The 67,356-nt window shown below is 41.4% G+C and overlaps 6 protein-coding genes across 11 annotated transcripts in view; all 6 read right to left on the bottom strand.

Annotated features, from left to right (window-relative positions):
• exoc3l2a (exocyst complex component 3-like 2a) overlaps positions 1–3,722 on the bottom strand; it is a 13,592-nt gene extending 9,870 nt beyond the window's left edge. Inside the window, exons 1-2 of one of the 2 annotated variants that reach the window (XM_015033749.1) lie at positions 3,643–3,722; positions 1–211 (exon numbers count right to left, since the gene is read on the bottom strand). The exon at positions 1–211 is cut by the window's left edge and continues 359 nt beyond it. In XM_015033749.1, the coding sequence (XP_014889235.1) occupies positions 1–186 (186 nt within the window). In that variant the 5' untranslated portion in view covers positions 187–211; positions 3,643–3,722. Of the gene's footprint in view, positions 212–2,189; positions 2,389–3,642 lie in introns of those variants that run through there. The other variant, XM_015033748.1, reaches the window with a different exon arrangement.
• A 3,844-nt stretch (positions 3,723–7,566) lies between these two features.
• ppp1r14aa (protein phosphatase 1, regulatory (inhibitor) subunit 14Aa) lies at positions 7,567–14,165 on the bottom strand. The gene is made up of 4 exons (XM_015033747.1): positions 13,848–14,165; positions 12,321–12,401; positions 12,081–12,113; positions 7,567–8,257 (listed from the first exon to the last, which is right to left on the bottom strand). The coding sequence occupies exons 1-4, from the start codon at positions 14,037–14,039 to the stop codon at positions 8,081–8,083; spliced, it is 483 nt and encodes a 160-aa protein (XP_014889233.1). The 5' UTR covers positions 14,040–14,165; the 3' UTR covers positions 7,567–8,080.
• Positions 14,166–15,020: 855 nt separating this feature from the next.
• Positions 15,021–20,222, bottom strand: dlb (deltaB). The gene is made up of 7 exons (XM_015033746.1): positions 19,941–20,222; positions 19,611–19,850; positions 18,930–18,987; positions 18,565–18,822; positions 17,116–17,477; positions 16,600–16,816; positions 15,021–16,460 (listed from the first exon to the last, which is right to left on the bottom strand). Exons 1-7 carry the CDS (start codon positions 19,989–19,991, stop codon positions 15,739–15,741), a joined length of 1,908 nt encoding a protein of 635 aa, XP_014889232.1. The 5' UTR covers positions 19,992–20,222; the 3' UTR covers positions 15,021–15,738.
• An 8,264-nt stretch (positions 20,223–28,486) lies between these two features.
• LOC106948195 (nuclear apoptosis-inducing factor 1) lies at positions 28,487–33,688 on the bottom strand. 3 transcript variants are annotated; one of them, XM_015033744.1, is made up of 5 exons: positions 33,528–33,688; positions 31,535–31,733; positions 31,007–31,423; positions 29,645–29,698; positions 28,487–29,520 (listed from the first exon to the last, which is right to left on the bottom strand). In XM_015033744.1, the coding sequence occupies exons 2-5, from the start codon at positions 31,659–31,661 to the stop codon at positions 29,075–29,077; spliced, it is 1,044 nt and encodes a 347-aa protein (XP_014889230.1). In that variant the 5' UTR covers positions 31,662–31,733; positions 33,528–33,688; the 3' UTR covers positions 28,487–29,074. The 3 variants fall into 3 exon arrangements, with proteins under 3 accessions (XP_014889230.1, XP_014889229.1, XP_014889231.1); XM_015033743.1 differs by having other exon boundaries at positions 31,535–31,730; positions 33,528–33,687; XM_015033745.1 differs by lacking the exon at positions 29,645–29,698 and having other exon boundaries at positions 31,535–31,730; positions 33,528–33,684.
• A 2,264-nt stretch (positions 33,689–35,952) lies between these two features.
• capns1a (calpain, small subunit 1 a) lies at positions 35,953–40,222 on the bottom strand. 2 transcript variants are annotated; one of them, XM_015033741.1, is made up of 11 exons: positions 40,087–40,222; positions 39,340–39,389; positions 39,214–39,250; positions 38,763–38,855; positions 38,626–38,683; positions 38,393–38,457; positions 38,175–38,243; positions 37,868–37,946; positions 36,545–36,661; positions 36,396–36,454; positions 35,953–36,316 (listed from the first exon to the last, which is right to left on the bottom strand). In XM_015033741.1, exons 2-11 carry the CDS (start codon positions 39,384–39,386, stop codon positions 36,290–36,292), a joined length of 651 nt encoding a protein of 216 aa, XP_014889227.1. In that variant the 5' UTR covers positions 39,387–39,389; positions 40,087–40,222; the 3' UTR covers positions 35,953–36,289. The 2 variants fall into 2 exon arrangements, with proteins under 2 accessions (XP_014889227.1, XP_014889228.1); XM_015033742.1 differs by having other exon boundaries at positions 39,340–39,386.
• A 14,434-nt stretch (positions 40,223–54,656) lies between these two features.
• Positions 54,657–67,356, bottom strand: part of nova1 (NOVA alternative splicing regulator 1) — a 33,664-nt gene continuing 20,964 nt past the window's right edge. For both annotated transcript variants that reach the window (XM_015033739.1, XM_015033740.1), the window contains exons 3-4: positions 61,901–62,067; positions 54,657–61,392 (exon numbers count right to left, since the gene is read on the bottom strand). In XM_015033739.1, coding sequence (XP_014889225.1) covers positions 60,373–61,392; positions 61,901–62,067 — 1,187 coding nt within the window. In that variant the 3' untranslated portion in view covers positions 54,657–60,372. The remainder of the gene's footprint in view (positions 61,393–61,900; positions 62,068–67,356) is intronic.

The raw sequence follows: 67,356 nt of genomic DNA, 5'->3' as shown, positions 1-67,356 counted from the left end.
GTCCACATCCTCAAAGGGGTTGAGGTTCTTGTTCAGGTCTTTCAGGTCCTTCAGCTCCTTCAGCTCGTTGAGATCGTTCAGGTCCCTCAGGTCCAAGTCCAGCCGAGGCAGGATCAGTTCACCGTTTGCTCTAGGGAACTCGTGACAGCTCTTGGATCTTCCTGGGGGCTTTTTCAGAATAGGCATGATTGCAGGTGATCCTTAAAAACAACTGCAAAACAAGAACATTTTAGATAAAGCCACGTTGTTCAGGCGCAGGACAACTACATCCAGGGTGAAGGTAAAAAAAAAGTTCAATCAATTCATTTGTTTGTTTTAACTATTATTATCTAGACTATGATGTAAAATCCAAACAAATTTTTGATGCTTTTGGACATTCTTTCGCAAGATAATAGTTTATATAACTGAAATCAAAAACTTCCTACACTTATGTAATGCCCCTCACAGAGGAAATAGGAAACATAGCTAAATTATTGCCATCTTATCTGACAAACTATTTGAAGATATTTGTGTTGGCCCACCTGCAGCTTTTTGAAGAACAACCAACAAGAAGGTTCTAGAAGGCGACTTACCCAAAGTGACGGGCCTGTTACTGCATTTGCTTTTGGACGATTAATAAAATGTGAATGTTTTTTATGAAAAAGTAAAATAATCATTCTCTGCAGAAACTCAATAATGTGTTATCCCTTGGTCCTCAAAGAGAGCTTGATTTTTAAGGCAAGAACAAATGGAAAGACTTTTTCATTCCATCGGTAAAGTACATTTCCTGTGCCTACTTTATGCTTACTAGCTGCTTGTCCAGTGTCAGACTGGGTGAGAATTGTCCAGCTCCACCATGGACACAAACAACAATGCACACTCTTCCTCATACCCTCTGCCATTTTAGGATCACCTATAAAAACATGCATGTCTTTGGAATGCATGAGGAAGCCGGAGCAGCGGCGGGAAATCCACAAAGACTCAGGGAAAACATGCAAACTTAAAGGGGAAAAGCTTCAGCAACCCATCGGAATATTGCTAATCATAAACTACTAGACTCAGTGGTTAACCACCAATGCAATTAGAGTCACAGGTTGAAGACTAATAATTCTATATTTTCTGTAATTTTGTGACTTTGGACTCCAACACGTGCACACACCATCCCAAATCTTTAGAAATACAAAATGTAAAATGCAAATTATTACTACCAAATATTATCCCTTCAACTGTTCTTTATAAATGAGGTTCAGTTTTAATGCATCTAATGTTTTCTAACAATTAATGCTACTTTTCATAAGGAGTCATCTGATTGTTTGCAAGCCTTCACTTACACAAACATGCTGTTATGCGCATCTACTGTATCCTATTGTTTGCTGCTTTGTTTCTTGTTTTTGTCTTTACTAGCAATACAAAGCATTCATACCTCTAATACTAACAGCTTGACACAGACACAGTACTAAATGTAAATTCACAAAGCTGTGTTATGAATGAACTCAGAGCTGTTACGTTTACACTTTTTGTTAACTCAGTCTGGAACTCCCATGAGATTTATTCAGACTAAATAGCTTTAGTTTTGTCAATTTTTTGTAAAATAAATTGTGGCTAAAGGATCACACATGCAAAAATATAAACTTTTTAACAAAAAACAAATGTAAATCCACTGATATATTTTTGATCATCAGCTTGGTTTTAAATTTAAATTTTATTCTGCCCATCAAGCTACCTTCCATATGCAGTGTGCATACTTTTTACACATCTGAAGATTGGTTTCCAGGTCCAGACGATCACTTTCGAGTAAGGTTGGAAAAACATTTTAAGGTAGTACAATAAAGATCAAATAGGTGAATAATTTAGGATTCAATTTAGAAACCTGAATCAGGACCATTATTGAGTGAAAAATAATTTGTTGGATTTACTCTTTATGGAGAGAAATCGTCCATGAAGAGTAAAAAGAGTAAAAAAACAACATTAACAGGGACACAAAACACAAACCAGGGAAGTGAGTTTATGTTTTTTACCTATTTTCATTATTCTTGTCTTTGTCAAAAACATGACGAATGTCAATTTAGAGATGTGTTAAAATATAATAACGAGGTAACTGAAAGACTTCTAACAGCATTATAAACGATTGGGATCATCATCAGAGTAACACCTTAATTGAAAAGTCAGTTATGTTGGTGGAGTCAGGAGAAAAGCATCTTAGGACTTACCTGAACGCTGTGCCTGTGCTGCGTTTCAGTTCAGTGTCATCTTTGAGAGTACTGGTCTTGTGAGCTGCCAGGCTGTGGGGTGTGTGGTCATGCGTGAGTGTGTGTGAGAGAGACTGATGAGTGCAAGAGCGTGTCTGAAAGTGCTGGGTGACTCAAGAGAGCAATGGGGCTGCCTGTGGCTTCCTGATGCTCTCTATTGTGGTGGAAGGTGATATGTTTTCCTGAGGAAAGACCCCCACCTCCGCCGCACCCCCTCACCTACACCACTGAGCCCATCCTGCGCCCCCACGCACACACAGACCCGAGGGACACTTCTAATTACACTAATTGCACGAGCTGTCCACTGGAGGGGGACAGGACATACCCCTTGCTCGTCTCTCTAAAATGGGGTTTTGTGATTTTTGTGACAGTGGTCTCCTAGAGGGCAGAAAACAAAGAAAGCAAACAACAGCCTTGAGAAGAAATTCCATTTCTACCTCATCAGCCGCTCATTGATCCCCAGCGGGAGATTTAGGTGGAAGATTTGAACTTTTATGACAGTCAACTCTGCTGCTGCTGCTGCTGCTGCTGCTGCTGTGATGTCCTGGCTTTACTGAGCAGCTTCAAGCAGCAGCAGTATGGCTGTTTACTGCCACCCAGTGTTCACATTGAGTTATGACAAGAGCTTATAGCGCCAGGACAGTCAATGTAAAGCCGAAACATTGTTATTATAAATACCACGCTAGCTAAAATGTTGTCTGTCTATTGAGTTTATGATTAACTTTTTGGTCAAACTGTGAATTTTGAACATAGTAGCTAGCACTAGCTTGTGCTAAAGTACTTACGTAGGATGCTTCTGCTTAGCTAGGGTGAAATAAGCTACTAACACAACCAATTGACACTGGTAAATGGACTGAACTTATATAGCGCTTTTCCGGTCATTTTGACCACTCAAAGCGCTTTACACTAGAGTCACATTCACCCATTCGCACTCACAAACGCCCACACATTTATACACCGACACGCAGATCGGTAGGCAACTTGGGGTTAAGTGCCTTGCCCCGGGGCACATCGACATGTGGCAGGAGGAAGCTGGAATCGAACCTACAACATAGCATAAGTTTACCCTTTTATTTAAATGTCTCATAACTTCAATAAGGTCATAGTAGGTTGATGTGTGTTTCAAAATGGCGGCTTGTGAGAAACTTAGACGCTCTTTCTAGTCTCTTCTCTAACCAATACACTGAATCACAGTTTCGGCCTGATTAGACTCACAACCTTCATCCTCACAAAATGTGGTCTGTTTGTTAGGTAGTGACAGACCCAGCCAGCGAACTGGCCTCCGTCTTTGTCTGGAGTTTCTGTCATAAATCAGGCTGAATTGTTTTTTCTGCTTTATTGTGTTTAATCTTAACATGTTTACATCATTTTGAGTTAACAGGGCCATTAACTTTACGCTGTGTCATTTATTTACCTTTTCTAATGAAAGTTTGCTCGGCTCAGTCCATCTGCGTTTTCCTGGAGGTTTCTTCTTCTGTCACTCTCATCCACAGGGCTCACATCTTCACACAGAATGGAGGGGTTTAAATAACAGCCCGTTGTTGTTTTTTTTTAATCAACTAATTTCTATTTGATTTGTAATACAAAATGATTAACTGATGTGTGTAACTACTGTAAAGTTGAATGAAAATAAATTATTTTGTTTATACAGAAGGATACACTTTGTGAACTGGATATATAGCTATATGCATATAAATATGTAAGCTACATACATGTAGCTTCACAATAAGCATCTTCTGAATGTGATTACTCACAGTAAAAATCAAGTTTCCAATGCTCTCTGCTGGACAGATTAAGTAATGTTCCAAATTAACTTCCATCCAGTCTGATGGCTTTGATAAATCTTTAGCATGCAACTGATCTCATCTGTTTATTTATCTGTTTATTTATTTGCCCCAACTGTTAGATGTCAGTGTAGTGAAGTTCATTTATGTGAGCGTGTACTTCCCTCCTTCTTCAGCTGTCCCTCAGCCAATTAAAATGCAGAAAACGAAGATGTGCTTTTTCCTAATACATTCCAAAAACCAGTTTCATGTGTGTTTAGATTAATTGTCCTGTTGGATCATTCAGTTGTTCTCAATTGTCCTGTTGGATCATTCAGTTGTTCTCAATTGTCCTGTTGGATCATTCAGTTGTTGTTTAGAAACAACTAGAACCTTCTAGTTGTTTCTAAAAGGTATAGTTAAATAAACTGGTTCCAGTTCTTTTTCATTTTGTCATTTAATTTATGCAACGCACCCATAACACTAGCAGCAAAACAACCCCATGCTGTGATGATAGCGTAAAAGATGCTACTTAATCTCTTTACCGTTTTTGATTACAGCACACTTTAACTGTCAGTCAATACAGAAGGTGTCGTTTGTTGAACTCGGCCTGGTCTGCACCCTCTCAGCCCATGCTGATATAAAAACCGGTCTTCCAACATCCTCCCTGTTTATCATCTGATCAACGCTGGTGGATCCTGAGCAATGTAACCGTCCGAGCCAATGATGAGTGGATCACACTGGATCCAGAGTATCCAGTGTGATCCACTGAATGGACTGCTGTTTTGATCAGTTTCTCCAGATGTTGTTTCCTAACTTCATAACGTTTTATTTAAAGAAATTACACAGAAGGAAACCAGTGATTTGGTTTAAATTAAATCAGATTCAGAAATGATTTTATCAAGCAAATGCATTTTGTTGTGAGTGAAAGCTGCAGGGATTATTGCAGAGTTGTCTCTAATCTCATTTGTCGCACGGCAGCGAACTCTGTTATGTCAACACCTGGAGAGATATTGTGAAATAAAAATATATAAATGCAGTAACTACTGTAGTGATACAAATAAAACTATTTTTAATTAAACTGAAATACCGCTCCCAGAAACATGCGCTCCCTTCTTCAACTGCTCTTCAGACGCCTTACAAACATGAAGCAAAACAAATAGCAAATAGTTGCATAAATTATTTTATTAAGTTGACTTTTTTTAACAGTTCTCTGCAGAGGTGCACCATTGAAAAGCTACAACGTTTCAGTGATCACAAAGGTTTCATTCCCAGCGTCACATCATATAGATACAGTTCAGTGAAATTTTTTTTTGTCATACTTAAACATTTCAGATCATCAAAAACAAGTTTTAATATCAAGCCAAGATAACCTGACCGAATCTGCAGAAAGCTTCCCAAATTTTCATGTCAATAAGTAGTAAGTAATCCACAGAACATCCAAAATTACACCCGGAGCGAAGAGAACCTAAAAGAACGCAGAACCACATTCAAAGTGGTGCAGCACTCAACTACTGTTAGAGCTGCAGTTCATGATCCAACAATAAGAACTTAACCAGCTTACAGGGAGAGTTAAAAACCACTGCTGTACAAACATGGTTAGGGTTAAGGGGTGATCACTTCTAGTACCAGATTTCTTTGGATAGATTTTTTTGTCCCATAAAAATTTAAACTGCATTTTGTGGCTACCTTTTGTAATCTGGTTGCCTTTGTCTGATATTACGATTTTTTTTGATGTTCTGAAACATCAAAGAAGTCAAAGTGAAACAACAACAACAAAAAAAAAAAAAAAAAAAAATTTCCGGGGGGGGAAATACTTTGTCAAAGCTGTGAATATGGAATGGTTTTTTTTTTATAAAGTTTGTCTCATTTTCTGATTACTGAATGGAAAACCTGAATGTGTTGTTTCACATCATGGTCAGTTAGGTATCTGCAAAATAATGCAAGTGTTTTAATGATTAAAAAAAAAACATTTTGGTGTTTGTTTCTGGTTCTGGTTCTTCTCTGCATCCCCAGAACCAAACATGCAGCATGCAGCTTCAATGCACCACAAATCTGGAACAAACTTCCAGAAAACTGCGCAATGGCTGAAACACTGAGTTCATTTAAATCAAGGCTTGACCTGGACCAAATCGTAAAGGTTGGATAACTGGGTCAGAAAATCTCCAGAACGACAGTTTTTGTTGGGTGTTTCTGGTCAAAGGAAGGAACAGGGCAGAACCAGAGACAGCAGCAGAGAGACGCTGAAGCATACGGTGAGTAAAAGTCGACCTGCGTGGAAATGTAAGAGTAAATTTATGAAGAAAGGCGGCTTCTGATAGGAAGAGGCATTAAAGTCTGTAGAGTTGCAGCAGCACCAAACCAGTCAGGAATGATCCCAGACTTCCTGCCATTTTCTCTCATTCAACAATAATTTTCGCAATTATTCTTATTCTTATTCTGACGATTAATTGATTAATCGGGTTTTAAAAATTGGAACATTCTGCAGATTTTCCATTTAACCACTTAAGCATTCTTTTTACGCAATATTAGAAATACATTACCAGATGCAAATGAGCAAACAATTGAGTTCCTTTTCTGAAGAAGGAAATTAACATTTTCTTGCTTAAAATGCAACAGCGTAGCATTTCTGTAGTGAGCAGTTGATCATGTGTAGCAAAGGATGCATCTAAAAAATACTTCTAATGTGAACATGTGAAAAGCTCAATCCTTCCTGCTCAGCTTAGCATTAATATTATATTTTATATTAACCAGTTCATAATTGGATTATAAAATGTGCTTAGTAGATTTTTTTATTTTATTTTATTTTATTTTTATTTGAACCAAGTGAACACTTGATCTGTTTTGTATACAGACCAAAGTTGGAGTTTTTTTTTCATCCTAAATACAAAATGTATATATTTGTTGTACAATTTTAGCTTAATATCTGTTCTGAGTATTTTATTTTTTCAGCAAATGGCAGACTTTTTTTGAGTCTGTGTACTCCAGTTTTCAATTAATCGGCGACTAAATTGATGATTATTTCAATAATCGATTAATCACCCCTATTCTGATGAATTGTTTCAGCTCTTTCAGGTCACTGAGGATGAAACATAATCAGACCATTAAAAATAAGAAAACCAGTAGATTACATCACTGCCACGTTCTTAAAAACTGGATGTGCACATTTTTAAATCTCAAGCTGATTTCTAAAGTTCTTCAAATGGATCAACATGAACTCATTAGCAGCAGAATTAAAGAGACAGTCTGACTGGAATCAGCTCAAAATGGTCAAGTTCAGACCCAACTTCTTTGTGAAACTGAGCCACATCATCAGCAGCTGCGTTTCCGTTGACCGTTTAATTGTGCAATTTGGAATTGCGAAAATAAATTTGCTTAATAGAAATGCGGCAGTTTAGAAAACATTCATTTTTTTGGTGAAACATTTCTGCATTAGGATGAGGAGGACGATGGCACAGTCTGTTTTTTTAATGGCGTCGCACGGACAAACGTATTCATGTGCGATTTTTAATTTTATTTCTTATTTAATAGAAACACCTCGGTTGTGAAATTGTGGGGTTGTTTTTTTTTTTTTATTTAATTAGCAGAATAACAAAGTTTTGCTCACATCCGTAATGGGATTACAGATAGTGTTACCATTTAAAACAAATCTTTTGAAGAAACCCTTTGCAAAAAATAAAGGATGAAACAGAAACTATAAGCATCTTTTTGATAACAGACAACAAATCTGCCATTAATCCCCTGCAAATCACAGTTAAAATCGTGGACTAAGTTGTGACCCAAAGCAGCAGAAACCTGCCGGAGCATTTCTACCAGCACGACTGGCTTTGCAGCAGGTTAAACACTAACTGGTAGTAGATTAGACTTTGTTTGCCTCCTAACTCAGGCAGAGTGAAGGTTTCTCTTTGCATTCCTTCATGCTTTACCTGAGAGCCGATTGTGAATAGAGTCACTATCTCTAACCCTCAGCAGGAGAGCCTTACATTTGAAGTGTGTCAGTATGTTTGATGTTCTGTCGATCCCTGAACCTTTCAGTCCAAAACAGCCGACCTTGTGCGTCAGCTCGTCTTCGCGCGGATCCGGTTCCCGTCAGAGACTCTGGTTGTGGCCTCGCGTGTGAGGGAAGTGGTGCTGCGGGTTGTTGAAGTGGTAGGGCTCGTGGCGGTGGAGGCTGTGGCAGATGGCAGGATGCCCGATGCCTTCGCTCTGCAGATCCTCCTGCTTGTGAACGCCCACCAGCTTCGCCACCAGCTCCTTGATGAAGGCCTGAGGAGGAACACAGAACCCAGAGCCGTTCTCACACACAGATCCACTGAAACTTTACAATCAGGCATGTCACTCAAGCTTTGCTTTGCAACCCGTTGACGTTTAAGGAGCGAAATTCAGCAACAGATAGGCAGTGTCTTCAGTATTTACAGTATTTACACACCATTAATGTATTTTGAGATTTTATGTAAACGACAAACATGAAGTAGAAGTTAAGGGTATTTGGTTTTCATAAACAACTGAGAAGTGTGATGTGGATTTGTACTAAGAAAATACCAAGAAACTAAATGTTGTAACTCATATCATCCAAGTATCAGCTTGGAAAGCTGTGCGGAAAGATGTTGGAGTTGGGGATATGATCCTGGCCGTGTCATCGATGGAAGAGTTGGTTTGAACTTCCTCCTTCTCGCTCTGCTCTACCGCAGTGAGGCAGAACAGAATCTCCTGGGATTCAGGGTCGTAGTTCAAGTACTATTTCAGCTCTTTGGATGCTAATCGGCTGCTCCCAGTTGTAAAAACAAAACCTTGCTGCCATGGTTACTCATCATAACAGGTGTTCAGAAGCAAAAGAATGAAAGAAAAAAAAATCACAACGTTCAAAACCAGAGGGAAGAACTGTAAGCAATGCTTCAACCTAAAAAAAAAAACTAAAAATGACCAAAACTCTACCAAAAGAAAACATCAGAGCAAACATAGCAGAACAACTCCAACATGCTTCCATTCTAGAATATTTTATTTTATTTTATTCAACACCTTTTGCTCCAGTAACCTTAAAAAACTCCAGTGGCCTTCTGTGTTGCATAACTTGTATAAAACGTTCATCTGTGTTTAATAAAATCTGCCTCAGAAGTTTGTAGAAGAAAAAAAAATGAATGGACAGGGTTGAGTTATAAAACATCATCCAAAACTAAACATCTTACATCTGCTCAATCCATCATCTAAAAACAGAACAACTGGAACTGGACCAGAACCAACCAAAACAGAACTTTTTTGCTCCACACTGAAGCACATCATCTGCATGGTAAAACATGGTGTTGGCAGCATCCCTAACCACACCACCACCAGAGCTGTCATATTAATAATATTAATAATATTCATATTTCTCCCTAACATTCTTGTCTTCACAAGGACCATATGAAAATGTACGTTCCTTTAACAAAATCAGATCTGTTTTTCTCTTTTTCATCTTGGAGCAACTGGTTTAAAATGACAATCCATCTGGTATTTCTCTTTTTAATTGGATATATTTCTTACAAATTTATAAATTTCTTCTTTAATCTGAACAATACTGAAGGAACCCCACATGTCTGGCATCATGACACATGTGGGTTCCTTGTAAATTTAAATGTTTTGGGACCATCTTTCCTGTAATTTGGCAAATCCCGACAAAAGAATAAAACTGTGTCCATTTGCAACTTGCAGGATATGCATCACACACGACACGAGGAATGATGCAGACTCAGTTAATACTCAAAATGTTTTGTTTCTTTTAAAACGTGGTTTTTAAAACAACAGTGCTCATAGAGAGAATGCTATTGTGAAATGCTTTCATGGACCCATACAAAGCAGGACGCTGTTAACATTCAACATTATGTCATTCTGGAGCTATGAATGTGAATTGTGTCCATGTGTTTATATTTCAACCCACCTGGTTAGCAGTCATACATCACACTGACAGAAAAGGCAGGAAGATGGCTTGGTAATGATGTCTGCTGCTTATCTTACTCTCTAGAACCTCAGGGTGACCCAATGTCAGACTTCCTGTCTTCTGAACCAATCAGATTGGAGCAAGAGAAAGCAGGCTTCTAATACCACAACTCTGGATCAATCCCCAGACAATTTAATTTCGACAGAAAGTCCTGGTATTCAGGCCCGTCCCAACCAGATGTCCAAACCCCGCCTGCCGGCTGTGTTTGCTCCTGCCTCTCCTCTGAGACTGTCCCCAAAAGTCTACAAACTCATCACCATTTCCCCAAGGGAGGGTCCGGCTCAGCTGCTCATTTCAGCTGCTTGGTTTGTGACCTTACCGTTTCACTCGTTACCCCACCGCCCACAACAGTGGAGGTGGGAACATCAAGTTGCACTCCCACTCAATTCTCCAGCAGCGTTTTCACACCTGGTACACTTGGTTCGATTAGGGGGCAGAATTGCAACATTTGTTACATTTTCTGTTGGTGTGGTTCGCTTTCACGCTGCATTGTGTCAAACAAATCAAAGCCTTTGAAAAACTTGTTCCCCCCTCTCGCCTGTAGGGGCGCTCCACCAAGAACCACCAAAGGAAACAACACAAAGACATCTGAAGAAGACGTGAGCGTTTCCTTCTTCAATCTGTGTAAACACAAAATGGAGTGGCCTTGGATTTTAGCAGTTGTAGGATTTCTCTTTTGTCTTTGGAAAAAGACCACAAGCCATTTCTCATGCACTAGACTCTGAGGTTGGTTTTGGTTGTATTCACCCAGAATTCCCTGCTGTAGTCCATTGGAGCAGACCAGAGATCAAGACAACCGAACAAAGACCGAGGTATTTTAGATAAACCAGAGTTCACTTTTTAGGTCAGCATTCACACCTAGAGTTCGATTAAAGTCGACTAAACGAGACTGGTGTGAATGCCCCCTTCAGCTCTCCATTCCTGATTCAAAGCTGAGAACCACTACTACAATCTCTGACACAATTCTTTGTCTCATTATTGTGAAGTTCAGCAAATAGAAATGTTTTTGGTCATTCTAGCTGAGAAGTTTGATCTGATTTAACTTCATACAGTGAGAAAAACAAGTTGAAAGAGGGACAAATTGGAAGCTTTGATAAATATTTTTCACTCATCAACAGTTATTCTATCTGCAGATCTATAGATAGCCTCAACCCTTTCCATATCGATGGGCAGCAGCATTTTTTTCTCCACTTCCATTGCTGTTGCCACTCGATTGTGACTCCATCTAATATTCTCAGGGATTATAACACTCATGTGGGGATTAAGCTTTGCTAAATCTATTTATGTATGCAGGTTGAAAAAAACAAATCGGTTCTGTTTACTGACGTAAATCACAACACGGATTCTTCCAAGAACATTGGAAGGTCAAGAGACCGAATACGACGGACCTCAGAATTTAATAAACAAAAAGGCAACATGTGTCATCATCGCTGTTTTTTTTCTGCATTTGTCTATTAAATAAAATAATCAGTCAAACTCTTCCCCTGATCTGCAGTCTGTTAGGGTAAAATAAAAGATTACAGCCTGCTGAGAAGCAAAGGGTCCACATGCATCATGTTGTGGCAACGATGCAAACGGACACAGGAAGAAAGGCAGCCAAGTTATTAGTAAAAACCGACACTCGACTGCCTTGTTCATTATTCAAACTTTGAGTTTCATATTTAGAATTCTTTCCCCGTTTACTGTAAGCACAGCAAAAATAAATTCAATTGAATGCACAGATGAATATCACTCTACTTCCAAACTGATTTTGGGACCAAACAGGGACTTCTTCTCATTTTTCTGGATAAAAAAAAAAGAAGTTTTTATCATCACATGGGAAAGAAATATTTATAGTCATAGGCCTGACTCAATAATAAACCTGCGCTCAGCTTAAACAGCAGGAGCCGCGGAGTATCTGGAGGCATTTTTCCAGTGACTGACGTTTAAACCAGGACTGTGCGGGAACAATGTTTGACTCAGGAAAGATCCGCTGTTTCTGCGTTATAACTGAGGCAAGAGAATACGGAAAGCCATTGTTGAAATCAAATTCAGGTTAGTGAGTTGGAAGCTATACACTGTGCAAAACGTGCTTAAAAGTGTATAAAATTAGTAACAATTCTTATTGAATCTCACCTCAGTGTTGTTACTGCAGCTATGGAGGAGTTCCTGTTAAAAAAAACAACAAATAACAGATTTACAATAAAAAAATTACACATTTATCCTCAGATTTGTGGCTCTGTGATGTTACAGTAATGTGTTCTTAAATCTACTAATGTGACTATTGGGGGAACTGTTCAATAACACAAACTGTTTCTGAATAAATAACACCACCAAACACAGCAAATCACTAAAACATGTGACACGTCGCGCTACCTTTAACTTCACGATTCGCTCCTCATCAGTACGAAGGTCAATCAAGTCGTCGATGTTCACCTCCTCCGGCATGTCGTCCTCCTGACGTCGTCAAAGGTTTGCAAACAGGACAAGGAGGAAAACATGTTTAGTCAAAGTGAAAGAAACACAGACGCAAGAAATGCAAACACAAAATTCTATTTGTTGCTCCTCCTGCCAACTGCAGAAGGCTTTCATACCATTAAATATAACATTCCCAGCTTTTGAGTCGTTCAAACTGCAAGTGAAACTTTTTAATCACTTTTATGTTTCTGGATGTTTCTCAGATAAGACCTGTTTTGCCTAAATGTTGCTAATGTAGCAAGATAAGACCGCGCCATTGTCATGTTTGTCCATGAAGGAAACAAAGAAACTGAAGACAGATCTGATGAAAACTAGAAACATTTTGAGGCAACAAGTTGTCATATATTTTAAATAAAGACAACCAATTCGATTTTACAGTGTATCCTTTGCGATGACGCCGATGAAGCACAAAATCCGAAACACTTTGGCCAATCAATACATTTGTTGAATAGATCTTTCTGTCCGAGCAGCAGGAACTTTGACCTTTGAACACATCTCTCTTGCTTGAGTTCCTTTGAGTCGACTGTCATTTTCTGAGAACCGGCTAAAGTCCTTGCACTGCAAACATCTGTAGGCCCAGGAGGCTGAATAGTGAAGTTTGCATAATACTGTAACAAAGGCCTGTTCTGCTGAGACAAGCAGCCATTGTACAAGCAGAGAACCCAGTCGTCCACACCACTGGACTGAGCTTCTCCGTTTGATTGGGATCTTGGCACAAGCAGGACTGCGGCTCTACGGTACACCCAATCTGTTCTTTGTGGACAAGACGTTTTTTGATTTCTGCAATAAGCAACAATCTTGAACCCCTTTTTGCAAACAGAAACTACTTTTTGCACTTTTAGCTCACCAGGAAGTGCATGCTCAGGCTCCAACGATTAAGGAATGCAGGTGAAAAAACCTGTTTGTCCTTTGCTTTATCGCTGTAATCCAAATACTGTTGCCTGAAAATCTAGTAAATCTGCTTTCGAAACACAAACCCATCGAGTTGCATCCAAAAACACCCTTTTCTCTGCGTCTGGTGATGTGCTCCATCCCCCTGTCAGCATCTAGTACACACAGTTTACCTCCTGGGACACTCCTCTCTTCAGTCACCCTTCAGTCTGTTGTCCCATGATGTCCATGTAAGGACAGAAAGCCCCATGTCAGATACAGATCTATGAAAGGGACCCAGCCCTTATACACAGAGTCTGGCCATGTAAGGACATGCAGCCCCCCTCCTCCCCTCTGCCGTTTCAACACCTCAGAGACCACTGGAGCCTTGGGGACTCCCCAAGGCGCCTCCAAACCCTTTTATAGCAACTTAATAAACTTATCTGAAGGGATTGCGTGTTGGATTTATTGCATTTCTGTACCAGTTCTAATCAAATAGCGAGGCGATAAAGAGGCAGCAGCGTGCAGTGGAGCCACAGCAGCTGCGGGACCCACCTGGCCCCTGTACAGCTGGTCCAGGCTCTCGTCGATCCACTTCTCCACGTCCAGCCGCCTCTGCAGCTCCTTCCTGTTGTACTTCACCGTGACCCGGGCGTGCCTCTTCGGGATGTTTCCGCTGGGCTCCAGGTCTGATGGAGCCGGCTCGTCGTTGTCTTCGAGCGGCGTCCCGCTGCCGTCAGTTGCCATCGCTGCTGTGAGCTTGCTCTCTCACTCGCTTCTCGCCTTTCTGCTCGTCTGGAGAGCGGAGCGCTGGGAGGCGCTGGGAGGCGACAGCAGCGGCTCTGCGGGCTGTCCGGATGTTTATGTGGGTGTGGGATAATTGTTTAGGTATTTGGTTTTGTCTCGATTAGAGTCCCTCTGTCAGTGAGTATAGCCCCATTTCGTACCTACGCACTGCCATTACGTACTTCCATTTCCTAGCAGCAGGTAGATAACAAATGGTTCACATGTAGAATTCGTGAAAAATTAAACTATTGTTGTGCCTTTCCTTTTTGTTTTAACAAAACCCACTTAGATAAATACTGATAAAAATGTCAAAATATAAATAAGAACAAAAACCCTGAATTTGACTGTGACAGACTTTGAGCAAATATATTTCAGAAAAGTCGATGAGGTAAGAAACGCCCCGCTGAGAGTAATAATTTAAGCATTCTGGGAGCAAAACATGCGTCCTGTGGTAGATTTTGAACTGCAAACAGGAAATGACAAGCACCTGTTCTTTTGTTCAGATAAAAAAATATATATATTCTATTTTCAAAAGACTTTTAGGTTCTAGTGGCCTTTATTAAATCGTACTAATAGGGAGAGGGGAGAGAAGGCGATGACGTGCAGCCGCCGGTCACCTGGGCAACCAGGACTTCCATCTCTGTAAACGGTGCACGCGCTCCACCAGGTGAAAATATGGCCCCCAAAATAACCCCATTTAACTACAACAAATAAGTTTTTCTTTCCTTAAAATTGATCACAAATTTAGTTTGAACAATAAACTTTTTCAATGAAAAGACTATTGAGAAATGACTGACGGATGAATTATTAATTAGAATGGACATAAAACCCCTAAAATGCACTTTTCTAAATACCTTGTTTATACAAAATCTTGTCCTTGTCACCAAGGAGACTATGCCTGCTATAATCCCATGGTGCAATCCAAGGAGCTACACATTGCACTGTTTTATATCAAATCTTTTATTCCACACCACACACAACATGAACTTAAATAAAATGAGTGAAAAAATGCAACAGAACACAAACTTTGGCATGAACTTAAAATGGCACATGAGCGTAACGTGACCTATATCTGTATTCGGTAACCTTATATGTCTTTTGAAAAAATGGCTCCTTTTAGCCCCACACATTTATCTTTGGGACATTTCACATATCCAGATGCAACAAATGTCAGTCTACTCTCAGCACCATATAAATATATTTCTACATCTGTGACAATCAAAGTGAAGCCATAAACACAAGTTTTCAAATAAATAAATAATATAAAGAATAGGGGGGGGGGGATGATGGTGCACACAATAAGGAAAAAATGGTCAAAGGAAGATTGAAAAGCAAAACAAAAGTCTTTTTTAACAAAGGAAAACAAAATGGATGTGTTGAAAATATATTGCTTCATCCTGCATTTGGTTTGTGTTGTAGGTCCTATCAGCGGCGGGTTACATTATTTGTCTCTTTGGGTCTTGAACACTAAAGAGCACAATCCTTCACAAGTCTCCAAAAGTCTTGTAAATCATCATTAGTTCATGTGTCAGAACTTAACTTTTTACATTGACGTTTCTATCTGTTTATGGTTCTGCTCCTCTCTTCAAAAAGAGAGAAAAGCAACAAGTGCTAAACTGTTCTTTGCCCCTGTTTCAACGTGTGTGTTTTTGTCCTGGTTTCATCTCAGCCCGGGTGCAGAGCCCAGCATGGCGTCATCCCTCCACATGAAGTCCTGGCGCTCCGTTCTGGCCAGGCTGCTCTCCACCGGGTTGTGTCTGTACCCAGGTCTGCCGTCGGGGCACAGCGTGAGGCTGAGGCGAGCTGTGCTGTTGCTGATCTTGAAGAGGCTGCTAGGACTGAGGAAGGCATCTCTCTCGCTGCCTCCCAGATTGTTGACCGCCTCCAAGTCATTGTAGACCGCAATGTCGCTCAGCTGCTTCCTTCCCTCCATCCTCCTCCTTCTCCGCCTCAGGAAAAGGATGCCTGCGACCAGAACCAGCACCAGCACCGCCAGGAGGCAGGAGATGGTGACAGTGGTGGTGGAGGAGGGCTGGGAGGCTTGGCGCAAGGCGGGCTTGAAACTAGGTTGAAGTGTGAACTCGCAGCTTGGACCCATGAAGCCCTTCGGACACTGGCATACAGGCCCAGTGAAGTGGGTGAAGCAAGTGCCTCCATTTTGGCACGGACGAGCCCCGCAGGCGTCAGAGCGGATGCTGCAGTTCTTGCCAGTGTACCCTAAGGTGCAGGAGCAAGTGTAGTCATTCACACCATCCTGGCAGGTTCCAGCATTTTGGCAGGGATTCAAGGTGCAGTCGTCGATGTTGACCTGGCAATTGGCGCCGGTGAAACCTGGCTGACAGCGGCACAGGATACTCTGGCCGAGGTCCAGACAGTCGCCACCTGAAGAAGAGTGAAACACTCAGCTCAGCATGCAGGAGTAACAATGAACAAGATGATCATGCTTAATAAAAAAGAAGCGTGCTCGTTCACACTTCAGCCACAAGATGTCGCCAGAGAGGACTCTGACGGCAGAACTCACCGTTCAGACAAGGCCTGTTGCTGCAGCGGTCCAACTTCTTCTCACAGTTGGAGCCAGTGTAGCTGGGAGGGCAGCGGCATGTGTAGCCGCCTGTCATCGTCTCCACGCAGGTTCCGCCGTTAAAGCAGGGACCGTCTGCGCAGGTCATGGCGATGATCTCACAGTTCTTTCCGTAGAACCCCTGTGGACAGGTGCAGGAGTAGTCGTTCTCCAGGTCCTGGAGGCAGATTATAGATATTAATATTCTGCACTTGCTTTGAGTTCAGTCCGGTAGAAGATTAGCAGAGACCCCCTGGACAATAAGCCTTAGTGACTACACAGCCTCTGCAGAAGAATAACTGTCGTTTTGAAGAGGTGCCCATTTTCTTTTATGAATTAACTAAAAGTAATCTATCCCTCAAGCAACAGCGTTGGGGACCACTACATGATATCTTAATCCCCTTGATCCACAAGCCAAATGGGACACCACAATCCCTGCACAGCACACAGGTAGGGCCAGTCGTTGCGGACACTTACATTGCAGCTGCCTCCGTTCTTGCAGGGGTTGCTGTCACACTCGTTGGTTTCCAGCTCACAGTTGGTGCCTCCAAAGCCGGGCCGACACGTACAGGTGTAGCTGCCCTGACCCGTGTTGGTGCAGGTGGCCCCGTTGGCACATGGCTTGTGGTTGGTGCAGTAGTTGAGGTCCTGGTCGCAGAAGAGGCCCCCCCAGCCCTCCTGACAGTTACACTGCCACGGCTGGCTGCACGTCCCATGGAGACAGCCTGGGTAACGCACGCATTCATTACAGGAGGGGCCCTGCCAGCCCATGCGGCATGTACAGCCCCCAGGGGCCTCGCAGTAGCCGTGCTTCTCGCTGCAGTCCGCCGAGCAGATGGCTGGAGAAAGAAAGGGAGGGGTGGAGGTGTGATTACAATGGGCACGCCTTCTCAAACACACACACACCATACAGATCCCCCCCTCCAAGTCTGAACCCACCCTTGTCTCAGACTTCACTGTTGGTTAAGTATTAATCCAAGCAGCTGGCAGGCACACAGCCGAAGAAAGATGCTTTCTTTTATGTCCTTTCCATCACACACACACACACACACACACGCACGCACACACACAAACTGTCACTGTCTCACACACACACACATTGCCTCTCAGATCACCTTGAAAAATGTGTCTAAAGGGGGCCACAACTCTTTCTCTTATTGTAAGAGAACAAACGGCAGATGGGACATAATCACCATCATCATCATCAGACTGTACCAGCACAAAAAACCCATTGGCTCTGAAAACTCTGGAGTTTATCTTTAAGCACCAAAACTAAAAATACACAGTTTTTCCCCCCTCAACATTCAATCAGTTTGAGACAGACAGTGGTCTGTGTTTGGAAACAGGGCATGGCTTTAAGTATTTTCCATAACTTTAGAACTTTAGCTGTTTTTTGTGTCCGATTCAAAACAGTTAAATCATAAAACGTTAAATCGTTAAAAAAAAAACAAGTGAACATGTCATTGCTGGGATCAGAGTCAGAATGAGACATAAGCTAATAAAGCTGCTGCTCAGGGTCCCCTGGTCAGTAGGGGCCCCAAAGGAGCAGTTCACTTTAATCACACAGCACCATTAATGGTGGCCAACTACACTCATGTGGTGGATCACATAGTTTACAGTAGCAACTAGGAGAACTACGAACTTTTAAATGTGCTTCAAAGGTTTCTGACCACCAAATGTAAGACTTTTACTTCCTCTGGAATTCAAATCAGTTCATCTAGAAAATTAATTATTAATTCACTGTAATTATTATTTTAATGATCAATTTTAATTCTTAATATTTATAACACATTAACTGGAAAGGACAATCACTGATTACTGTACAATATGAGCTGAAATGTGGGCCCCTAATCCAAGGCTATTTATGGCCCCCAATTAATTTTTGGCCGCCTCTGCCTGGGAACTTCATCAGTAATCTCCACTCACGCTCAGAGCAGTAGTTTCCCTTCCAGCCCTCCAGGCAGATGCGGTTGCCCTCCTCGTCGCAGGTGTAGTGGCCCAGCGTGTCGTCCCTCGGCCTGCAGTAGTCCGCGCAGCCGTCCCCGAAGTAGTACTCGTCGCAGTAGACGTGGTAGGAGTAGCGCAGCTCGCTCTGCTCGCCGAAGTGCACGTCCTGGGACCAATCCTCGCCAATAGCCAGCCGCCTCCTGGTCGCCAGGCGGCTCACGAGGTTGTTTTGGTTGTCTGAGAACGAGAGACGCGATTAGTTAGTTTGTTTTTTTCTGGTCATAAAGTCATGGAGTAAAAACAAAACAAAACAACAACAACAAATAAGAAAAGAAAAAGTCTACCTGTGTACTCTGTGGGAGATTCTGCGTTCCAGGCTTCGATGATCAATGAAAAGGTCCCCTGAAAAACACACAAAATGTTTAATAATTCATATTCTAAAGACGATGGTGTTGGAATTTATTATTGAATTATTGGAATTATTGAACTATGAGCCACCGCTACGGGTGATATGATTTGATATGATTTCGCTTCTTTTCTTTAGAGTTGATCGCTTCGCGTCCAGCACTTTTGACTACTAAACGAAGCTGATAATCGATTAATTAAGGTACTTACCGGTTATCTGCTCAGACTACTGAAATAAAAATAAGCTGACTTGTCCATAAAATATGACAACCAGCAAAATTTTGAGTTATTTTGGTTTGGTCAAGTACCATTAACTGTGGCCAACTACAATCAATCGTGGTGTAAGTAGGGCGAAGGCTGTAAAACACATCCTTCAGAAATCGGTATAGCTAAATAAATTATATGTCATGTTTGAGTATATGTGATTGCTTAATGATTCATGAACAATTTCACACAGGGAGAAAATAACGGATATTAATTTGTTTAGGTTACAATAAAGGACTTGTTAAATGAAAATTGAAATGAACGAAATGGCGAGTGATATTTTATTATTATTATTATTATTATTATTATTATTATTATTATTATTATTATGTTTTTTTTGTGATTTTTGCACTTACCGGCCATTTAAAGTGGAAGGGGACTCGGATGGGAGCGCTGCTGGAGATCGACGTGTGATCCGCCCGGATTACGTTCGTGTGCCCGGTGCCAAAGGTGCAGGGCGGCTCGGCTGAGATCACATCCTCCGGGTGTTTTAGGCAAATCCTGAAGAAGATGTGACAGTCTCTGTGTCGTCTGCAGATGCGCTGCGCCGTGTGGAAGGAGTGGATCTTCAACTCGAAGACACCGGAGGACCAAACCTGCGACAGGGCGACGGTGATCATCGTGAGGCACGGCAAAAGGACATTGTAAGGAGGTTATTTAAGTTAAGGTAATACAAGTCAACTCACCACGTGCACCAAGGCCAAAGCCAAGAGGTATCTCAGGTGTGAATGCGCCATTGTACTCGGTGAAAGTCCGGTTCCTTGGGTTCTGAATAGATGTTCGCAATAATATCCCAAAATAACAGCAGACTTCGGAAGCGTTCAGTTTATAAACAGTAAAATCTCTTAAAGTTTCATCCCCATGGAGTGGGATATCCTTCCAGTGCTTCCAGTTCCTCCCTGCTGGTCTCCCCTTGGGTCCTGTGAGGAAGCTGGCGCTCTCTTGGTTCGGTTCTGGTGCGAAAAGACTCAAAGGGCTTTTATACCCGCGCGTTTCGCACGTCACGGCAAGGAGGTGGAGCGCGCGCAGACCTCAGGGGAGCATCCTGACAGGGGGGTGGAGGGGGGGGGGGGCTGCTCGGGGAATTAGGCAACCCACATTACATCTGGAGTGGAAATCTGAGGAATATTCATAAGAAGCTGGCGCGGAGCAGATACGCTCCCTCTACAGTTTTCTCATCACGTTAATTAGCCACGCAAAGTCAAAGCGATGGAGGTGATCTGTCACCGTCCTGACGTTTCAACAGCAAATCAATCGCGACTCAGTAGAAAATAATTTTTTTAAAAGTGACTTTAAAATGGAAAAATGTTCGAATGAAGCAGTTTAGCTTAATTTTTAACCAATCAAATGTTGACAATCCTGCTCAGACTTACAGGATGATCTCAGCTTTCAGTTTCCTGCTTTTACCAAACAACCACAACTTTCCCTTTTAAACTGACAGATTAAGAAGTTTCCTGAATTTAAGTTATGAAAACTATGGATTATGAGAGAAGGAAACCACGGATACAATCTGCTCCGATCTACAGAAAGATGGGGCTTTATTTTCTTTATTCTCTTCTATCTTTTCCTCCCCCCCTCCATCCCCCCTTCTATAATTGCTCCGACGCGTGTGCGGTGACAAAAGGGTGGGCAGGTCCAGGATCAGACTTTATTAAAGCTTCTAGCAGTTATCCGGGCCTCCTCGGCTTGGCGAAGAGGCGCGAGACGGAGGGTGTGGGGGGCTTTATTTGGAGCACGAGCGAACAGCTGTATGGTAATCAACGGCACATGCTCGAGCTCGAGAGGCTCCGTCCCCTTGGCTTTTGTCTTGCACGCACCGGAGCCTACAGACCAGCAGCAGCCGCAGCCTGCGCTCTCATTGGCTGGTCTCATTGGTCCAGCACCTGTCGCAGGGATGCGGTAAACACACCTGAACTGTTCGCCTACAAACACTGACCGGACTCGCCACCTGCGCCGCCGAGATGGCAGCTGATAAAAATCTAAATGTTAATGTTTCACATCAACAGTGTGAAATGTTAGCTGTGGTAAAAGTGACAAAAAGAAATCTGATCAAATACAAACTTTTTTAACTTAAGTCATGTTTATTAGAGCTCAGTCGGATTTCTGACATAACAAGTTGTGTTTTCTACCTTCTTTACAGTGTGTGTTTTGCTTTGTGTGGCGCCTGGGTGAGCGTGGGTGGGGGGTGGGGACCCATTCCTATTACAATGAGTCAAAGGGGACGCGTGCCTGAAGTGGCTCCACCTCGCCTCCCACTCACCCCACTCACAGCGTGGCACGCTTCTCTGCAGAACAATAAAACCTCCATCACGCACACATGTGAAGAAAGCTATAATTGCTGGAGATGTGAGAGAAGTGACACCTCCAACACGCCAAACTTTCAAGCTCCGTATGGGGCAAAACTCTGGGATGAAAGCGGAACTAAAGGTCATTCAGGAACGCCCGGAAGTCATCTGCAGCACAAAGCCGGGCTGGCTGTGGGATATCTAAGCAGTAAGACGCAAAACAGTCCTTAAATGGCGACCCACTGTTAGAATGTGAAGGGCTTCCCTGAATTGTCTCACTGCAATCCCTTATTTTGTTGGAGTAATAACGCTGGAATAACGCCGTTACCTTTGACGTAGACATGTTGTTTAAAACCCTTTCTAATGCGCCTTAAAGTTTTTCTTCATCCGTTTGTTTATTTCTTCAGTGTCAGCATCACGAAAACGTCACATTTCCTCAGATTCAGCTTCAGGCTTTTCAAAACCGCTTCATGTCTTTGACTGTACGGAGAGCCAAAGAGTGCCAAATCACAATAAATAACTGATGAAGTCATTATTTAATTGTGTCATTAATTTATTAAAACTGCAAACAAATGCAGAAATAATTAATTAAATCAAATTAATTTATTTAGTAGAATGAATTATATGCACCTCGATTAAATGTATAGATGTAATTTTAAAAACCAAATAACATTTCAATGATTTCACTTCACCCATCAGACTCAGAGGGCAGGATTAGGGCAGCTGCTACGGAGACCCTGACGTCTGATTGGCTGTTTGCAACGGCAAGCCAAGACAATTTCTTTCAAGTTTGCTGCAACTCTGAGGTCAATACCTTCATTGAAAGCACTTTCTGTAATTTGGCATGCTTCTCTCTCCATATAATTCGTTCCTTGACCAACTTTTTAAGAGATGGTCAATTCAAAGGAAACTACATCATGTCAAGATGTCATTAGAGATCAAAACTAAGAAATAAAAATAAATGTAACTTTGGCATTATGTCAAATCTTCAGAAAATATTCCGGCTACAATTGAATTCAATTGCATGTGACTTTTTTTATTTTGAAAATATAAAACCACAAATAATAACTAACAAGATAGAAATGATACAAGTGGTTTTTGTGTGTGGTTTGTTTAGCAGACAGTGGATTGAAGTCAGGGTATGAATGAGTGAAGGGATTAACTCTCTTTCTTTTTTATATTACTATTATTTTTTTATATTACTCTCTTTCTTTTTTTATATTACTTGACTTATTATATTATAAGTCAAGTCAGACATGTCAGACTTGACTTACTTTACTTATTCACAAATGGGAAAGGAAGAATCTTCTTGAAGAGTGATGCATAAATTCTAATCAATGCATTTATTCTGAACTTTGTTGTTCTCCATTGTCAGGATGTCTAAAGATTTCAGTACAACTTCAGCAGCGAGGTGAGAATAAACGAGTGAAAAGATCCGTCCAGGTTTCGTTTTTCCCTCATTGTTAAACGCAGATCAGAATTTAATGAACGCTCTGCTCTCAGACAGCAGGTTTCCAGCGGTGCCTGGTACTAGAATGGGAGGCAGATCTTTGAGTCAACAGACTCTTCTCCTGTGAAACCGGAGCCGTGGTTTTGTCTGTGAGGCAGACACCCTGCCTACTTCAAAAGATAAGATAACAGTATAATTATCCCACCATGAACAAATAACCAAATCCATCACAAAAAGCTCTATTTGTTCCCACCAAATGGGAACAAGTAGAGTTCCCATTTGGTGGGAACAAATGGTTCCCACCATGAACCATTTGTTCATGGTGGGATAATTATCCCGCCATGAACAAATAACCAAATCCATCACAAATAGCTCCAAATGAATAAGATGAGCAAATACAAACGTCTAACTGTAAATTCTGATAATATACAACATGCATGTCTTTATTCACAGTAAGTGGCTCAGAGGAGAAAGGTCATTGCTGTAGCTATGCTGCTTTAGGCTCACGCTGCTGAGGACAAACTGACCACTTTCTACTCACTTTTCTTCTTCTTCTGCTGCTGCTCCCCAATTTGCATTTTTGCTGTCATTTCACCTGTTAACTTTATGTTTTCTCTCCATTGAAGCCACATCTGGTCCAGCTGCGACATCTGCCTGGTATCGACAACTAAACACTCTCTTTCTGCTGCTTTTTGTTTCCTTACTTTTCATTAGCATAGAAAGTACTCCAACATCAACCCTTCTGGGTTTTTTTTTTTTTTTGAGTGTGTATCTGCGCTGTCTTCTCCAGATAATACTAAGTTAAGTTCTGCTGGAGGTTTCTTCCTGCTAAAAAGGAATTTTTCCTCTCCACCGTCGCCACATGCATGCTCAGTATGAGGGATTGCTGTAAAGTCAATGGCACATTGCAGGTAATCGTCCGCTGTCACTAGTTTTTTGGGGTTTTTTTGTTTTTTTTTTACTTGCAGCATTCAGGAGGACTGAATACTGCAAGTCAATGACTCAGTGCAACATACTGGGTTTCCTGAACACTTTTTGAACTCATTTAAATAATAAACTGATATTCATGGATTGTTTGAGAAGATCAGCTGGAACGTATGTGTGACTGGATTGAAATGACCTGAGATTTGTTGTGAATTGGTGCCATATCAACTGTGTCAGATAGATATATGAAAAACAATAATGAACGCTGTCCCATGTTTGCTTTTAGCAAAACAAAAGACATGAAAACATTTTCCTCCTGGTCTAGAGGTTTTGTGCAGTGTTGTCCTGACACTTGTAACACTTGTAGCTATGAACCGAGGCATGCATGCCTGTGTGGTGCTCGTTTCCACAAGTCATAATTCTTCATCCCAATATGTATGACAGTTATCATGAGCAGCGCATGAAAACACTAACTTTAGACATGTGCTGCTTATGGTGAGCCGGTGTATCTGCTGCAGGGCCGTGGCTTTGTGCGAGGGGAGCAGATGGACACTGCTGCTGTTGTCTGCGTTACTTGCCGGAGTGTGACACGCGTGTGCCACGGGGCATGGGAACCTAAGAGGAGTCGTGTCATCCCCCCACTCTCCAGACCTCCCATCACTTTGACTGGCCGGCATCTGCCTCCTCCACAGCCGCACAGCAGCTTGGAGATCCTTCTCCCCAAGGACCCCGTGGCAGAATGAGAGGGGTATCTCCTGCAGATCTGACCCCCGGGGGGAGAAGTCGGGCTGTTGCGGCCACTTCTGCAGGCCGGGCCGTCCGTCTGCCTGTGGGACAAAAGGAGGTGTGGAGTGGGTGTCTGTTGTGGGTGGTGGGTGCGGATGTAGAGACTCAAATAATTTATGCAGGCAATTTGGTTGATTGGTTTATCTCATTAAGATTCTGGATGCTTCCACTGACACAGAGGAAATGTTTGGGTTTGGTCAAAGTGGTGTGGGTGAGAAGGTAAGCATCTAAATTATACCTCTTTTCTGCCTTTAGCACATAAATCAATCTGTTCTAAACCTTTTTAGACCAGTAGCATTATTTTTTCCCCCCTCCAGGCTGTCTTAATTACACAGTCACCTGAATATTAATTGTTTTATTCCTCCAATAAAAGTTTACAGTAAAAACAGCACAAACAAGACTGCGGTTGCGTTTTTGCTACAAATGCATGTAAATTTCTGTCGATGTTAAAAAAACAACACAAAACAAAAAAAAAAAGATTTTGCAATGGCAGCATTTCCATTAAATAAAAAAAATGAAATTAAACTCATACGTCAATAAGTTTGTTCACGCGACAAGTAATTAAAAATCACGACGACGACGCACATGAATATTCATAATTCAGCCATTGGACTGACGAGCCTCTTATGCTTGGGAGCTTTTACTTATGCAGCGTTCCGGGGAAATCGTAGTAGCCGATTTCCAAGCTTCTGTGCTTCCACCTCACAGTGCAGCCCACCACCGCTACTCATCCTCTTTGCTCCTTCAGACTAGCCAGCATCAATTAGCAAACACCTGGTGGACCTGTGCATCTGCTGAGCTTATTACACAAACTATAGTATTATCATAATAAAAACTACTTATTATACAAACAACTTCTCAACCCAAAACATTAAAGGGTCAATAGAAGAGCAATGCTGTTATGAATTCATGAAGTTCTAGAAAGAGCAGGAGCTTCTTAAAGAAACAGAGACCCAATTTCAAGGTGCTAAATTATGCCTTGTGTAAAGTCCTATTTGATATATACAGCATTTTTATAATGACTGAAGAACACATAGTTACTTGATTATGCTATAAAATGGCACTATGTGTCTGCAAAATACATACTACTGCCCCTTTAAGGAGAAATAATCGTCTTTACTGCAGTATATAAAAATCTTTGTTACAAGGATGAAATAATTGACCAGGCTTCAAAGACTCTGCGCTTTGTGTGAAGTATAGTTACTCACATTTTTGAGTCTCCAGATGGTTTTGTGTGTCTCATCGCTCACAGAGCAGCACACAAGTGAATATCATCCTACTGTGGAGCATTTTCTTTTAGCAAACAACAGCAAAGCCCTGGACAATAACCACAATGTTTCTTACTTCCTGTCTCTTTAAGAGCACATATATGCTGATTTCTTGGTAGTTTTCTGTGAGGTCCAAAATGATTAACATTTTATCAAATACGTGTCTTTTCCGTTGTTTTGATCCTGAAACAATGAGGTAAGTAAATCTGAACTCAATGCCTGGACAGCAGACACACATTTGCTCCGCCGCTGCTGCTGGGGCCCTAAAGGAGCCACAGCAATAATTTAATCCCATCCAAGTTGATCGCCTCGCTTTCAGTCCACCTTTCCGGGCTCTATCCTCCTGCAGCCCCAGTGGCAGATGGGATATGAAAGAGGGAGCTGGAGGAACGAGGGAATGGGAACAGGTGGGGGTGAAAGCTGAAGAAATGAAAGGCCACAGGGGTCAGGAGGTCAGCAGGAAGGGGGACGAAACTTACATGCGGACTTGTTGAGGAAAAGACTGATGGATCGATTTTCCCTCCTTTCATTGTGTGTCTAAAGCCTTAAACTTTTCACCATATGCGCACTAGTCCTAAAGGAACGCAATAAAATGTAAGCAAGATGGGGGAGAAACAGTCTCTCCGCTGACCCATCTAACTTTATCTGGGTTGGACCTAAAGAGAGTCTTTAATATTTGGTCTGTCAGCAACAGATTGTGTTTTATGATAACATGAAACAGGCCACAGGACTTCAGCATATAAAGGCATTTCAGTGCGAGCGGTTCGGGTTTTATTTTCAAAGCCCAATTCATTTTAATCTGAACAGAGGATGAGAGGTTGAAGGGAGTGAAATGCAGTTTTACAGGCCGTCCCAGAGAAGAAGGCCCCTTCAGAAAGGCTTTAGGCTCAGGTTTAAGGGCTGCGGAAAGAATTGAAGGTAAAAGACCTGCTCACAATGTGAATACAGCTGCCTTTTCAGGCCCCCGGTTCAACCCCTCCCCCGTCCCCACAGCCCAGACAGCCTCCTGCCTCTGAGCCTCAGAGGAAACCCCAGCAGATTGTTGAACTTCTGCTAGAGACCCCCCTCCCTCCCCTGCTGCGGCACGCCGACCCAACCCTGACAGCTGTTTAACTAACAGAGGCAGAAGGAGCTGCAGACGGACAATGCAATTCGATTTAACTATGCCTCTTTCTTTCCTGTGTGTGTGTGTGTGTGTGTGTTTTCACTTTGTTTTCTGGTTTCTGCTCTGTTTTGATCACTCCTACCAAAGGTGGAGCATTTCCTATCAGTTTTACGAGCAGAAAGACTCAAAGTGTCCAAAAATAATAATAATAATAAATCAACTATAAACTGAACTGGAATCCAGGGATTTTGCTGAGTTTCACATCTTTGGAGAAAGTGCGAACCCAGGATTTGTTTTTCATGTTTCCCTTTATTTATTCAGTCATTGTTATGCGTCTTATCCTCTGAGAGAAGAACATGAGTGCAGCTCAAGATAAGCTTGTTCGTTGAGACAAAGACACACTCAGCGTGCTTCTGCTGCAGCGGTGCATGTTATCGCTCAACAGTGAAAAGCTCGGAGATGTTGTCGCTTATGGCGTTACCATGGAAACCAGCAATCTGCACACTTACAACCATTAAAAACACGAGAGTAAGAGCTGATTTACTTGTTTGTTTGCTTGTTTATTTAATTCGTTTACAGTTTAAAATGATCACGTTGACATGAACAAAAGTTCTGAATGAAATGGAGCAGCTGGAAGAAAAGAAATCTTGAATGCTCTAATCTTTTCTAAAAAAGTAAATTCACTAAACCATAAGCAACTACACATCAATCAGCCATCCAGATAGGCAACATGTATATATATATAGAATAGTCTTCTACTTTAAACCAGCACAAGTTAAAACAAGATCGTTGTTTCTCCGTGAATCTTCCCAACTTCAGCATCTCTACTGAAAGAGAAGCTAAATCTGCTACAACCAACAGATTCATGGCCTGACTTGTCAAGCCGCAGGCGGATTTTTAGTGTAAATAAAGTTGTGTGCGTTCAACAGCAGCTGTGCTTCAGGCTTCGTCAGCAAAGCTGAGGTGCAGCTCCCCCTACTGGCATATATGTGACATTATAAATCTGTCTGGAGGTCTGCGCGTGATTTACACGTCTCTAAATCCATCTTCTTGCTCATCCTTACTCTGTATTTCATGTTACATTCTGACGGAAAGGCTTGTGAAAGTTCCAGTTTTATCCGAGAGGAGCAACAGCAGGATTAGTTGGTGATAAATCCAAGCTTGAGCTGCAGCTTCCCTGCTCCTTGTCATGAAGCAGCATGTCGGAGAATCCCAGCTGTGTGGTTTGGGTTCTAGGGATGAAACTCTCTGCAGGCAAAATGTCTGCTGAGATTGGTTTAGGTCTCTCTTTCGTCATGTTGAGAACCTTTTTGTTAGCTTTGATGAGAAAATGACGCCAGTTCTGTGAATGTTGTAGATGTCCCTGTGTGTCAACACACCTGAAACAAACGGATCCGAAAAAAGCAAGCGTTGGTTCAGTTTTCTACATGTTGGGTTTATTCCATATTCAAAAGAACTCATCAGAACCTTTCAATTCAAGTGTTTGTGTGTAATATAAAAAAACAGACAGCCACAAACTCTTAACATATAGTTCTTTTCAATGCATCTAATACCAGCTTATTCAGCTCCTAGACATAAGGACCATATGATGGTCAGGTGCAGACGGCCACTCAACCATCACAGTACATGTGGTAATCTCCAGACACCGAGGCAAAGGAAGGTTACAGCAAAACAGCACACAAAATGACGAGAAGATTTTTCTTAAAAGAAATCACCCTTTTCTCTGTCTTTTATTTTACCATTATCGTGTTAAAGTAAAAGTTTCAAAAGAGGGGCTTAATTTAGAAAAACGAGGCAGGAGGAATCCCACCTTCAGTAGCAAATTAAAAAGAAAAAACAAACCAAAAACAAAACTTTATGGTCCTATTTCTGTTTGTACCAATAAAGTTTCAAAATAAAGTACAGTAAGCAGACCTGCCAACCAACAGAACTTCATGTTCCTGCACCTGAGGGCCAAGCACAAAGTCAGTGTCGCGGCTCGCCGACCTCTCTCCGGGTCGTGTTATAACGCCGGCCGTCCGTTCAGTTTGTCGTGCATGAGGGCGATGGCTCCGCCCGTGAAGTCTCTGAGCACCTGCACCGTCTCCCGCTGCAGCTGCAGCGACTCGCGCACAAACTCCTGCTGCGTCTCCGCCAGCTGCTGCACAGACTCGGCCAGCAGCTCCAGGGAGCGCGACACCGTCTCCAGCAGCATGTTGGTGGCGTGCTGCTCCTGCAGGCTAAGGGCGGCGTTCTGCAGCAGGCTGTCCCTGGAGTTGTGCGCCGCCGCAGGGAGCGTGACCGCCGGCGACGGAGCCGGGGCCGGAGCGCCGGCAGACATTGGCGGTTGGACGTGTTTATGGACGCCGTTGTTCACTTGGTGCGCTTCGGCGGATTTTCCTGGCTGATTGGAGGGAAGCACGTCTTCTCTCTGGTCGTCGTCCGAATCTCCAAACGGGGTTTCGGTATCTTGATTGCAAGAAAAAAAAAAGAAAAAAAAAATGGAAACGTTAGTCCTTTCGTTAGCGAGAGATTATGAAAACGTATTTGAATGTTGTCTAAATGTTTAAGAGAAAAGAGAAATCCTAATCACCTTCTGTTGGGGGAATCTCATACTGCATATCATAAGCTGGCTGTGATGAGTCCCCTAGAAGGTTTAAAGCAGCTGTCATGCATTTTAAAACAAGCAGCTGAAAATCCAATAACAAGTCACATCTTCACAAAGAAGCAAAGTCACGGACAAGAGTTATGGCAGTCACTGTTGAAGTTTTTGTGCCGACAGCTTGCCTTAAAGGGGCAGTATTATGCGTTCTCTAGGCATATAGTGCCACTTCATAGCACAAACAAGTAACTCTGCTAACTTCAGCTATTCGAAAAATGCTACATCTCATACATGGCTTTGAAGAAATATTACTTCTCAATTTAACGCCTTGAAATTGGGCCTCTGTCCCTTTAAAAACTCCTGCTTTCTGAAACTCCGGCTTGTGGAAGTCACCGCAGCATCGCTCCTCTTACCTTCACTGAGAAGTAGCTCGTACATTGAACTCAGCAGATGCCCAGCTTATTGGAGAATCCACAATAAACGATTCATCGTATTAACTGTATTGAAATAATCATCAACTAATTTAGTAATCAGATTTTTTTTTAAAAGCCATTTGCTGAAAGAACAACACACCCAGAGTAGTTAAGTACGTCAAAACTGTACAAATGTATACATTTTGAATTTAAGATGACAAAAGAAACCTTTCTGTAAATATATTCTACCCAGAACTCAAATGGCAGTTTTAGTTTCAGTCGATTCAAATTTTGCAAATAGAAAAAAAAAAAATCTATTCCAACCCCTTTTGCAATCCAATTATTAATCAGTTAATAGGAAAAAATAATCAACAGATCAGCCCTACACCATAAAGCAATTATGTTGTTGCATTTTTGGCAGTAAAATATCACTTTTGCAAAATTGTATAAAAGAAAGTGGTTAAATGAAAAATCTGCAAAATGTGCCAATTTTTTATCCAATTAGTCACTAGAATAACAAATTACTAAAATAATCTCTAGTTAATTACATGGAAAAAGAGAAACCAATAAACTGATCAGATTCCAAGTATTGAAATAACAAATATTGGTCACCATTACACATAACAGAGAGATTTACAGAGATTAGAATCAAATACGCATAAATTAATCATGTTTACTTGTTGACTGCTCTCGTAATTTCACGTGTTGATAAAAGTCTCAACGTTTTTCAAATGCTTTAATCGTTCCTCATATATATATGACAGGAATGTTTTAAAAGTTTCCTGAAAATCTCAAACCATTTGTGTGGTCTGCCAAACCCTTCAGCCGTGACTTGAGCGCTTTCTGATGAAGGTGACGTGGAAAAGTTTTGATTTTTCTTTTTTTTTTTTTCCTGCATAAATTTCATCTTTTCCAGCTGAACTCCTCAGGTTGTTCATACCGTAGGAAGTTGGCGGCGGCGGCATGGACGACATGTCCCCCCCGCCGTTGGGAGAACTCTGCATGCCCATCATGTCCTCCTCTTCCATCTCCTCCTCTTCCTCGGGAACGTCGTCGTCATCCCCCAGCGGACCGCACTCTCCGGTGCTTTGGTCGTCTTCGTCCATCTCCAGTATCTGAAGGACTATCTTCTCCGTCTGAGTGAGGTCTCGGGAGAGACGCGAGTTGAGTCCCCTGTTGGGCACGGTCCCCGACCGCATGGCCGCCACTTTGCGCTTGGTGTCGCACTTCAGGTCGGACCATTTCTTGATGACCTCTATGACCTCCCGTTGGCACTCCCCGATATCGTTGACGCGTGCTGTAATCTCCGCCCAGGTGCGCTTCTTTGAGTCGGTTGGTATTCCTCGGTTGAATTTGCCTTTGAAAAAGAGAAAGAAAGAGAAAAACAGATTTGCCTTAGCTTCGAAGCCGTTTCAGAACCTAAAAACACGCCCTCGTCACAAAACGGAGAACGCAAACACGCACGTACCCACAACCACCGAACGGTTCTTCCTCACTTCATCCAGCAGGACGTGGACTTCACTGAAAGAAAAACGAGCTTTTCTCTTCTTGAAGCGGACAGCGCTGTCGTGGTTGTAGTACACCGGAGAAGACATCCTGTCCACCCAGTCCTAATAACTCCAGCTGCTGCTTGGCCTCTGTAAGGCTTCCCCAGCGGCTACAGTCTGCTGGACAGCCAAGGAGAAGAAAATGCCAGAGAAGTGCATCCACTTTGTGATTTATATAAAGTTAGAAACCTTTAATGTGACATATTCTGACCAATTCACGCTTAAAAAAACCCCAATCAAATCTGTCTCTGGGTTTGGACGTATATGCTTCGACTCATTGTGATGATGAAACATTTCGATGCCCCTTGATCTTCAGCTTTCAAAGACACGACTTAAAGTTTCTTATAAAAACTGACATCAACTTTGAACTGTTCATAATCGACAGTCTGAGAAATCCCCCGTACCTAAAAGCATCATTGTCCTGTTATGGAAGCCTGTGGTAACAGAAGTAAGAAAAGGGATAGGGCCAATAAAAGAAAATCAATTCTGACTTTAATCAGAATTGAAAGCTATTTCTCTTCCTGCACAACTCAAATCTGTCTGGTTGCTCCAAAGTGTCAATCTATATCAGAATTAATATTATGAGGTTAAAGTAAAAAAATAAAATAAAATTGTTGACTCTTATTGTCTACCATACAAATCCTTTTCTAATGCTGCGTTCCAGTTGTGTTTCAAAATCAGAAAAATCAATTGCAACACCCTCTGAAGTTGGAAGGCTTCCCACTGAGAAAGCCGGAGCAACTCCAACTACAGTAAACCACAGTTATGACTTGACAGTCCAGCTTCGCGTTTCAATATGGCCGCTCCTCAGATCAACAGTAGTAAGCTGTGATGGAAACATCTTTAGTTCAAGAGAGAGACACTTGTAAGAGTGCGTATAAAGTCAATGCTACGTGGAGCAACTACAACTCTACAATTAACAACTACAAGTTGTGCTTGTTAATGGAATGTCAACTTTAAAATGATGCTCGTAAGAGTTACTGCGAACAATATATGGGCGCCGCCATGTTGAAATCCCGACTTTTTAACCGGGACGTTGTTACTTCGGGTGTGACGTCAAACCCAGCACCGAGTTCTGACTTCCGAGGTAACCGGAACGCAGCATTAAAGGGGAAAGCTCTCCTTTGTATGCTTTTTTGTAAGCTACGCTCTTGACTAGTGTGAAAGGAGCAGTTTGTAGTGTTCGGATTCATTATAATGGTGGCGGGAGGGTAATTCAAAGGCGAACAAGCTAAAAAGGTGCTTCAACATGGCTTACACACCTTAGTCAGGTTATAGAACATTTCCCCCCATAAGACAGACATGTTTTTTCTCTTACAGGCTGCATGTTAAATTAAATGTTGTGTATATAGAGACCATCATTTTTTGTAAAAAACGGCTTTTTAACCGGATTGAAGGAGCAGAAACGGTTGGCTGGTTTTCAGGGCAGCTTTATGGAGCAACGATTCTGCAGAGCTGAGGGATTTTTATCACAGAGCTGCAGTGATATGTGGATGCACAGCAACCAGTAGATGATTGCTTAAATGCTCAGTGAAAAAGCAAGAAGCTAACTAAATAAGCTTACATGCATTAATGGAGAGCACAAATAAACCACGGGGGTGTTGAACCTTGTCGTTAGCTCAGAACAATGGACGGTGTGTTTAAACATGCGACATCCATCCAGACCTCAGGTTGGTTTCAAGAAAACGTCTTTATTTTTCGTGATTAGAAGCGCTGAGGCTTATTGAGCTTCTTTCAAAATAATAAACACCAAGTAGGCGTTCATTTTCTGTTGCACAACAACCCACGAAGCTAGCTCCCTGCACTGTAGGCTAGCTACCTTACCTGGCAGCTAATGATGTAGTTTCCGCATGCAACCACAGTTTACACGTCGTATTCCTATCGCAAGCATAACTAACTGAGCGATGGACTTACCTTCAAGATAAAGAAGGCACAATTTATTAAGAAACGTGAGGAAAAAACTTCCTTTTCCACTGGATAGGAAGTCAAGCTAGCCTGCGTGACGCTAACGTTGTATAAATTATTTCCGGTTAACATCAGCGGCTTCCAAAGTAAAGCTTTATGAATTTCTAACATATACCCCACAATTTTATATCATTAACAGCGAATTTGATGATGTGTACCACCGCCTGTTTTATTATTCCTAATCATGTTTTGTTGTCCAGTGAAATCCATTTTATCCACTGGTTGAGTGTTTTATTTTGAAGGAGCGCTGAGAATTTAACTAAGCTTTCTCTTGGCCATGAATACTCTGGGGTATTTTCATTCAAAATCAGTAGTATATTTGAAGTTTGTCAATGATGATAATCAAATTAAAGTACAGAAAATAAAAAAGGGGGGGAGAGAAGAGAAACACCTACATTGGCCAGAAACTCGCCCGACAGAAAAGCTGCAACATACAAACAATAAAAAGCATTTCAAACCTCACTGAACTGAAGGGGGTGGGGATATTCTTAGGACGCTATTGCTAAAATACAGAGCAAGCAACATCAATACATCTCTAGTACAGGAGTTCAAATATGCCATATAAGTGTAAATTGCTGGTTGGAGGAAACATGTTTAATACTTCTCCAGTGTTGCATGGATGACCAGGAAGCAGAAATGAAATGCAGGCTAAGATTTTTTTTTTTTTTTTTTTGGACACAAGTTAGGTGGAGAGTCATGGATTGTGGGTGACTGAAAGAGATGTTTACCCAGATTCTGCTGATAAAGTTTTTTTGTTCATTTTTTATATAAACATCTAATTAAGAAAAAGTTTTAACTGCCCAGCATATTATAAACATGATATAAAAGGGAACCAAGTTCTAATTCAATAATGCTTATTTTGACATTTTGTAATTCTCAGTGGCTGAGCATGAGAATTCAATCTACAACACACTTATCCACCACAAAGAAAGACGACTATGAAACAAGTTTTATTCCAAACATGGCACAGGCATTTATTTGACATCAGCAGTCAGTAACAGTTAAATGAGCGGGATTCTAACTGCATGGCAACAAACTTTTAGCATGCATTAGAGGCACATAATTGACTCACATAATTCATTGTGCTGACTAAACCTGGTGCACATTTTACCACAGCTGTAGTAATGCATAAAGTGAGAGGAAGCAGTAAGTGCGCTGTTCCAACAGAACTTAGGTTTAAAACCCTGCGTATCAAGACGTGCGATACTAGATTCGCTCACTTTGGAGAAAGGCTTGGGGTTATAATTTCGATACATTCAGAATGTGTTAGCGTTCATCAATTTCTTTTAACACCCTACAGGTGCAGTATGTAACTTATGAAAAATGTTTACATATTTGTTAAAACTGTCACCATGGCGTGACGGTATGTTATGAGAAAGATCACTCTCTTTCCTAAGCCTCTATTGCTATCTTAAGTAAAAAAAAAAAAAAAAAACAAATAAGAGCCAGGAGGAGTGTCTTAGCACTGTCAATCAGCATCGCATACTTGCTGCTAAATGTGCTGCTGGCAGAGAAACGACTTCCCGTTACAGGAAAACCGTTTATCTGCCATCGTTTGTGGCCATGCTAGCTAACATAAGCATTCACAATAGCATGCGCTGGCTTGCAGCATAATGGAGAGCGGTGGTACAGGGAGGAGTGGTTGAAGGTGCGAAGACCTTCCTCCTGGCTCCGATTGGTTGTTTCTAGATTGCATTGGGAGCAGATAGAGGAGCTTGATTTTTTTATTTTTCACAGATTGTCTTATTCCTTACTGTCATAACAGGACAGTTTCAACAAATATTTACAATTAAAAGTTGAACTGTTGGACTAAAAAAAGTCAGTCGGTTAATAAGGACATCGTTGTCTTCGTAGTTGAGGGGTTTTTAAAGTAACTTTGGCAGAGATTAAAAGATTTTAATTTAATCATCTCACTGTTGTCCAACTACAAATTGGTGGTTACTGCACTTGAAGCCAGTTTCACAAATGCAGGGTTCTAACAAATCTGACTACACACAAACCAGTGTTCTTAGAGACCTGCATGCCGTACACACTGTCTCAGTTGTGGAAGTTGTGTCAAGGTTGAGGCTTTATAGAGCATTTCTAGGAATTTGCCAAGTCAAGGTTGCAGTCTTCTTTCAACCTCTGAAGGAATACCCTCCCACACCCAGCAGGTCCAACAAAACAAAGCAAAGCAGGAGCGGCGGTGGTAGACACTGCTGATGCACGTTCTCTGGGCGTGCATCAGGCTGATACACACCCAGAGAGCTCAAAGAAGAATCCAAACAGGTGAAACTGGTAGAAATAAGCGGGCGAAGCTGAACCGGACTGTCACCTCATCTTGCTAACTTACTTTCACCAACACAGCACTAGAGACGTGCTAATAAAGCTGTTATGGATATGGAAAAGGAAATTTGATTGCAAAAAAAAAAAAAAAAAAAAGTGCAGAGTTATCTCGCAAAATGTCAATTTTTCATAGCATGACCACCAACCCTCCACCACACATCTGACCATCTTGGAACAATACACTGCAGGTATGGAGACCATTCTGCTTGCAGGTTTGACCTACATGCATTACTCGGAGAAAAAAACTGCATGCATGCGCTCCTAACTAATGAGGAACACAGGAAGCTGTGGGGACGTCTAGATAAAATATTTTTGAAGTGCTTAGATAAAGAGTGGAGTCATTTCAGAAAACCAGCCGGTGAGGAAGAGGGCGACATCTCCAGGACTCAGGAGTACATGGTCAACTGAAGCCACTGCAATGACGACAACAACCACATAATGAAGTCACTGAACTACAAAACTTGAATCCACCGATATTTTTGATTCCATTACCTCTTGAACATTCACTTTGATAGTGCCGTTTCTGTCTTTGTCCAGGGTTTGGAAGGCCCCTGCAGCAGATTAAATAAAGCTTCAACATGACAACACGTTGACCCGATAAAGCCACTAAACTGTCAGACGATCTGCTCAGATCCACTTACGACACATTGCATCCAGCCTCACGAGGCAGCCGATGTAGTTGTCAAAGTCCATGTTGCCGCTTTCGTCGCTATACCTGCGGATGATCATATTGAACAGCTGGTCGTTGAGGGGGAAGCCTGCAGGAGGAGACGCACAGATCAGACCAGTCCGTTACCATGGAGCTGCAGCGACACAAACGAACGAACGCACCGGAATCTTGTATACAGCCTCTGCTGTTCATTTGTTTTATACATTTTATGCATCAGCATTGGTGAGCAGCACTGCACAAGCATGATTGACAGTGCCGAGACCCTCCTCCTGGCTCTGATTGGCCGTTTCTAGTTAGCACTGCGAGAAGGCAGAGGAGCTCCATTTTTTTTTTTTTTCCCACAGATTGTCTTGTACGATACACTTTTGGAGACATCTGCAGGGTGAAGCGTTGGTTCAAATTTCTTTGAAACACAAGCTCAGCAACATAAAATCAACTTTGCATATCCTCTACTGGATTTAGGTCTAGACTTTGACTAAGCCATTCTAAAATGAAAATCCTTACATACAAGGTCTTCCATTGCTGTCTGCATAGGATTGTGCTGGAAGCTGAACCTTCACAGTCAAATCTTTTGAGCCTCCAACTGGTTTTGTTCTGGGTTCTCTAGTCAAAGTTTGGACTTGACTCCAGCCAGGGTTGTGGTCTGACCTTAAACAGATCATTCATTCTCAAAAGACTGACTGTTGCTTTAATCAACTGCAGCTGGTCGTTTTCACCCAGAGTGAAACAAACAGTTCTCCACAGAGCCAGGTGTGGCGCTTACGCTTTGGATTTTTTCCCCCCGAATAAACTAACATAAAAAAAAAACAACCTCATTTTGTATTTATGAAAGTTATTTTTAAGTCTAGAAATTGTTACACATTTATGCCTAAGCAAGGGACAAAAAAAATTAACAGTAATAACTCCTGCACAGTGGTGCAGTTGGTAGAGCTGTTGCCTTGCAGCAAGAAGGTTCTGGGTTCAATTCCCAGCCCTGGTCTTTCTGCATGGAGTTTGCATGTTCTCCCTGTGCATGCATGGGTCGAAAAACATGACTGTCAGGTTAATTGGCCTCTCCAAATTGCCCTTAGGTGTGAGTGTGTGTGTGCATGATTGTTTGTCCTGTGTGTCTCTGTGTTGCCCTGCGACAGACTGGCGACCTGTCCAGGGTGAACACCGCCTCTTGTCCGGAACGCTAGCTGGAGAGGCACCAGCAAGGGACAAGGGTGTAAAGAAAATGGATGGATCCCATCCATCGGAGGAAAAGCAATGAGGTGTGTGCATGTTTTCATGTCGCTGTACTGTGAATCCTCACCTGCAGCTTTGAACGCGTTCGGCAGCTCGTCTGCCCCGATGAGACCTGAGCCGTCAGCGTCAAACTGCTTGTACACGCCCTAAACAGAAACAACGCAAATATTTAGGGCACTTATGCCAGCGCAGTTTCCTGGTTAGTCGGCTCAACCAGACATATCTAGGAAAAGCAGCCGTCTGTTCTGGTAGCTTATTCCATCTCAGATTTGCATTTAAATTAACGAGGATTTTTCACGCCGTTCATTCAAATCGGATGACAGAGCTCATCTCTGCTGCATTCCTTTGTGTCCGACAAGTTGTGCTGCACCAACCTGCCATTTCTTTATGTTGTTCCACAGATGTTTGAATTCATGGAAGCCAAGTTTCCCAGTGCTGTCCGACTGAAACCATGTTGAGGAAAATCAAGCAGAAAGTCCAAAAGTTCTCCGGCTTCAACCTTACTTCCTATCTTGAGACTTCTTTATTAGTATTTATAGAAAACAAATTACATCCATTAATATTTACAGATGACGCTTGACAGAAAGGATACGTCCATGACAGCCACCATGCTCCTGCAGGATTCGATGCTGAAGCCATCCGTCTTCAGGTCTCCATCTAAAAACGAGAGTAAATGATTGTTGGACAAAAATCTTTTAAGGGACTGATTCTGTGATGCACAAATGAACTGTTCAGAACATCGTCACAACAGGAGTCTGAAGAGTTAAAGTGAACACACACACACAGATGAGAGCTTTACATGCAACAAACAGAACCGGCGCTTACGCTTTGAGATGATCCGGTTCAGGATGTTCATCAGCTCAGTAGGACTCACCTCCATGTCCTGTGAGAAACGGAAGGAGACAGTGTCATCAAAGTGTAACAAAAATAAAATAAAAGAGAAATAAAGATGAGACGCTCACATCTCCAGCGAGCTGCTGGAAGACTCTGCGGAACTGCTTCTCCTCGTCGTTTTCATGCTGCTCTGCGTAAACGGCTGGCCGGCGTGGAGGAGGCTGTGGGACGGAGATACCGCACAGGTTAGAAATGCACCAATCGGGCAGCCAGAAATCGACTCCCTTGATTGGCTCGGATCAGTGACCAGCAGGTCAAATACAGAATAATTGTTTATAATTGTTTTCTTCACTTTCTAAGCTGAAACTCACAATTTTCATCTATAAGCATTGTGTACTTCGAGTCTCAAAAAAAAAAAAAAAACAGGCAAAGGTTTTGCACATTTTGATGCATTAACCTTTTCTCTTCACCTTTATTAAATAACCTACAGCACTATTTCTTTCTTTTACACATTAAAGTCGTTAAGAATGAGAAAACACATGGAAACTGCAGGTATGGATGATGTTATCACTGACTTACAGGATTTGAGGGCGCAAACTGCTCGGGGTCAATGTTGCTGCAAAAAGACCAGAGATGAAAATGACCTTTAACACCGCAAACAGCGCTTAGATTTGCATCGCGCATATGAAACGTTCAGATTCTCACCTGACAACGTCAACGATGCCACCGACAACTTTTTTGAGAAAGAACATCTTCTGTGAACAATAATAAAACAAAAACAGCAGAACATAAACTTGAGGCCTCGGTTGGGTTTGAAAACAAAGGTGTGAGTGAAGTAATCGATACAAGATGTTTGATCTCATGAGGGCCAATGATCGATTAATTAAATCCCCACACACAAACCACATCAAATCAACTCTTGTGCTTGTTTGAACATTTTTGCTTTACCGAACAGTAACCGGTTTGTGCTTCTCAGTCCCACCAGTTGGTCTCGTTAGTCACAACTAGAATTTCCTCTGCCTTCCTCCGAGTCTATTAGCCACAGACACGCCCCACAGCTCCCTTCAACCACTTCCTGCTATGGAAGCAGACACTACATCGGACGCACACAGAGGTGGGAAAAAATGCAACTAAACAAGCCACTTAAACACAAGTCAAATATGTACACGGCGTTACGTTTTGTTTGGGCTAAAAGTTAGGCATTGCCTGGCTAGACGGTGCTTTTTAGCTAGTCATCTATGTCCTTCAATGAGGTTTATGTAACCGTCTAAACTTAACCGAAAAAAAAAGTTGCAAATGAGAAACTGCAAGTTTAAGAGTTCTGACGCAAAGCAGCTAATTAAGTTTAGCTTCAGCTAACGCACCAACTCCGACGTCTAACTACGGAAAACTGGACCAACAGGAGTCAACAGCAGCGTCCCTGCTACCACTCCGTGTTTAAGTTGTAATTACCGTGTGGCTGGAGAGGTTTACAAACTTGTCCTGTGTCCGAGCCTTTGCGTGACTTCCAAAAATGTGAGTAAGAACCAGGATCCGTGAACACGCCTTAACTGACGCAGAAGGGGTGAAAATAAGGGAGGCGACAGGAAACGTTCAAAGCAACTTCCGCTTTCCTTGATACAAAATAAAAGGCAGCAGGAGAAGAAATTACCATTACTATTTTTATTTGATAGTGCGTCTTAATATATTAGATTGGATTGAATATAATTATTTCTTTATGGGGTTCCATCATAACCAGTACCGTAATATTTTACTTATTTTACTTAATGTTTATATAAATTTAGTAAAAAAAAATGTGTCTTAGTTTCTTAGCAAATAAATACAACAAAATCTAACTGAAAATTATTTCCATGAACGTGTCATCGCTACTTTTACATCAATTAATGCATGAAGTAATGTATGTCCTAGAACTGTCACTAATGTTGGCAGCATTGTCAGTTACATTATACTCTTTATAAATCTATGTACTCTGTTATTTATGTAATTATTTATCTATCTATTTATTTACGTATTTTCTTTTTTTTATTTACTCATCAGGCTTCTTAAACTGGGCCAAAACATCCTGTGAGCTCGTATGACAACAACAACAACAACAACAAAATCCTTGACTTTGAACATTACGTTTTTTCAAAGTCTTGTAGATTCTGATGACTGTGAGCAGGAATATTCTCCTGTAGCAGTGTGTATTACTACACATCTGCAGAAGCCTCTGACTGAGGACACCCTGTTGTTGTATTACAGTCTGAAGAAGAGGGATTCTCAGGGTTGTCCATATCATTTTCTTGATTCTATGAATCCAGCTTGTTTGATAACATTTTTGCTTCAGAAGACACAGTTTGAATTTCCCCTGTCTTTCTCTCCTCTTTATTCCTGCTCCGGATTCGCAGTGCCCCCTTTTCAACTCATCTGGGATTTATGGGTGCAGTTAAGGTATCATTTGCACTTTTGTGACGTTAACCAGCTCTGGTTGTAAACTATCTGGTTGCCCTGGTTATGCATCAAAACAAAAGCCCAGAAATGGAAAAAGTATCAACAAAAATCCTTCCAGCTGCGCAGCATTCAAAACCAGAGAACACTGATCCAACATAGTGATAGTTTTTTGTTAGAAACAGAGGAAAAAAGTTTTTAAAAAGAAAAAATTTCAAAACAAATTGACAAAGTTACTCTAACATGCTGCCACCTAGAAAAGCTCTTTTGTGTTTGTTCTTATTTTCTCTCTTTGCAGATTTTTCTTCAGGTTTTTTTTTCTTTTCTTCCTCAGCCACTTCTTGTCTTGGGTTCTGTGCAGCTGGAAGGATTTTTGCTCCAACTTTTCCACTTTTGGATAGCTGTTATGAGGCGTGCCCATAGCAACAAAGCATCGTTTTTTACAACTGGGAGAAGCTAATTTTGTCCAGATTTGTAGCTCTGTGTTTGTTTTGTTTTTTAACCACACATTGTCCTTCCAATTAACTTTCCTTTCAAAAGCACTCTGTGACCTGCCGACTTCTTCAGCAATAATCATCTGCAGCTTACTGTTCAGGGTGTCAACACCTGCTCGCTTGTTTTGTGTTAAAACGGCTTTGTTTTTGGCAAGACTGGATAACTGATTTTTGCAGTTGCTCTCCATTCAGTTTGACAGAGTTTGGCCAAATATTTCACTCTCTCCAGGCACACAAAACTGATACAAAAACGCCACCATAATTAACACCCAGAGCAAAAAAAAAGAAAAGAAAAAGTTAAGAACCACCTCGCATTTTCCTTCTACTGTTCAATTATGCATTAGGTTACGTGTGGTGGTAAAATGTTGATGGAATACATTTGTAAAGCTCTGTGTAATGCTTGAGAAAAAAAAGTTAACATTTGAGTAAATTTCTTTCTCTTCTGTAACACTACTTTTAGATTTATTGCAACCTAACCATTGCTGAAAACTGCTTTTTGACACTTTCGCCTGATCCTTTTGACCCGAAGCGACTTCAATTAAGTGTATGTTGGACTGAAAGTTATCACATATAAATAATCTGTTTTAAATTTTTTTTATAGATCTTTACATAAAATATTATCTTGGTGGATTTTTTTTTTCTGTTACAAATTCTAACGATTTCGCAGCCAATTAATAAATGATAACACCTCACACTCAGCAGTTAACCACATCTTCACGAGGAGGGAGAGAAAATTGGGTTCTCATTTATTTTGACAAAATCTTACTCTCTGTTAATTGGATTATATAAACTGTGATTAGCGCACAGTGGACTTCTTGGATATTCTGGGAAAATTGCTCTGAAAAATGACACTAATACAAACTGCTACAGCTTCCCCACAGGAACTCAGAATCCATTCCTGAGAAAAACTTTGGACCTTTGGAGTCTCTCTCTTTCTCTCTGTCTTTTCCCTCTTATCACTCAGAAAACTTGATCACACTTGAAACATGTAATTGACATCAAGAGTAGGGCAAGTTTCTCTGCTGTGCCTCCTTCAGATTTATTTATTTATTTATTTATTTATTTATTTATTGGTGACACCTAAATGTGTCAGATCATGAAGCAAGTGTTAGAATCATCCAATTATAAACAGAGTAAATGCTGATGGCTACTGTGCTGTGGTGGATGGTACAAAGGTAACAAGACTCAGCGTTTAAATTGGGTTTCTTACGGTCAGCATGTGTTTGGTTTATTGTGCTTCTTTATCAGTGGGAGGTAAAACAAAATAAAAAAAATTAAAAAAATAAATAAAAAAAATCTTAAAATATTAGGTCAAACTGAATGTCAGTGGATCCACGCAGTCCTGAGAGCTTGGCGCTGCCTCTAAATTTTTGCTGCAGTTCACACGTGAACTTTGTTTGCGCGTGTAGTTGCTGAATTCAGCCGGTAGATGGAGCCAGAGAGCATATGACAGGGCTGAGTTATGGCAGAAGGAGACATTCATCATCCGTATCCGCTATGTAAATATTTTGTGCAGTATGAATGCAGATGTGCCCTGCTCACATTAACACACACGCCTGAAAACACGAACATTTAAATGTTTCAAAACAACACAGACCTTTTTGTATTATTATTATTATTATTATTATTATTATTATTATTATTATTATTATTATTACTATTTGGATGCTGGAATGTAAAATTACAATTTAAAAGAAAAAAACTACATGTATACTTTGCATTACTTTTTCTTTTTTTTTTTTTGACAAATAAGACAATCTTCCAAATGCACCAGAATTGGGAGTTCGTTAGTCTTGAGCAGTGACATCACTTTCATTCCACTGATGCACTTTTTGAATCCCATCTCCAATAAAACTATCAAAAAAACAGTTTCAGCAGCATTTATCAGTCTGCTGCGGTTATCTAGATAAGTGTTCTGCCTCTCAGATTTACTATAAGTCAAGCCTCTTGTGCTTTGAACGAGAACAGCTCTGTTTTATATTTTTATTTGTACCATATATACATCTCCTCTTGATGATGTGATGGTTGCATCCTCGTCTCCCTTCTCTTGTTAAAACACCTGCAACTCCCCACAGACATATGGCTGTTTCAGGAAATGTTTTGCATGTAAAATGATTGTTACGGCTGGGATTTTCTCCCTTCTTCTACCCAAATCTCACTTTTGCTTTTGCGGAACAGCAAAACCTCAAATATGAGCGTGCGTGTCTGTTGCAATTTGCAGCCTGCTTTTACAAAACAATGCACATGAGCAAATCCTCCAAACTGTGATACGTCCAGAATGTTTGTGCTCAAAAAAAAAAAAAAAAAAAAAAAAAAAAAAACATACAGCGTGCGACATGACGTCGAGCTGAAAGGCATGATAATAGCTGACATGGAGAGAACAGTGATACGTTTCCCTCAGATCCCACTCCAGCTAAAATTACTCCATCCATGAAATAGAGGTATCCATGGTTACTTCAGGAGCCATGTTAAAGGGTGCCTCGGTGCATCTCTATTCTCCAGCACTTTCCACCTCTTCTCTCATTCATCACTCGAGAGAAATTGCAGAGCCACCTGAAGGTTTCCGACAGTCACAATTTGGCTTTTGCAAATGAGATCTGCAGAGAATAATCTCAGCGATGTTGATGAAGATGGAGCGGCTATTAGAGAGCTGTAAATTATGAATGCAAAGGACATTATATCTGCAGTCACCTGGCCGGCTGTGAGACAGCAGAGCCCGCGTGGTTCGCTCCTGCAATTGGGGAGCTGCAGCGGTGGTGGTGGGGGGAGGGGGGGATATTGTATGGGAGCATCACCAACATGACATATTTGCAGTCTTCAGAACAACCTGTTACCTTGACAACGCAATTTTATCATTCAAGCCCACTGCTACAATCTCTCACAGCAGGAATCAAATGTGCCTTAAACGTATACTGCTGCAGAGTTTGTTTTTTACTCCTCATTTCAAGGGAGGAAAGAGGACAGATCCTGACCCAATGTTGCACAGTCAGAGTTCTAATTATTATTATTATTTTGTCCTTTAAAAGACTTCCGTTGTGTGTGTGTTTTTTTTGTTTTTTTTCGTGGGAGGAAACTCATAAAACATTGAATCAGACAAGATTTTTGTCAGATTCTGAAAGGTAAACTAGATACTGAAGCTGATATTTCACAAAACTCCTAAAACATGAGCAGCAGGGAGAATATTTATAAAAAAAAATAAATAAATAAAAAACTGAAAAAGCTTTTGTAATGTTTGATATTTGTCCCATTTCAGTTACAAAGCAGCATAATATTGTGCAGTGGAAAGAAAATTGTGCACAGTTTCAGAAATTTTTTTTTTTTTTAAAGAAATTGTGGTGTGTATTTGTATTCACAAGTGAAAAACCAGAAATACATTTCACCTAAATGCACTGCATTGAATATTTATTTACCCCCGCCCCCCTACCCCAAAAAAAACAACAAAAAAAAATCATGGATCTGTTGTGAGGTACTAAACAGTAGATTAGTTGGTAAAGTGTCTTAGTCGTGCAATTAGCTTGTTTAGTTTACAAACCGGATTCTAAAAAAGTTGGGGCACTAAACAAATTGTGAATAAAACCTGAATGCAATGATGTGGAGGTGCCAACATCTAATATTTTATTCACAATAGAACACAAATCACAGATTAAAAGTTTAAACTGAGAGAATGTATCATTTTAAGGGAAAAATATGTTGTTTCAAAATTTCATGACGTCAACAAATCCCCAAAAAGTTGGGACAAGGCCATTTTTACCACTGTGTGGCATCTCCCCTTGTTCTTACAACACTCAACAGACGTCTGGGGACAGAGGAGACCAGTTTCTCAAGTTTAGAAATAGGAATGCTCTCCCATTCATGTCTAATACAGGCCTCTAACTGTTCAATCGTCTTGGGCCTTCTTTGTCACACCTTCTTCTTTATGATGCGCCAAATGTTCTCTATAGGTGAAAGATCTGGACTGCAGGCTGGCCATTTCAGTACACGGATCCTTCTCCTATGTAGCCATGATGTTGTGATTGCTGCAGAATGTGGTCTGGCATTATCTTGTTGAAAAATGCAAGGTCTTTCCTGAAAGAGACGAAGTCTAGATGGGAGCATATGTTGTTCTAGAACCTGAACATAGTTCTCTGCATTAATGGGGCCTTTCCAGACATGCAAGCTGCCCAGGCCACAAGCACTCATGCAACCCCATACCATCAACGATGCAGGCTTCTGAACGGAGCGTTGATAACAACTTGGGTCATCCTTGTCCTCTCTGGTCCGGATGACATGGCGTCCCAGTGATCCATAAAGAAATTCAAATCGTGACTCGTCTGACCACAGAACAGTCGTCCATTTTGCCTCACTCCATTTTAAATGACTTCTGGACCAGTGCAAACGGCTGAGCTTGTGGAGCTTAGAAATGGCTTCCTCTTTGCACTGTAGAGTTTCAGCTGGCAGCGGCGGATGGCACGGTTGATTGTGTTCACTGACGATGCTTTCTGGAAGTATTCCTGAGCACATGCTGTTATTTCTTTGACAGTGGCATTCCTGTTTGAGGTGCAGTGACGTTTAAGGGCCCGGAGATCACGAGCATCCAGTAGAGTTTTATGGCCTTGACCCTTACGCACAGCGATCGTTCCAAATTCTCTGAATCTTTTGATGATGTTATGCACGGTTGATGATGACAACTTAAAAGTCTTTACTATTTTACGCTGGGTAACACCATTCTGGTATTGCTGCACTATCTTTCTGCACAACAATGGTGGAATTGGTGATCCTCTTACCATCTTGGCTTCAGAGAGACACTGACACTCTAAGAAGTTCTTTTTATACCCAATCATGTTGTCAATTTGATCTAATTAGTGTTAATTTGTTTCCAAGCTGTTTGTTATATGTTCAATTTCCTTTTTCCAGCCACTTATTGCTACTTGTCCCAACTTTTTGGGGATTTGTAGACACTGTGAAATTTTGAATCAACATAGTTTTCCTTTAAAATGTTACATTTACACAGATTAAACTTTGATCTGCCATCTATGTTCTATTACGAATAAAATATTGACATTTGCCATCTCCACATCATTGCATTCAGTTTTTATTCACAATTTGTTTAGTGTCCCAACTGTTTTGGAATCCGGTTTGTAGTTTAACTGTATATAACTCTATTGTTAGTGCTGTTACACAAAAATATGTTGGTTGCTACATTTTTTGAACCATCATAAATTAAATTGTAACAACTTACCTCCTTTTCTCCTTCTTTTGAATGTGTGCAGTAATCTGAGGTTACATTTTATTATTAGTTAACATCATATACATCAACCTGCCAATGGGACTGGAGATGGAAATTAGCCACTTGGCCATAATCTTATGTATTTGCATGTTTTAAAAAAAAAGACATTGAAACAATTAGCAGCAACAAACAATTTTAGTGGCAGTTTCTGTCATCTACTGGGAAAAGGGGGGGGGGGGACTATTTTATATCCTTCAATATTAGCTGATCTGCAGTCTGAGGTCTCGAGTTTTGAACCGTTAATCTGAACAAACTCTGGTGGTGGTGGCTGGAAAACACTTTAGATTATAAAATTGCAACATAGCGAATAGTTCAACAGGTGCTGTATTTCACTAAACAACAGTCGGATCAGGTTTGCTGCCGTTTCTGGTCACTTTTTCATCCAGTTATAATGAAACACCAGTTTATATTTGCAATTAAATTGGGCATTCAAATAGCTGCCGTGCAGGCAACGTTTTTTGTTTCTATGTGCCGTCGTTTCTTGATAAAGGATTTCACAAGCAAACAGAAAGGAACTGAAAAAATAGACTGCACTAAATATCTGTAAATAAATCAGTAATCTTTCTGGAAACGGATAGAAACAAAAGGCGCATAACGCTACAGATATTAATCGGAACTGAATCCTCTGAGAGCCTGATTAATAAAAGATGTTTTCAGCACAGATTCCAGCCAGAACCTCTTTTTATTTCCTATCCTTCCTGTAAATCAGCATCAGAATTCAGATCCCCAACGTTTTTCTTTTAGATAATATCATAATTGCAAAAGCAAAAAACACCAAGGCCGTCGTCTCAGCAGAGCTCCGGCTTTTTTTTTTTTTTTTTTTATTCCTCATGGCTTGTGCAGCCGAGCTCAGAAGATTAGGAACGCATTCGATAATGAACAAGGTCAAACCGTGTGGGAGGAAGAGCTGGGTGCAGGATGGCTCATGGCTGTCAGTACGTGAGAGTCGTGTAGACAAACTTGAACTGGACCAGCTCAGCCGCACTGGGAAGATGCCCTGTTAGATTTCAACCCAAGCTCCCCACACAGAAGCTCGCCTGTGGTTACAAACAAACATCTCTGGTTGCCAGAAGAATGACTGAATTTTACTGAACATGCTTTAGCAAATCAGGCCGTTTAAATGCCAGTGCATCGGACAGACACATTTCTAATGGTGAGAGGATTTAACTGTTAAAACTCTACATGTACACATAAATGCAGGTTGTGTGATTAAAGCGTAAGCTTAGATTTACATGCTGTCTGGGACAAAAGATGACTTAGAGTTGTCAGTCGCTGTCACCAACCAAATTTCCATTTGGTAAATGCCAGAATAATAAGCAAGATCACGTTTTCTCCTGGACTTTCCTCAAATTCAGGAGCTTACATCGAGGTCATTGTAGTAAACTGAAACTAGCCAGATAATGAAAACTGAGGCTGAGAACGCATTTTTACATTTAACGGGAACAACTAGAACCAACTAGAACTATGTTGTCCGTTTGTAAAACGGACTAAAACATGCTCGAATTATAGATACGATGCCCTTCGTTTTCATTTTTTTACTAAGCTACAATGGAAAAACCCAAATCTATTATAACCCAGTTTACATAGAGTATTTCTAAGTATCTGATCTCGTCTGAGTTGAATGAAGACACAACATATATATGTATATATGTATTTTAGGGCAACAACTCAACCACAAAGATGCAGGAGAATTTCATAAGTCTGGCTGATTCAGGGGTAAAAACTTGAAACGCCTGAAGACATCAGGTTTATCTGCTTAAATATTTAGGCCCACGTTCAAGTCCCATAGTGTCCTGGAGATGAAAAAAGCAACAGACCTTTGTTTAGGTAGCTGAAGCTACTAGGACAGCGCTATTATCCACCGTGAAAAGATTTCCAACACGGGCTGAAGAGCCACTCTGAGGGGAAGAAGGCATTACTCCGTCATTAGCGTAAAAAGACTGATTACAGTTTGTGATGGTTGCTACAGATGGTTAGACACGTTCAGGTGGAAAACGTCTAACCAGTTTGAATAAAAAGTCGAACCTGAATGTACTGTTTGATGACCGGGTCACGTCTGTCACCGACTCTGAGTCACGCACTCAGGACTGGTTCCAGTTTCCAGCCACTGTGACATTTCCGTCATGTGGGGCGATCACACAGACCTAACACAGTCCATCTTTGCCTGGCAACCTTCCGTCTCTGTTCGGACTGACTGTCAGTTGCTCCAGTAACTGCCTGTACTGATTACGAGGCCGCCCTCCTGGCGCCCCTTCGTGTCCGCTCCTTACAAATCGATCCAGATGTAGCGTCGCAGCAGGCGGTTGTCTTGTGTACACACACACACACACACACGCACACAGTGATGCTCGTATCGGACGAGACGCTGAATAATTCATGTCGGGGTGAGTGTGTTGGTTTTACTTCCAGTCATTCAGGTCATCTAAACTTTGAAACCAACTTCAACACATTGTGCAAAAAGGCCCATCGGTGCCTTTTCTATGTAAGGAAACTTTACCGGTTTAATATTGACTGAACCATAACGGCGACGTTTCACCAGGATTTTATTGAGTCTGTTTTATCCTTTGCCTTGGTGTCTATAAACTGTCCTCTAGACTGATTGGAGAGACACAACAACATAGGACAAGATGCCGTTTTTGAAATGAACAAACTGATGTGACATTAACACTTCGTTTTACTCGTCTGTTTTATGCCCTGCTTTGATCTGAATTTGACTTGTGGAGGATTAAGCACCTTTAAATGTGAAAGGTTAAGGTTGTGTCGACGTTCAAGCATCAACCAGTTTAAAAATAAATACGAAACTATATTACTCACTCTGTAGGGAAGAAGGGGGATTAACACAAATAGGTATTATAACGTCTTTCTTCCTTCCTTCTTTCTGTGTTACTTTTACCATCATTAGTAGATTATTATTGTTATTGTAGCATTAGTTTTTAAAAAATCGTGTTTGTTTGTTATTTACAGTTATTATTATTATGGGTCAGTAAATTTTCCTGTCCTCTTTTGAGAGATAACTTGCAATCGTTTGTGTTTTATGCAGTCTAACTTATTTATAAGTAAACTGAACTGGCATATGAACACCACAACATGTTTTTAATTACAAATGTCTGATAATTATTGAGTTGGTAAGGGATATATTTCATTAAACTGAGGTAAGGGACAGGATTAAATTAGTGTTCAGAGAAGTAGTGGCAGGTTAATGATTTTGTTCTTGGTTGTGTATGCACTTATTTGTTTTGTTGATAAAAACCAGTTTTGAAATCAATAAGTAAATGCAAAACACACGTTCCTCCATTTTAAGGTGTGTGTTTGCGTGGATGTGTTCGCCTTGCATCTAGCTTTGGCTACAAACAAAAGTAAGCTAACTAAAGCTAAGCTACAGGAAAACCTGCTATAGTGAAAGAAAAGCTCATGCCAACCAACTGAATGTCTGCCAGCATTGTTGGTCTCCACTGATCATCCCATTAATGTTAATTTTATTGCTACTAAATCTAGTCAGGCTAAGATTTATTGTGCCAGCATTGACTTGCAATTGCAATTATACCCAAACTGTTGCACTGGGGAAAGTTTCACCTTGATTAAGACAATAAAGGTTTATTAGTTTGTAGAACATGTTTATAAGTGGGTAACCCAGTTATAAAAGGCTTTTTTTTTTTTTTACATCAACATGTAAATAGGCCCATCACTTTCATTGAGTTTGAAAGTTTGAGGGCTTTCCTCAGAGATTTATGCTCTGCAGATGTAGTTCTTGGAGTTCTTCCCGTTCTCGCAGTGTCTGAGAGGATGGCATCGATGTTTTTGGGTTATGTAATCTTTTAATCTCTAACTGGAACATTAAACTCTTTAAAAAAAAAAAAAAAGTATTTGCCTCCAAGCTGATATGAATGTACAAAATGCTCACTCTACTAAAAGCTTTTCCAGAGCAAGCTGAAGTTCTGTCTGATGAGTTGAGAAACTGGGCGAGCCTCAGCGTCTAATCAGCACTCAGGAGGTGATTAGACGCCTCAATCACAGGATCTCCACAGCTGCAGTTCTCGTGGTGCATCCCCCCCCGTTCCCTCTCCAGAGGTAAGAATAGAAAAACTATTAAAATTGTGCCAACCTTATGGGCAACTCAGCCTCATGATGTAGGTGGGAAGCAAAGCCCTGGCTGGTGCTGGTCCAGCTAATAAAAGAGTGAAGACAGCTCAGATTACAGGCGGGGTTTATATGGGTCCAATTAGAAGAACATGGGGCAGTTTGTTGTGTATGGCCGCGTACACAGCAGTCAGGGTGGTCCGGGTAGCCATGCTTACTTTTAGCCATGACTGTATCAGACCAGCAGGAGAGGAAAACGGCGTCTTGTTGTCTCATTGTCTCCCACAGTGTGTTTACCTGGAGGGGACGGGCGGCGGTCAGAGGGGCAGACTCTGCCAGGAAACCTCGGGCCTTTGCTCCTCAGAAAGACTCCGTGTTTACGGAGGAGCGTTTTAGTTTGAGTAACAATTCGAGATTTCTTTTTTTTTTCTTTTTTTTTTTAAATCAGGCTTCCCAAATGTTCCAAATCTTAATTGAAATTATGTGCTGGAAAAAGGACGAGTGTAATTTGAGGAACTCTCGAAGTTTTAAGTGACAGGTGTCAAACCCAAGGCCCGCGGGCCAATTCCGGTCCGCCATAGCTATTCATGTGGCCCTCTAGAGACTACAGGATCAAAGGGCCGATTGGGGCAGAATGTGTTGATAAACCTACCAATTAACAAACTGTTAAAATATTAGTTTTCTCTGCGACAAATTAATCGCATGATAAATTACAACAAGCTTCAGAATTTCCATTTGCATAATTTATCATTTTCCTCTTTCCTCCAAAAACCGGATGACAAAGCCTTCAGACTGGTGCATTCGTCTTATTTTGAAGGACACTTTTGTTAATAGATACGCCATAGTTCACTTTATTTGTCGTTTTGTTTTTTTGGTTTATTTATTTTGGATATCTAAAACGTTGCAGTGTTAGATGTTTATTTGCAATTACCGCCATTATGTTACTCGAAAAAGGTCTAGAAACAACATTATCGTTTATCGTGATAAATTCTGGGACAGTTTATCGTGCGGCAAAATTTGCCGTCGTGACGGGCAAAGTTGTGACGGTGCAAAAATTGTGAAATGCATGTGAATCCCTTTTTTTCCCAAGGCACTGTATAAAAACCAGGTATAAAATAAATTTAGATTTTTGCCCTCTCCTTTTATTTCGCGTCATGGCGGAAGCGTCAGAGCAGAAACGTGTCGGTTGCTGCTGCGCAGGCCCGACCAACCTGAGGCCGAGGTGGAGAAAGAAGGAAGCAGAAGACAAGTGATGTTAAAATGAACATTTATAATGACTCTTTTGTTGCCGTCGCAAAAATAATCTTTAAAAAACAATTCAATTATTAACACTGAAATGCTGACTTCACTGGTAGTCCACGAGTCATAGAACACAACTCACTGAATTTCTTTTACAAACACAGTACTACAGTTACATTAAATAGTCATTACCGTTAAATCTATTATGAGTGATGCTCAAAGAAACAAACAGAAACAATGACGAGTAATTAATCCTCTCTTTCCCTCACCGTAGTAGCTGTTGTCTTTTTTTTTCTTTTTTTTTGTAGAAAATATCCTGCTTCTGAGATGTTTCTGACCAAAGCAGAAAACAGACTGGCAGCATAACAATAATGGTACGTGAGCTCCAACATTGCACAAATAGGGTGATGTTTTTTTTATTTGTTTTTTTTTTTTCCTTTTTATAGGGGAGCGGAACCGGGACGGGATCGTCCCGCAGATCCAACAGTTACGACGGCTGGCTGCCTTTTGGCTCAGTGTGGGATTATTTGGCACTCTTATTGACAAAAAGCTTTCTCGTTTTTTGTTTTCCCTTAAAATGGCACAAGAAGGCGTTTTCTTTCCAAACCACGTTCAAGAGACTCGTATAAATGCTCTCAGAGAAAGCCCTTTAGGTAGCCTTACGCTGCGGACTTTCACAGATTCTCACAGATTCTCCTCGTTCGTCACGACAGAAAAGACGGAACCGTTCTCGCTTGTAAGTATCGAAGAGAAATATACCCAATGAACAAAACATCACTCTCTGCTCAAGCCGGAAATATTTGATCTTATGCTGTCAGTCCATTTTTGTCTGAGATGGAGCGAACAGAGGTTAAACGCCAAAGCAAATCCCAAAACCTAAAGACATGAGAACTTTTGCAAAGTACAAATGTGCTTCCCTTACGTTGACACATAAAGCAAGCGTTCAGTCAAAGGAAAAAAAAACAAAACGAAACAGAACAGAACAGTCTTCCAGAGCTTGAGAGTTCAATCTCCAACACACACATGAGTTCTGAGGATGTAGAAGGTCAACAAAGTCCATGGGAGGTTCTGAGGGTCAAACACAGAAATGGCCTCATGTCTGGTTGGAAAAGAAATCCTTTTTTTTTTTTTTTCCTTTTTCCCAGAAAAGCCTTAACCCGTTTTAAAGGGTGGACACAGTTGCAGGTTCTCGGCGTAATGAAACAAGTCATGGTATCGTGCAGACTGAGAGAGAGAAAGAGAGACTCAGGTAGAATTGGTTCAAAGAGAGGAGTGAGCAGCCGTAGCCAGTTTTGTAGCGTTTCAAAATCAGTCCTAGCCTTCTTGTGAAGGGGGATGAATGTCCAGAACACGTTTGGAGTGAAAATCAAAACCGACAAAAAAAAAAAAAATAAATAAAAAAAAAATCACCTTTGGAATGACGCTGCCAATTGGTCTGGCGCTCGGATGCGAAACACGGAACGATGAAACGGATAAATCGTTGATACAAGCAGGCCTGAACCAATCACAGCTTTTTCCCTTTGTGGTTTTCCTCCGTTTGGGGCGGCAGAGTCGCTCTTCGTGTTGCTGGTGCCAAGGACGTCTCTCAGATCTGATGTTTTACCCTTCACTTCAAATCTTCTGGCAAAACAAGAAAAGAAAAAAAAAACAAAACAACACACACACACACAAAAAAAAAACAATCCTAATTTGAGATTTAAAACCAAAGTGGACACGAGTGTAGAGATCAGTCCTCCGGGAATGTGGCAGAGAAGCCTTAGAGAGAGGAAACAGGTGCTACTTTTCTATTTTGTCCGAGATTCCAGCCCTTCCCGTCATTCTCGAGACCCAACATGGGAAAAAAAAAAGAAGAAGAAATAAATCAGAACAAAGGATGACAGCAACATGGTTGTGGAAAGCCAACACGGTTTGCCTCATTTCCCGCCCACCCATCGATAAAGTGCATTTATGCAACACCAAACAAACAGGAAAATGTTGACAGCGAATCGGAAGTTGTGTTCGCATATCTGGTTCATGACTGCGGCCGTCTGAGGCCTTTACCTGACTGGAGCCGTTTAAACGCATTTAACTTTACATGTAGTTGACATTCCTGCCGTGAATTTACATTAAAGACAGTTAGACATTCAACAGAACCCCCCCCCCAAAAAAATGCTTTTTTTTCTCTTTTTTTTTTTACAAAAATTAATCAAAAGAATACAAGAAAAAATGAGTACATTCATTAGATTAGATCTGGGCTTTCAAGCTGTGACAAAAATAAAAAATAAAAAAGAAAGAAAGTGGCATATTCATGAGGTTCCAGCTGAGATCCTGAAAACACAAAGAGCCAATGCACTGAGTAACATTTTCACGTTTGCTTGTTTCACATTTGTAATCCTCCTCTGGATCTAAGAAAGAAAGAAGAAGAAAAAAAAAAACATTATAAAAACAAAATCTTCTCAGATGACGTTAGAGAGATGAGTTCGACCCATGAGAAATCCGATCTCAGATGCGTGTTCATGTTTGTGTCTTTTTTTTTTTTTTTTTTTTTTTTGGGCCAACATGACGATAATGAGCTCCCTCCCAACTCACAACATAAGGATCCAACAGTTTTAACATGAGGTGAGTTCAACTCAAAGAGATATACATTTGACTGCATGCAGCGTTTATGTCTCTGAATGTTGCGAGACTCCTCGCAAAATTTTTAGACTTTTTTTTTTTTACCCCCCCATTTTTTCTTTTTTTTCCTCCATAATTTTTACTTTGATACCATGCAATAGAAGACGTGCAAAAAAGATAACACCGAACTCCACAAACACATCGTTTGATTGTTAATGGCTATGTTATGGATGCTTATAACATGTTATGCTTAGTCCATGCTGGCCTATAGAGACATTTGTGAGAAAAAACAGCGGTACTTAAGCCACAGGTCAAACGAACACACGAGGGATGCATGGAGTGTAAAACAACATGGATCCATAAAAATCACAACCTTTAACTCTTACTCTATGTACCTATGGGATAAAACAATGCACAAAAAAGTTCTTTGTCCTTTGTTTTCTTAAGTAATGCGTTTGATTATCTTTTCTTAACTTAAAAGATAAGTGTTTGATTGGCACTTGATCAGCACTTCTAAACAAGTTATTGATATCTAACATTTGATCGCACATCTACAAATTCAGAAGCTGCGGAGGTCTAGTTTGGCACAGGTCATACTATGGAGTCTATTATTTATTACTTTTACTATCTTACCAATACTGTATAGCGCTCTATACACCTCGGCTTAACGCTCCACCCCGTCGGAGCTCTAATCAACAGACCAGACATCTTTTCCACTAAAATATTTTTGTATAGTTTACTTATCAAATAGCAGCATTTTCATAACTTACAAAAAGAAGTACATGTAAACCTATTCATTCAAAATCTTAGTAATTTCAAAGGTTCATACAACAGACATAAAACACAAAACAGGACAACATGCTACTATATTGCTTCCAATATTCTTAACATTTTTCTTACTGTCAAACTAAATCATCAGTGACAGAAATATGGACACCGCCGCTCGATGATGAGGCATCATAATGCACAAACAAACTGCGAAGCTAATCTTAGTCAGGCTTAGTTGGCACTCTCATCATCCACACAAATATAACATAGTTTTCACATTGTATTGACAACGCTGGACTGCATTTGGACTACAAACTAGAATAGCTACAATAAAGTACATATAGATCATATGACGTGACATATTGTATTCCACAGAAATGAGCTCTAGTCATTTTTCAGATAACAGGATATGCATAAAGGATGTCACTGTTTCGGCTTGAGGTCACAAACAAGTTCCCACGTTGCTCTCTCTCTCTCGCGTGTCTTATGCATTCTGTCCGAAATATTTTTGTTTAGAGCTCGAGCTCGGCCATCGGATTGATATTCGTTCTGCCAAGATTTGCCTTTTAGTTTTGAAAAAAATAAAATAAAATAAAAATAAAAACAAACTAAAATTTTTTTCCTTCCTTTTAAAAGGCCAAACCTATTCCCCCCAACCCACAAAATCTTTCTTCGTTCTTCCCGCTGAGGAAAAAAAAAAATTGACACTTTTGAGCTAACGTTTGCTGGTTGGTCTCGGTGGGTGTCACAGTTTTGGAGGCAGGTGTTTTTCTGTGCATTTTTAGCCTTGTGAACTCTGCGGCCTGGGAAAACATTTTCATACCCCTACAACCCCGTAGTGCATAACTCCCACCCACGGCGCGTCCAACACATCGCCCATGAGACGACAAGACAAGAGGAAGGAGAAAGAGGGGGAGAGCACAGTGTAAGGAGGGAAGGACGGACAGACGGAGGCGGCTTGGGGACGCAGGAGGAGCCTCAGAACGCAGACGGGAGGGCGTGCAGGGGAACGAAAACATCGGGAGGAAGAGGAACGTTAATGGGAGGGAGAGGAAACGGATTTTGGCACAATGTATGGATCAGGGAGCTCTGAAGGAGAAGCTCTCTGGAGTCCAACAGTCCAGTTGCATTGATAAAACACCCCCTTGTTTTGTGCTTTTATCTTATTATATGCTAAAATCTCGGGCAGTAAAAGGTTCGCTTATGCAATGATTTCACAGGTGGCCAGATTGTAGTTATGGATGACTGTGAGTCCTTCCAAGCACAGAGTGAAAGGAAGAGACGTGAGCTGGGAAGAAAGGCCCACCGCTTGTATTGCCACGCAGAATGTTGACACACAAAGAGTTGCTTGAAAGTAGTTTGAAATCTGCTTACTTCTCTCTCTCTCTTTTTTTTTCTTCCACACACGATTCGTCAAAAACAAAAACGTCCATTCATCAGATTCTCCTGAAAACTGGGAACGTCTGAATTTCTTTCACACAACTCAGCACCAACCCTCACAGCTTTGCATTAAGGAAGCTGATCACAGAGCTTGGCTTGATGGCGACTATATCGGAAATGTCCCTTAGAGCAACAGGGAGGCGGACGTACGACGACCGGGGAGGTTCAGTTTGGGTCGGTATTAGATGGGTAAATTTAGTAAAGGGGAAAAAAAAGTCAAAAGACGCAGGTGTAATAAATACATGTGTGGAGAAATCCTCTCTGTTGGTACAGTAAGGCAGAGCCGGCCCAAGACCGTACGGGGCCCCAAGCAGAATTTCATTTGGGGCCCGATTCCAGTTAAGCCCCTCCACCAAGGCACCAGTAACGCCTCTTTAAACTGCCCAAGCTTGATTGTTTTCTTGTTCATTCTTTAGTAATAAGACAACAGTTACTTCTTAATCACAGAGTGTGTTTCACTCGACCTTCAAATTATTTGCTTTATTCACATTATTTGTCTGTTAGGCACCAGCGTAGACAAAAGCAGGACAAAGAAAAAAATGAACAAAAAAAAAAAAAAAACTAGCATTAAGACCATTAACTAGAACTTAATCGTATTAATTCTGATTAATTAAACATAGACAAAATTGTGGGTAAAAAAAAAACGACTGCATTAATTGCAGTTCTCTTAAGTTTTTGGCACATTGGTAAAACTGTTCCACACCCTCCAGCCCAGTAGGAGGCAGTAATGCACCTTAAGTCTAAAGTCAATGAACAGGACATGTGTGAGCTTGGTGAACAGTGATGGAGGACTTGGCTTGGTTTGTTGGGCGGAAATATTTTGGTTTTTTCCCCCACAAAGGCAGCTGAAACAAGAACATGGTTGTGTACAGCCTACACCTAGACTTCAGAGCCAAAGAAAGCAAATCTATATCTGACCTGATCACTTAAAACATGTAGAAATCTACTCACTGATTTAGTCATGAGCCAAAATCAATTAGGATTGACAAACTTGCCAAGTATCGCTGATTAAAAAAAATAGATTAATCAACATTAATTAGAAAACTTCCAATTAATTTGAATAATTGCGTTCCAGGACTACTGCTGGAATCAAAGACCATTTCTCTCCACATGACTTCAGTTACTACATTTGCCAGATCTTAAAAATAAAAATAAATACATTTTTTTAAAGACAACATTTAATTTAAATTTTTAAAAGAATTTAAAACTCTTTTAGAAATTGCTAAATCTTCTGAGCGACGTTAAAGATAGACATATGCTTTCTAAACACTGATGCATATTTGACGCTTTGAGAAGTCAAGTGCTCTCTGGGGCCCCCTGCTGGCCTTGGAGCTCTACGTAGTTTACTTAGGCTATGCCCTTGGATAAAGGTTTGTCAAAGAAACTTGGGATGGAGGCTATATGCTAACGTCTTTTTAAAAAATTGGCATGTCCTTGATATGCTAACCTAATAGAGACAAGATGGCCATGTTTGGAGCGTTGGGCCGGCTCTGCAGATTGGTTTTGATCTTGTGACATAAATGTGCATATAAAGATGTATTCACACCCCTAGCAGGACAGACACACTTTACATTGCGGTCTAAATGCCTCACAGTGCAGTCTTTAGAGAGCCAGCAGACTCAGGATGAACGCTATGGATAGCAGCACAGAGGGGGTCAGATGCAAAGTAATCTTGGAGTGCTTCAGACATTTGGCCTGCCACTGTCAAGACAAGCAAAGTGGCAATAAAAGACAACAATCCAAAAAACACGTCACGTTTCATTATATGCTCCACTCGAGCATTAACGTACGTTGGGAACAATAATATTCTGCTTAAGTGAGCTGCAGAAATTTCTCTTGTCGGCATGTCAATTAGGAAGCATTTCTCACAGAAAAGTGACTCCAAAACTTCGCTTTCTGCTCCACGTTGGGACTATTTGGTACCCTTACAGAAAAGGCAATAGCTTCTTTGTTCACAGATGTAGGTTCTTACAGCTCTTCTTATAAAAAAAATGCTTTTGTAGTGCTTTTGTTCTCTTCGCGAACTGCCACTGCTTCCAGGAAGTCTGAGCCTGTAGATAATTCTTGGGTGTCACGAATGTCTGGCTAAGGCAAATAAGTATGTCAGGTGTTATCTACTGCAGGATGTTCGGCTTGTGTTATAAAACAATGGACTCATATTAGAACAGCCGGACTGCTTTGACTCACAAAATATTCTGAATTCAATCAATTGTCATTAGGTAAGAAGCCGGGTCAGATCCAGTGGGCTACCAATGGCTGGACAACACGACGGCTACTTCGAATCAAGTAAAAACTCAAGTTGTGGAAACGTTTGAATTCCACGGTACAGGAGGTACAAATCTAAGCCTATAGCACCAAGAAAGGGTTCGTCAACAACATATTTCTTTGTGTTTGTAGCAGTGGCTGAATATGAAATGATGTTCTAGTGTTTGTGCGTTTGTGGGAGCGTTCTCTATGTGTGTCTGTGTTAAAATATAGATTATACATTCCTGTGTGTCTCCTCTGTCCTCTCGCATTGATTCTTCAACCCCTGAACTATACCTGCAGACGGCAAGAGCACAGTTCAGACTGGGTTTGAGTTATACATTTCTTTCACTGCAACACAACGTTTGATCCCTGGAAAGGAAAAAAAAATTAAAAAAATAGCAACAGGCTAAAATTGTTTTTACATTCAGATCAACCTGCGTTCGCAGGTTTAAATAATCTACTTGTGTTTGAATGAGACTATGTCAATAAGTTAAAGGATGAAAATATAAAATACCCAAATTTTTTGTCATTTCAGTCATGAAATGAGCTAGAATTCGACACACGTCAACATAGATGCGCTTTTGTTTGCTTGTAAAGAAATTATACTTGGATTGCTGCCCTAAATAGCTGAGATGAGCTCAGGTGCTTGTCATAAAACCTCTCCCTTGGTAACAATGCCTTCTGCATTGAACACAAAGAGCAAGGTTTGTAAAACAGCTCTATTAGCTGGCCGGATCTTCATCTGATACGCTCAGCTCACCGGGAGCCGAGGTCTCAAACCGACTTAAATCCAACAAAAAAAAAAAAAAACAAAAAAAAAAAAAAAAAAAAAAGAACAAAATGAAAACAGTAATGAGGTTTTAGAGGAGGGTGAGACTCCGCAGCCTCACTCCTGAATCTGCAACTTGGCAGTGGACCAGTTCAGCTTACTCTGATCACCATTGTCAAAAGGACTTGACACAAACTTTTAAAAAACATCAGGACTTCTGTCCTAAAAACACACTCACAAATCACACACACTTATCTTGGTTGTCTCCCCCCACCTCCTCCTTTGTAATTCTCTCGTTTGATACTGAAATATTGAACATATATTTGGACATTTCTTTTTTTCTATTCTTCTTGACTCTCTTAATTCCTTTCTATTCTCTGTCTTCATCCTTTCCTTCTTTTGTCTTCGCTTTCGTTTTAGCCCACCTTCTGTGGGTTGGTAGCGCGCACGCCCTGCTCGTACGTGATCCGCTGGCTGATCAGATACTGCGCTGCTTGTGTAGCGGCCGGCGACCCTGTTATTGTAACTTTACGGTTCCGAGTACCTGGAATGAACTCTCCTTTTTTGGAGATCTGGATGCGGGCTCCTGTCAGCTCCTGGTACTCTACCAGTGTTTTCCCTCCTTTCCCCAAAATGGCGCCCACCAGATTCTCGGGCACAGCAATTTCAACCACGTCCTTGGCTCCGTCTGCCAACTTTTCTGTTGCCAACAGGGAGGAAGCCATCAATGGGGATGAAGCATTTAGGTAACCGTTGGAAGCTCCAGTAGCAGCTGCTAGCGAGCCCAGGGAGAACCCACCGAGGCCTGTAGCGGGGTGGCCGGCACTGCTGGAGGCATCATTAGCGTAGGAGGCCAGTAGGTTAGCTGCAGCGGCAGCAGCTGGGTTGGCACTAGCTGCCACTGCAGCGAGGACTCCAGAGGCAGCTGCGGGGTTGAGACCCAGGCCCAGGGTGTTAGTGTTGTAGCCATAGCTAGCCAGTGTATTCAGGGCTGAGGTGATGGCCAGCAGATCGTTGCCAGAGAAACTGGACATGGCGGCAGGGAAGGCACCCATTCCTGTCAATCCGGCCTGACCCAGAAGGCTGGAGGCAGTGGCAGCTGCTGCGGCTGCGTTGGGCAGCACCTCGGCTGTGTTGGCGTAAGGGGAGCCGGTGGGGTTGGAGTTGGCCACTGGACCCGAGACGTTGGAGTAGCTGATATTCAGGCAACTGCTGCTCTGAGGGTCCTCCTGGATTTTCTGCACAATGATTTCCACAGCCTTACGGTTCTGTTCTGGCTCTCCGCTGATGGTCACCACCCGCTCCTGCAAGTTGATGCCCTCCGGCTTCTGAGAGAGCTGCACCCAAGCTCCCGACTGCTCCATCACCGCCTTCACTGTGGCACCACCCTTACCAATGATCAGCCCTGCGGTGCTATTGGGTACAATCAATTTGGCCTGCAGAGACATAGAAAGATTGTGGTAGCAAAAGCAGGAAATATGAGCAAGATTGCACAGCATTAATGGTAAATGGATAAGAGGAGTATCTCTAACTGAGTCAGAGTACTACACCAGCCCTCACTCTACTCAGCAGTTTGCTAATCCCTGGGGTTTAGGCTGCAGCTGCCACACTGCCACATGGTTCTGTCTAGCTATGGAAGACTGCAGGTAAAAATAACCCCATACACTCACATTTTCCTGACCCTACCACACTGTAGGTCACAGACCACAGAACAAGTAGGATAGGTAACAACCAAAGTGTTCAGGAGCTGCTTCACACCTTAACGCTCCTATTGTTAGAAATATTAGGCATTGAAACCCTTGGAAAAGCTACAGCTGCTTTAAAAACTTTCCTTTGTGTTCCTCAACTAAACTATAAACAACTACTGCATCGGAGAGACCAGCTTAGGTTCGCAACCGTTTGTTCCTTTTCAAGGATCTAGCTGCCAACTCAACAGACTCTTACCTGTTTAACGCGGTCAGGGTTAACCGTCGTCTGTGGTTGCAATATGCTGACAGGTTCTGGTTTCTGGGCACTCTGGGGCATCTCGCGGACTTTCTCTGCAATGAAGTTGTGGACGCTATTGAGGGCTTCGACAGTACCTTGTATCAGACAGACTCGTTCAGTTGTTCCTGTGATAAAAGAGGCAGAAGAGGACAAACGTGATCAATGGGCGACAATTACAGTCCTCTGAGTGGACACTTGGCGAGCAGATTTGAGGGATTTGCTTGTGGCTAAACTAAGATCTACATTTGTAATTAGAAGTCCTGGATGCAATGAATGGTCCTCTACGTTAAATGGAGCTATTCTTCACTCTCTCCATTTGCACAATCAACTGAGAAACAGCTGAAAGAGTGAACACTGCTTAGTTAGCGAGCCACGGGGGGGAGAAGGATTCCTCTTCGATGATGTAACACTTACTGTGCTGTAATCCTGAGCCTGTCCTTGCCTTGCAGCGTTAATAGACTAAACACACATTTGTTCTTCCTCCAGGCTTCTTTCTACGCCCACATCGACGACCCAACTGGCATTCTGTTGCCATGGTAAAGGGCCCAAGCCATGGAAACAGGTGATGCAACACCAAGTCTTTTATACTGGCTTGCACGATTTCTACAACACTCTCCTTTTTATGTATCCATCTTGCTCTTGGCAACATTTGCCTGTACTTTGGAAGAATGGAGGACGTCTACAGATTCTTTTTTGTGTGTGTGTGTCGGCTTGACGTATATCTGTGCAACCCGAGAGAAAGGTTTGGATTCCTACTCTGAGTAAAATCTGTAAAAAAGACCACCTGATGAGATGATATTTAACAGGTTTGCTGTACAAGTCTGCGTCTGTCGTTTACCAATTTACATGCACTCAGGACAGCCTGAAACCAATAGAGAGAAAATGCATTTGTCAGATTTAATCTGTGTTGTGCTACAGAAATGTTGAATAATGGATGTGGACAGACTGCTGGTCAGTTTAAGCATCAAAAGAACTGAGAAGAAATTCTGTGTTCAAAATTGGAAACGACACAAGGCGTATTTGAGTTTATTTCCTCGTTTTGTTCTAGATGACAAGAAGAACGTTATATTTCTTAAAATAATCCTTCCTGTAGGATCTGTGGAGAGTCTCTTCCATTGCTTTCTCACACACAGTGAGAGTAGATTTGGTTTTCAATACGCCGGCTCACCAGCAGCTTAGGACTCCTTACCAAAGAAACATTTATCACAGAGGAAATTAATAGCCAATTTAAACAGCAACACTAAGGAATAAACTGTGTACAGTAATTATCTGGCAAACGGTTACCTTGGAGAAATCAATATGCATAACTAAATGCATCCATGAGTCACTATGCGATGACTTGAGGAAGTTTTCAAACTTTTCTAACTTCCTGTGGCAGTGCCGGAGTGATAATGTATAAGCAGAAAATGGAGATCTGTTTTCCGTCGTGTTAGCAAAAATAGACACAGACTGTATAAGAACTGTCTGAAGTTAAATCAGACTCAACTTTTCCTGTTGTAGCTTATTTCTGTTTCTAAAGGCCTGAGTGCTGAGACAGAGAGGATGAAACAAAAGATAACATATATGTCCTTAGCTTCTGGTAGAATTTGGGTAAAATGTTTTGGACCCCATAAGCTTTTCACCACAGTTTGCTGGAATATTGGCCCATTCCTCCAGGTAGGTTTGTAGGTTACCTTCCTGACACACACATCTTTTCAACTCTTCACAAATTTTCCATGGGATTGAGATTAGGACTTTTGCACAACCACTCCTAAACATTGACTTTGAAACTAATTTGCTGTTTTGCTTAAGGTCGTTGGATATTTGCAAGACTCGTATGCTCAAGCTTGATTTGAGCATACGTGATGACACCGTCCTTGTACTTTATACTATTCTTAGGTTTGCTTGGTCATTATGGTCAAACACTTCAAAACTTTGTTCCTAAATACATTTGCAAAATGTAATCTGATGTTTTACGTAGTCTTTTGAAGCAATATCTTCCCGTCGCCCCATGTCAATGCAGGACTCATAATGACTCTCTTATCAGCGTCAACCAGCATCTTCATAAGGTATTTTGCATTTGTTTTGGGGTTGATAATATTGCACTAAAACATATTTATACCTGGGACAGAGAACCCGTCTCCTTCCTAAACAGTTTGACATTCCCATGATCTTCCCGCTGTATTTCTGTGTAATACGGGTGGATACGGCACCTCCAGGCAAGTAAATATCTGGATATAACTGCAGTGTTCCTCGCTGCTGTTTTATTTAAGTGTAGAGTTTCAGTTAAGCGCAGCTTCTATATCCAGAAGCAAACACAAGCGGGTTAAAATAAATCCAGAATACTTACCGACTGCCACAATACTTTTTTCTGTTTGTGTTCTAGCGTTCTTTTAGAGCTTTATGAAACAAGCAGACTTGCACACTTTGACATATCTCTCTGTCACTACAAGTAGAAATTGGGGACTTTCATGTTCATCCTTTAAATTACTACAGGAAGAAGCTCTTTAAATCTGGCCTTTTCTTTAACATCAACCTGTTAAACATGGTAAGAGTTCTAGGTTTCAAAGTGCTAAAGGAAAATGTGGATGTTAGATTTTAGGAAAATTAATGGAGTTCGATCTGTTGTCTGTACCCGCTTGTCCTTGCGGGGTTGAGCAGGATGCATCTATTCTCAATGGTGATTGTTCGAGAGGTACACCCTTGAGACAGGACTGTGCTTGTACTCTCAGTTTACACAAACTAATTAACCTGGGATGTTTTTGGACAATGGGGCGCAGCCAGAGTACCAGGAAAGAACTGACAAAAGCACAGGGAGAACGCGCAAACTCCACGCAGAAAGACCCCAGGCTAGGATTTGAACCCAGGACCTACTTGCTGCAAGGCACCAGTGCTAATAACTGGTCCACCATGCAGGAATTACTGCAGAAAATGGTAAAACTAGATATTTTCTTGTTTAACAATCCCTTTGGTAGCCTCCATTATTGTAGGTAAAAACAAAATGCATAAAGATATCAGAACCAGAATAGAAGAAAGAACCAGCATATGCGTACAGGATCATTTCCATGAAGTATAAAAAAAAATAAAAAAAAATATGCGACTTATTTTTAAGTAATTTTCTCACACTGGGCGGCCTCTCACCATGCCGCCTTAGATGCAGAAGAATATGAATTGGGTCATCTTTAGCTAAGCAGAATACACTTAGAAGATGCATAGCCCTGAGTAATCTTGCTTATTGCTTTTTCTTCGGTTTTCCCAACACTAAATGCTGAGAGAGGAAGTCGCTCTGCTTGGAACAGTAATTTTGAGTTACACATCTACGCAACCCAAAGGCTTTCAAAGACTGACATTACATCTCCCTAGACAGCAAAGGTGCTTAAATGCTGAAGCAGAGGCCTCTTGCTGTTGATGAGACACACAAAGAGGACATGAAACTCTCTGGATCTCACAATAACCTCTGTCTGGTTTTTTTTCCACTTCCTGAAACGTTTGCATCAGCTTTCGCCTCGCTTTTGTCTGCAAGAGTGAGGCGTTTCGCGGTGATAGGTGTGCGCGCATCGAGTCCCGCTCGGAGTTTGCTCGTCCTACTGCTGTCATGAGGGGGAGAAAAAAAATGTGTCAGGGCCCCGGAGAGCACACATCTCTGGCTCCAGCTTTCCCCACAGGACCAAAGCCTCTCACGTTCTCCATCTTGATAACAAAGTGCAAAAGTTCCAGCACTTCTCAGGCAGCTGGCAGACGGTTTCCGAGATGAAAATCTAGCACAGAATGAGCTTTGTTTGATTTATTAGGACTGCTCACACCGCCACACGTAGAATACCCCCGTAATTACTGTCAACACATCAGCAGCTTTCCGATGATATTATCCCTGCTACAAACCGAGCTGAAACACTTTTATTGCAAATGTCAAAGCTGAATATATTCATCGCGTCACATTGTTGCCATATGGGATGTCTGTAAAATGTAAGCAGTCACTTCAAAATGTAATCTGGATCTTGTCTGCAGCAGGGAACTTACTTGGATTCATCAACGGATTAAGACGATATAGAAGATCCCAGTGCTGCCAGCATCATCCCACACTAAACTGGTTATAGCTGACTGTTCGACAATTCGTTTGTCAATGTATGTTAACTGTCCTGCAGTTTTGTTAATTTGTTGAAAACAATAAATATATCACACCGGAAAAAAAATAAAAAAATAAAAAAAATAAAAAAAAAATGTGAGACCTTATTGTTAATCTTCCATTTTCACCAAGCTAACCAGAAACAGTTGTGGATTACATCGCATCCCAGCCAGAGGTTCGCACAATCCGTGTGACCTTGTATGAAAATCAACATGCTCATCGCGAACATTTGCTGTCATGTAGTCTAGTGAAATAGGTCTTCAAAGCACAGATGGATTTGCTTTATGTCCAATGTTTTCCTCCATAAATGGTGAGGAAATGATCAAAGTTCCACTTTGGGGGACTTTTATCCACCAGGACGGATAATAATGACGTCTGGTCAAGAGGTGCACCAGCTTGGTAAAAACCAGCCTCCTGTTCTACGCTTTGCTTCGTACATGTACAACAAACTTCAGAAAACCACAGAGGTGTACGACTCCAACAACAAAACCAAAGACATATATATTTTTAAAATTGTTTAAGATAACTTTATTAGTGAGTAGCACCATTAGGGAAGCTAGCATCACTAGTAGCAGCAGTCTCTCCTCTCCAGGTCTTGAATTTTTCCCTTTCAAGACCCTTTTGTCTTATGAACAAACTAATATTTCCAGATCCTGCATATTCCATGACAGACAGAGGAAAGCACAAAAGCAAAAGCAACTTCCTGTAATCCAGATAAGCTTCTGGTTGTCTGCTGAAGCTCCATGCAGCTCATCTGTCACTCAGTTATCGCTGTGCAAAACCTTCTAAATGTTTGGTCTAAGCATATAGGAATTAAAACATCTCCACAGCAAGCCATGCAGCGCAGCAAACTGCTCATTCAGTTATGTAAACTCACTTAAATGAAGCTGTTCTTCCTACCGACGCTTGTCAGCTGCTACAACAGAGCCAGACTTTGACGGCCTCTCCTCCCTTTGCCTTTTCATACCTTTGTAGTTTTGGTCATTTTGAACCTGACTTGTTCAGGAGAGATGTCTTCCACATGATGTCAAGTCATCAATTTGTCCCAGTTTTTGGAGATTCCATTGAATTTGCAAAAGATTAGTTAGCCCGGAGGAGATCCCAGAAAGGCTGAGCATCTTAGAGCAGAGCTGCTTTCTTTTATGGTGTGAAACATGGAGGGAGTTCTGTCAGCCTTCTAGGAAACTCAGAGTTAAGGTAGGAATGTAGATTCCCTTGGAGATGCACACAGAACCTGAAATTAGTGACAGTAGAAGATGCCCACTGCGCTTACTGCTAATACAACATGCTAACATTTAGAAACTTCAAATCA

The sequence above is a fragment of the Poecilia latipinna genome, unplaced genomic scaffold (genome assembly GCF_001443285.1).
Source record: "Poecilia latipinna isolate Pla-1442-1.1 unplaced genomic scaffold, P_latipinna-1.0 Scaffold278, whole genome shotgun sequence".
Classification (NCBI taxonomy): domain Eukaryota; kingdom Metazoa; phylum Chordata; class Actinopteri; order Cyprinodontiformes; family Poeciliidae; genus Poecilia; species Poecilia latipinna.
This window is presented reverse-complemented; position numbering and strand designations above follow the sequence as displayed.

What these genes read in the sequence shown, in the direction of transcription:
- capns1a (XM_015033741.1), bottom strand. Translation starts at nt 39,386, where the DNA reads ATGTTCTTTCTCAAAAAAGTTGTCGGTGGCATCGTTGACGTTGTCAG. An exon ending in GAACCGGATCATCTCAAAGC is followed by an intron (nt 38,458 to 38,625) that starts GTAAGCGCCGGT and finishes TCTCGTTTTTAG; the next exon opens with ATGGAGACCTGAAGACGGAT. An exon ending in TCAAAGTGAATGTTCAAGAG is followed by an intron (nt 36,317 to 36,395) that starts GTAATGGAATCA and finishes TCGTCATTGCAG; the next exon opens with TGGCTTCAGTTGACCATGTA.
- dlb (XM_015033746.1), bottom strand. Translation starts at nt 19,991, where the DNA reads ATGGCGCATTCACACCTGAGATACCTCTTGGCTTTGGCCTTGGTGCAC. An exon ending in GGGAAACTACTGCTCTGAGC is followed by an intron (nt 17,478 to 18,564) that starts GTGAGTGGAGAT and finishes TTCTTTCTCCAG; the next exon opens with CCATCTGCTCGGCGGACTGC. An exon ending in CAACAGGCCTTGTCTGAACG is followed by an intron (nt 16,461 to 16,599) that starts GTGAGTTCTGCC and finishes ACTCTTCTTCAG; the next exon opens with GTGGCGACTGTCTGGACCTC.
- LOC106948195 (XM_015033744.1), bottom strand. Translation starts at nt 31,661, where the DNA reads ATGTCTTCTCCGGTGTACTACAACCACGACAGCGCTGTCCGCTTCAAG. An exon ending in GAACCGTTCGGTGGTTGTGG is followed by an intron (nt 31,424 to 31,534) that starts GTACGTGCGTGT and finishes TCTTTTTCAAAG; the next exon opens with GCAAATTCAACCGAGGAATA. An exon ending in TGAGATTCCCCCAACAGAAG is followed by an intron (nt 29,521 to 29,644) that starts GTGATTAGGATT and finishes CTTGCAATCAAG; the next exon opens with ATACCGAAACCCCGTTTGGA.
- ppp1r14aa (XM_015033747.1), bottom strand. Translation starts at nt 14,039, where the DNA reads ATGGCAACTGACGGCAGCGGGACGCCGCTCGAAGACAACGACGAGCCG. An exon ending in AGCGAATCGTGAAGTTAAAG is followed by an intron (nt 12,114 to 12,320) that starts GTAGCGCGACGT and finishes TTTTTTTAACAG; the next exon opens with GAACTCCTCCATAGCTGCAG. An exon ending in GCTGCAGTAACAACACTGAG is followed by an intron (nt 8,258 to 12,080) that starts GTGAGATTCAAT and finishes GTTCCTCCTCAG; the next exon opens with GCCTTCATCAAGGAGCTGGT.